The sequence below is a fragment of the Anopheles nili genome, chromosome 3, assembly GCF_943737925.1.
Source record: "Anopheles nili chromosome 3, idAnoNiliSN_F5_01, whole genome shotgun sequence".
NCBI classification, from domain to species: Eukaryota; Metazoa; Arthropoda; class Insecta; order Diptera; family Culicidae; genus Anopheles; species Anopheles nili.
The window spans coordinates 13,621,597-13,693,685 of record NC_071292.1 but is presented as its reverse complement, the minus strand read 5'-3'; the positions used below and the strand labels follow the sequence as shown (position 1 = coordinate 13,693,685).

The following is a 72,089-nucleotide window of genomic DNA, read 5'->3' as shown; positions in this document are numbered from 1 at the left end:
ATGCTTTATTTCGTAGTCATCCAATTATTTATCAGTCGTTAATTAAATTTGTTTAGTTTGATGGTTGTTTGAAATAAAATTGAATTGTATATGTTTCAAAAACCTACAAAAGACCCACATGCACATTTGGCATGCCAGTCCATCTTCAATTGTACCTCATAAATAGCATAAGTTTAAAAAAGTGTATGCTGCAGTTTATAGAGACTGCTTTACAGCGAAGTAATTTCCACAGACAACAACAGAGGAGTCCTTTTCCAACCGGAAACGGTTCAAACCAGATGGTCCGATCCGCCCGATAATGTACTTTACGAAGCATTTGAAACTTGCTCAACAACAATAAATAAGTTGTGCAATGAAAGCACCTAAGCCCGATGAAATGCGTCTAGCGCATGGTAAATTTCTCGCTCCCTTCTGCCATGATAACGATGTACAGACTTTTCCATCTCCAGTTCGGCTCGCATCTTGCTGCTGCTGCAGGAAGTTGGAGTGCGTGTAAAATAAAGACTGATGGAGCGAAACGCTTTCACCCACGACGGACTTATCAGGTTAGGTATTGATCGAGGCATAAAATCTCTTTCCCTCTCTCTCTCTCTCGAGCTATCGAGGACAAAGCTCTCGTGCGCCCGACACAAATGGTCACCATTCCCTCGATCGGGATTTAACTTAGTTCATGACTCTAAAGCCCCTTAATCCGTGGAAGCTGAGTTTGATTCTTCTCTACCCGAGTCTCACTCACATTAGCCTCATTGCAACAGCACCTGAGGTTGGTTCTCGCAAGCGCACCATATGCAGCCCGGCAAGCCGACACAACAAATTCAATTTCTTACTCGATCCTACATGCCTCACACATCTTTCCTTCCCGGTAGGGTGAAACTTCTCCCTTTACCACCGTGTCAACGGAGTTTTATAGCTTATGAAATATGTAAATAGCCGCTGACATGGTTAAGCGATCCGTGGCAGCAAACCACTAACCCCAAACACCCACCGATCGACGGGCCGGATTCGGTTCCAAAATCCGGACCAAACTTTGACGGAGGTGTGCTGGTGGCGATTGACCTGGCGCAGGTTTTGCACGGGAAAACGAGACGCTCAAGCCTCCGACGGCATGCTGACAGGATCCACTCAGCACAGGAGATTTAAATTGAATGAAGCACGGCCGCGTGTCAGACGAGCAGAAGACGGTGGGTTTGGATCCATCCGGCTAAAGTAAATCGTCTGCACTTCGAGTGGTAAGATGCTAAGGTGCTTCCAAACCCGACTAAGCGTGGCTGTTCGCTTCGTTTCTCGTTCGCTCGCTCTCACGGTGCTTTCTCTGCTGAAGCACGTGGGAAAGGACGCCTCGCATTTCCCATTTTCAACCCCTTTTTCCATCGAACCGTCGACGGTGGCGTAGCATACCGTTTCTAACGAGCTTAAATAAAGATATAAATTATGCAAATGGTAAGAGTGCATTTTTACGGTCGAAATCGTTCGCCCGAAGTGACGATGAAAATGATTACGGCACACGTGCGCATTCCCAGCCCTGCTTCGGCCGGTTGCGGCCATATGGTTCCGCTTTTCCGCTCCGTCTCCGTTTCGCTGCGCGGGTGATGATCGTTAAAGTTGACGATTGTTTGGTGATGATTTTGTGCTTTCCACGCTGCTGCTGTGTGGGAGAGAATGCACTCGGTGAATGTGGGTGTGTGTGTGAAGCAGAGCTGAGGTTGGTGAAGTGTGACCGTGAAAACTCGTGCTTTTGCGTACACACCAAGAAAAGGATGCTCACATGCGTCCTGGAGGGTGACAATGGAAAAGCGATAATGCATTTTGATTTAGACCATTTAGACACGGAAGAGGCCAATTTTGCAAGTAATATTAATTAAAAAACCATAGATAACACATTCTCGTTAGCTAGGGAAGTGATTGTCCTTTGCGAACGAAATCCAGCCAACAAAAAAGGTTTGTTTGCGAATTATATCAACTTGTAATTAAATATTTGCTAAACGTTACGCTCCGGAATCAGATTACTGTACCTTAATGTCAATACTCGTTTTGATGCTTCAGTGGAAGGGAGAAGTCCTGTTGACCACAACCAGCACCGCCTATTCGCCTAGTGATGCATTTTGGAACCAATTACATCCAATAAACATTTGAATCGAAGCAAAAATCAAATAAACTCACCAACTTTACATGCCGGCATGTCGTCAGTACCTACGAACGCACGATGGGCACGATCCCATCCATAGGTGGAGCTTTTATGAGCCAAGAAGTCAGCTCGCCAGCTCGAAGATGACCCCATCACTGGCATCTGAGAGTGGCAGCACGACGACGACGAGCTCCGTCGCCTGGGATGTTGCTCCTCAAACAAGTGCGCCCAGATTTTCCACCCCAGTAATCATATTAATGCAGTTCCCATGTATCCGCACAGGCTCGCACAACCGGTGGTTGACCAACATCTCCGGTCTGAGACCCAACATCGCCCACCACCGGTCAACCAACCGTACGAATCCGATGGCATTGCCACAGACCGGCTTTGTTGCACTCTAAATTTGATTTCTTTCCAACGAGTTCGGGCGACGGCCGACGGACGGGCGACGGAGAGTTAGTTTGCTGAGAAATTTTATTGACTTCACCCATGCGAACCGGAATGGTTTCGCCATTCCGCACAGATTTCATTTTAACGCCTGTCAGTGTGACAGGGCAGTAAAATTCAAAAATCATGGCCAACTGAGGCACCCCTGGCAGACGGCTTGCTCAGGGAGGCAATGCTTTGCAGGCGACTGGGAGAAGGTTGGCCAAAGTTGGGTGCTTTTATTTGCCGCTTTATGAAAAATGTAAGTAACAACATTCAATTCCATTACCCAGCCGCACGGACTGCAGTGCAAACAACCCAGCTGGGTTGTCTGGAGGATGTGAAAGCGCACCAGAACACCTTTCTTCACATCGAGCGGCGGTGAAATATGCATCCAAGTCCTTGTTGGCGTACCTGGGAAGTGTTTGGAAGCCACTTTGGTTGCTTCTTTTCGGCCCGAACTTATGCACAAGCGACCGGAAAGACAGCCCCTCCACCGGAAGCTTAGTGTGTAATTCTAATGGGCATTATTTGGTGCTCAACGGAGGCGCTTGACCCACAGGCAACGAGGGTCAACGAGAGTCAACGAGCGTCCTCGGACGGCTCCAGCTGGCCGAGCTGGCTGGGCGAAAAGTGAAGGACATGTTTTCATAATTTTCACCCCTGTAATCTTTGCCAAAGTGATCGGCGAAAGTTTTCGGCCAAACAATGGCCCAACCGCTTGGCTTTGGTGGCATTCGGTTCGGGTAACGGCCGGAAATGTTCCGTCGGTTGGCTTGGATGGGTTTTCTTTTTCATCCATCCTTCCCACACGTGTGCCTTCACGAGGTTGTTCAGGTCGGTTCTCGGACGGTTGGAGCTACGGTTCGTTTCACACGCTACACAAAGAGCCCTGCTGGGAGCAGCACCATCGAGGGCATCTGCTGCCGTGTGCAAACTAACGTTCTTACTGGGAGTCCGAAAGCAGGACGAGCACACTGGCACCATTGGCATGCCCGGGAACGTCCTTTGGTGTAACTCTAGCTCACCGTGTGAAATTTCCACTGGGTCCACTGGTAGCACGAGGACGAACTCGAGAAGGTGGGCTTACGTGATGATTTTTAGATTTTCTGACAGGCGAAAAGCTCCTGCTCGGGTGCCGGTTCCCGAGGCCCGGACGACATGCACTCATCAACGCCGGATTGTTAGCCCAAACACGAGAGAGAGAGAGAGCCCTTTGGCTGCTGTGGAAGAATAGCCAACCCACCGGCAAGTGGATCGATGATGGAGCCCAGTGAATGTGTCCATCTTGAGCTGGTTTGCTGTTGTGTGGCCATCATAACCTGGGAGGCCGACTCCAAGCCGACGGATTGATCGCCATGCAACCGAGACTGTGCGTTCTTTCTCGGATTCTTCTGACCGCCTCGAGAACGGGAGTAGTCGTTCGAACGAGCTGCAGAACTTTCTCCCCCAAAACCCCATTCAATCGACGGATTATCGTTGAGGGATTTTACACAAACTCCAACAAAAGGAGAGGGAAGCAACAGAAAAAAAAAACATCAACAAAAAACCAGGAAAACTTGTGTCTGTGTGGGTGGTTAGGAAGGGAAAGCAAAAAGAAAAAATGAACAAGCTCAACCAAAGAGAACTTTGCTCGACGGGACGAATCGAGACAGTACCCGGTGAACGGGGTTTTTTGTTGGTTCATTCGCATTCGTACCACCGATAAGAGGAAGCCTGGGTGGTTCTTCTGGTGGTATGGTGGCGTACTGCCCAGGGTGTAGATTACAAGCGTAAACAATGGGACGAGCTCGTGTGAGAGCATCGAACCGTAGGGCCTTGGGCGAGCTGGCTGTGGCCAGTGGCGATTGTTTGACGAAGGATTGGCTGTTCGAGCAGATTCTTAAGCACTTCGAGGTGAGGTGCAACAATGCAATTTGCTGTTGAATGGGCTAACACAGACGCTGTGTGGGCGTATGTGGGTGTGTGTGTGGTGAATCACTTGTAGATTATTATCTGCCGGAATTGCGATCATGCGATCGTGCTTGCATTATTTAGCGTGTTGAAAGCATAAGGCTCTTTGCGAGACATAGAAAATGAGAGCCTGAGTATTAGAAAGGATGTAAAACTATTCGATTTAAAATCATCTTTATAGAAGCAAAAGCATTTAGACGTTGAAAGCGAACTGGTTAGGTATTTTTTATTAATACTTTAGTAATAAAATACCTCCCAGGAGCGCGTTTAGCTTCATGACGTTACTCTCCAAAACATAAAAATGTCGTCCCATGGCAGAATTTTTTTTAGCAAAACAAAAAAACTCCACCAACGTGTTTCTGATTTCTCGCAACCAAAGCGCGTGTTGCTTCGCATTGTCTCTCCATCTGACAAGGGATGCCTTAAGGGACCTCTCGCATTCTCAACCTGCCTTATTTTTTTCGAAACCCTTTTGCCAACCTGGTCATCTATTTTTTTTTCCTGACCGAGCTCCGGAAGCACCGGAAGCGTGACATCGTCCAATCTGGCTCGCCAGCATCCGGTCACGACATAACTCACGACGGCAGCACCAGGAGTCCCGAAGACACCACCAGAGAAGATAAATTCTTTCCACTACCGTTACGTTTTTTTTTTTGTTGTTTCTGTGTAAACGGGGGTCGACCCAAGGCGTTAAGAAATTGGGCAGTGGGATTGGCGTGGAAGTTAAATAATAAAATATCATATAAAATAAATATATAGCACTTCACACCAGCTGCTCCGGGGCACTTATTTAAAGGCAAAACAGTAACGGCTCCAAGGTCCTCTAGCTTTGTTTCACAGCTGGAACGAAATGCTCTAAATGCAGGGCTTCAAAAAAAAAGAAAGAAAAGAAAATCGTAGAAAGACAAAAAGCCTGGCAACGGGTGACATTCACCGAGAGAAGACAAAAAAAAGCGAGAGATAAAACGGCTAAATCTGCAGCGCTCGTCTCGAAGGTGGCTCACGATACGTGCCCCAATGTGCGTCCGGTTATCATTTTCCGCAATGGCTGGGTGGGTGAGCGGGCGCTGAGGGTGACAAAAAAGTGCATCGAACCATCTGGAAATGGGTGGCAGTCGCCGTGAGGCGCAAACGAGCTTCACGATCGACTCGCAGTCGGATAATGCTGAACGCTAACGACGGCGGGAACGGTGAAAATGAATGGTGCCCCGAAATGAAAGGATATAATCTATAGCGAGGGAGAGCGAGAGAGAGAGAGAGAGAGGGAGCGAAAAGAAAAGGACGAACATCCACGTGGCCACGCGGGTGAGTCAGGTTAAGCGGCAGCATAATCGTCACGTAATTTAACGTCAAAATGCTACACAATTTATGATCTATTTTGTTCAAACCCTCGGCGAAACACCAGTTCGAAGGATTTCCACCGGATGGTGCCGGTTGCTTCGTCTCTTTCGCACTCGCGCGGGAGAGAGCAGCGCTAGTCGAAGGATTAAATGGTGCAGCAAAAAAAAAAAAAAGGATATATAAGGGAAGAGAAGCGAAACCCCTGAACTCGCGTCTCGTGCTTGAAGAGATAACGCTCAGAACGAACCTAAGGAATGGAATGTAGGGAGACTTATGTGAGAGAGAGAGAGAGAGAGAGAGAGAGATAGAAAAGAAGAAGAAGAAGAACGACACACCTCACCAAAGACAAGGGTCTTCTTTGAGGGGTCTTGGATGCTCCCCAGCACCTGGCAGGTCCTGCAAATTTCCACCACCGATTGAAGCGGGAACAGAAATCGAGTCCAGGCGGCATCGAGGGACGATCTCATAAAATACCTTAAAGCACGGACCGTGTCAACCGTGCACAGCGCCACGCTGGGACAGGAAACGTTCACCCACGCCAGCTGCTAACACCATCACATTCCGCCCCCCCCGACCCCGATACCGGGAGTTACGATCCCGGTTTGGAGTCGAAATAGAAAATCCAACTACTGCGCGTTCGCAACCGCTGTTCCATCCCCTAAACGAGAGCCAGCGGAAACGAGGTTTGATTTTTATCGAATTATAATGTGAGAAATATTGTAGAGGAAAAACGACGTCGTTACGAGTGACGGTGTCGTGTGACTGAGTCTTTCCCCATCGTCCTCGTCGTCCTCGCCGTGGCACCGTGGCACTTAGTAAAGTCGCCGGCTGGTGGATGCTTTCGTGTGAGCAGAATGTCTGCTGGAAGGTGGGAAAAAGCTGCTGCCGCACGCTTGACACTCTCGTCTTCGTCGTCGTGGAAAGCGTTACACGCCTCGGCAAGGGGGATGAGGTCCTTTTTTCGCGTTGTGAACGTGTGTGTGTGGGTGTGAGTGAGTGTTGGGTGATCGTGCGAGGGAGTGGATATGTTTTATCGAAACTATTTGCCGAGCAGCAGCGGCAACAGCAGCAGCCGTAGTCGCGTTTCGGGAAAATCGACAGACCCGGGGATGCTTTCAATATTCAATATGCTATTTGCCAGACGGCGCCGTTGGAGCTTTGCCGTCGCAGGAGCGCATTTGCTCGGTTTTTAGAGCGGTAAATTTGAAGCATTACGGGTTGGGAATGCAATTTCCACCCCACGTACGAGAGGAAGAGGATAGACCGGTTGATTTGTTGCTTAAATATATTCGAGAAGAAGGAAAAAAATGGCAGCTTCGTAAAGCTGCTTGTTTCGGCGCTAAGCTGCGGTTGGGTGATGTTCTCGCAGGACTTCCATAATTCGTTGTAATAAAGGTAAAGCTCATCGTTTTTTTTCGACCCACCGGAAGGTTTGTAGATTTTTGTTATTTTATCAGCCAAAAATTAACCCCAACAGGACTCTACCGTGCTTCCACTACTGTGTCAAAGCAGACGCCATGCAGTTGATGTACATGCGCCTCTCACGAAGTCTCCACCCTCACGCGCCACTTTGGTGTGCTCATAAAAATCGAAAGGAATATTGAAATAAAAATTTATGTGACGAGAAAGCACCCAAAGCACCTTCGAGCCATTTCCACGCGAGCGAAGGCGAGAAAGAAGAGCTTTCACGCTGTGACCCTCCCGGGGAGTTGGCAAACGATGGTTCTCGAGGCGAAATATCAATAAAACGGCTTAAAGGTGACGATTGTGTGTTCTCGAACCAACCATAGAGAGAAAGAGAGAGCCAAAGAGTGATACAAAGGGTGAAAAAGAATAAAAAAAGAGAAGGAAAGACTGCTGCCGAAACAGCTGGCGAGGATGGGGCTTTGATTCAATTTAAAAGTGAATATTATGCGCACTATTTCATCGACCAAAATCTGCCACGATGGCGCGAGCTGGGATCCTGGGGCCACTGTTGAATGTGTTGCGGAATTATTTTCCCACATACACGCGCGCGCTGGAGTTTGTTTGCGATGAACCCTTATCACGTGCAAACCGTTTGCGTGGATAAAGTGCCCATTAAAGCGTCAATAAGTATTGATGATAGTTCTAATCCTTTTTTCGTCTTGCACGAGTGGGGTAGCTTTTGCTGAGAAGCGAAAAGTGCCCGATGAAGAGCTGAGCTATACAGTTGATACTAAGCAAGGGTGGTGGAGTGATGTTTTATGATACGTTATCACGTTTGACTCAATTCGCGTTGGTCAGAAATAATTTAAATAAATACTACTATAGGTACTATATCATCAAAATTAGGCCCATGTTTTCCAGAACGACACATTTTTAATGACGTTATCAACAGCAATATTTTTCCGAGAAGCGAGCCAATAGCCAGGACATTTATTAAAAATCAATCCGATAAAGCCAAACACGTCAGTACATCTAATTCAGCCTTGAAAAGCAATGCCAAACGGCTGCCCAATAGCAACACAATCTGTTGCCACTCTGCGTCGAGGTTTATTCGGATATTTGTGTAACGGTTGCGTTGCCACTTCCCTGCCCTGGGATGGCCATTACCGTGTTATCCCATGGAAATGCTTCCATCCCGTCGAGCGGAACCAAATCAGATAATGATTGTCTGGATGCGAAATCCATTCGTTAAATCGATCAATTTAAACGCACCCGGCCCGTGCTCGAAATTTCCCCCGGACTGTTCGCCGTGCTAAACTTTTCCCATATTTCCTTTTCCCATCCTACTAAGCCCGGGGATCCTGCTGCTGATCTCACCGCAACGCGGAGATGCATCCGAGCGGTAATCCGCTTAAATTAGTGCCGAAACTCGTCCTCCCCAGCAGACAGCTGCACCGCTCGGGAATGGGGAAGCTTTCACCGGAAAAACGACAACGTGCGCGAGAAAAAAAAATACAACGAAAAAGCATCGAGCGGTGAATCCTTGTTCCACCGGTGGCGTCCTGTGTGGGTCCTTGCATAGACCCGCGTGAAAAAGTAAATCCATCCCCCGATCCCGGCAACAAAGCCGGGACGAGGTTTGGGTCGGATTTGGTGTCTGGTGCCGCGTGCCAACTCTACGCCAAGTGCGCGCACGATCTAATTACGGTGCCAAATTGAGTTTAAATCATTAATTTAATTCTCATAATTAAACGAAATTGACTTACCGGTCGATGGGTTGGGCGGTTCGGTCGCACCTGCCGTTTGTTGGGCGCGACAGTCGCGAGTGGAATAAATGAGCAAGATGAAGAAGAAAAATGCAGACCCAACGGTGCAAGTGCTCGCACAAAATCCTGCAATCGGTGCGACCTACCGCGGAAGTTGGCACTCCGCTGGCGTAACGGATGGTAAGATGTGTTCCCAAAGCGCCCCAAAAACCGAACACGCCAAAGCACATCTTCCCAGGAGCGCTCATCAGCGCCTTTTACGGGGTCGGAATCCGTACGCCAGCCGGGAACCGTGACGGTTCGGATTTGAATCGGAATGGTGGTGCTCTGTGAAGAAACTGGGTGGGTCTTCTTTCCATCTCGGTGCATCGAGCGAAAGGGCAAACGCAGGTGCACCGAGACGGCTCTGTAGGGCCGTTTTCCTTTGCTACCCCGAGACCAGGCTGGCACAATGGCGTCGGCATCCTTACCGAACCCAGGCCCAGCCTGAAGTGGATAATTAACTTAAAAAGAACATTTATTTTCATCTTGCGCCCGAGCCGGTGCTTTCCCGTCGAAGGATGCCGTGCACGAGCCACCGTTGCATCGGGTGGCCTGTAATCCGGCAGGACTCGCCATTTCTCACCCACCGAGACTCACCGCTCCAAGACGAGAACGCCCTTGTTCGGACGACTGGCGTGGTAAAGTTTGCGGAAAACGTAGAGAGATTAAACCGGCTGGCGCTTTCGCCGGCTACCGACGAGGTGCTTTAGTTCCAGGCGCATGGGTCGGAGTGCAATCTTGAGAAAAGGCATAAAAATAAGTAGAGTACTTGCCACCGCCCATCGTTTGTTCGATCCAAACCCTGGATCCGTTGGTGGGTGCGAGCAAAATTTAGAGCAAGCGAAACAACACTTTATCTTTATTCCCGGGCAGTCCCGGAGACTAATGAAGCTAAAGTTGGCCAGCGTGTTGCCCGCAGCTTCCCACCGTACCGTGGGCGGTGTTGGGACGGAAGTGAACCCTTTTTATTCTTCGTTCCTCAAATGGGGATGTTCTCGTAGGTCAAGGTTTCATGATTGTCCTGCTCAATGGCGCCTAACCCGTGCGGTTCTCGAAAGCACTCGCAACACGACCATTGCCAATGGCTTTCATCGACACCGCCCTCGGGGTGATAATGAGCGACCGGAAGCAACCAGGCTCGATTTGTGATTGTTTCGTGGTGGTTGCGTACCCGAGCAACTGATCCTTTGTTGTAAACGGTACGCGGAGAAAGGACCTGTCCCAGTAATGCCAGCGAGCGTGCAGGTTGCTCATAGTAACGAGTCACGCTCAATACAGCATGCTGCGAGTTGAGCAGGTGTTCTTGGAAATGAACTCAGTAGGCTGTGAACTTTTAATCGAACCTCAAAGAACACAACAATGGGACAAGGTATTTGCGCTACACTTGGCACAATTTGAATCACCCTAAAGATGCAGCCCAATCCTTCGTTCCTGCGTTGTTGGAAGCCCTTGTTGGTGAGCAGCAGTTGGAAGGAAATCCGTCACCAGCAAAGTTTCGGACGAGGTTCCAAGCGCATCCATGACTTTTGTAACCACGTCTGGGTCGGCTGGTTTGATGCGATTCAACCATCTGGCCGGCATTGATCGACCGGCAGCTTGCCCAAGGCGCTTTCAGCAAGCAAAGATGATCGTCTTCCTGCGATGTGCTGCGTGTTTAATTTCGCTCCGGCGTGGTGAATGGCGAGTTTTCAGCACCACCTCCGAGTACGGTTCCGTGGCTCCTGGAAAGAGAACATGGCTCCAGTTGTTGCGGTTTTGTAAGGGCTAGAGAGAGAGAGAGTAGCGCCACCAACGTGCCCGAGAAGAGTTATCTCCACTGCATCCGGTTGTGGGCCTGCCGCAGAACCAGTAAGCACCAGCTCGTCTGCTCGTCTGCTCGTTTGCTGCCAGGCCGCGAAGGGCCCTTGGCAATGAATAAATTAAACCGAGACAATGGCCATTTATCTGACCGTGTTTTGGGTGGGAAAGGATGAGGAGAAGGGGGATGGAAGGGGGTTCCAGGGAGCACACCGAACGCGTCGGTGGGTGGTGCATAAAAATGCACTGTCGCATCTGCAACAAATCAACCCGATGCAGTCGATGGCGATTATGTGAAGATGAAAGTGATGATATTATTTGCCTGCAAAGAGATGGTTAGCTCGAAAGGCTGGACGTGCCATAAATAAAAAGCAATTGCGATATCAATCGTTTAGTGCGTAGTTTTCCTTGCTTAAGCCAAAAATTTGTGAATATATAAAAGTCGAAAATTGCATACAGCAAATGCGCCCAACGTGACAACGTGTTTCCATAAGCTGAACTCTGCTTTAACTACTTTAAAACCCTCACCCAGAGGGAAAAAGTGCTTCAAATCAGTAGAAATATGATCAATTATTTATTGATCTGCTATTGAAACCATGTGATTAATTTTTAATTGCTTACTTTCCATGAAATTCACTAATTTAAAATTCATAGCGCAAACGTTGTTTGGTTTTACATAAAAATAAAATAAAAAGGGGTGGACTAATCGTTTGGATTTCATACCAGTGTTATTGCCATTGAAAATGATTTTCTGCGAAAATGTAACTGTAGCTTTAATGAAATTTTCCTCAAAAATAGCCCCCTATTCACTTGAGCGCTGTGTTCGTGTTGCCAGTGGGAAGTAACGTCCTGCTTGACGTGGGAAACACAACCACAAGCCACCCGGTTGAATTAGTGCTCGCAAATAGCGCAATTGTTTCAATGTCTCGTTTTCCACACCAGCTCCCAAGCCAACGGTCTTCCAATAAACTCCACCGAGAATAGGAAGGGGTGTTGTTTTCCACCCAGCTTTCAATTCGATGCGATTCCAACCGAACACGGAACGCTTTTGATCATGCGATCTTCTTCTACCGAGAGACCCCGAGAACGTCCCCGTGATTGAAAACCACCTCGCAGCGATGCATCTTGCGTGGTCGAAAGAAAAATAGCCTCCATCTCGAGCGTAAAGGACCGCTCGAAATGCAAAGTACCGCCCGACAAAAGGAGTAGGATGCCGTTTAGCTCGCGGGCTTTTAGCCCCCCGCCCCAAAGGCGAAGGTGAGTGCCTCCGTCCGGTGAAAAGCGACACTAATCAGCATCCGCTGGCACGAGCTGGCACGGGAAAAACCGGGTCAACAAGGTGCGGATTATCCCACCCCGACAATCGTTCGGCTGCTCAGTACCGGTGGTGTCAAGATTGTGCATCCTGATTGTGCTGCCAGTGCACGGTGCTCACTTCGACAGGTGCACCAGTGGGAAGCGTCACTTCCGGTGCTTAAAAACCCGAACCCTCATGCACCGGTGGACGCGAGCGGGAAAACCCCTCGAGAAAACTCACTCGCAAACGCTGGTTTCTGACCGAGGCCCAGGCGTGAACGGTGAGTGATTTATTCCGCTGGACCTTTCGCTGGAGCTCACTCGGCAGCCTGGGCGCTCGGTTACGGAAGAGGCGCTTTTATTTATGCAACTAGCCGGTGCAGTGTGGGTGTGCGCTTTTTCATTAAAAACGATGCACACAGGTTGGGTGGTAAACATTTTCCACCTGCCTGTCTGAGGCTTCGTACAAGCCGGGATTGACGCTATTTTACAGGGTGAAGTGAGCAGTTCTGTCGACTTGCCGGGAGACCATATTATCGATCTTATGGAGCGATTGTCTCAGAGCTGTCGGTATCAACGACGAAAATTAGAGAATTTCCTTTCCGAAAAAAAGAATAAAATAATGTACAAAACATGCTCGAGGTGTTTTCAACCACAGCTTCGAACCATCTCGGTCGCGGACACGTGTATGTGACTCAGTACGGTCCTATCCTTCAACCAGCATGTCCTTTTTGGCTCCCCATACTCAGATCCCGCTGAGACGTCCGTTTGGGTATTGTCTCCAATTCGGTGTCGTTTTCCGACCATCCCCCCCACCCCAAAACGGTTGCATTTCAAACGAAACGCGATGAAAAGCGGAGCACGGTAAACGGTGTTCTCGCCCGCCGACTGACGGTGGTGGCATCCGGTGGACCAAAAACGCACCTTCCACCACGGTGAAAATCGACCCGAAAGCGAGCGGGATGGGAAAATTGTTACCGAACGATTTTCTTTCACCCCTCCCGAAACGTTTCGGTGGTCGCTGGAGAAAGAAAAGACCTCATAGAGAGAGAGAGAGAAAAAAAAGCACGCCTGCGAACCTGCCGTCCCGAGAAAGACATAAGAAGACATTAACCTGGACAAGATAGATGGATGACTGCGGGGTAAATAATAGAGGGTAATTGAGGTGAAATGAAACCAACTCTTCGCCCACACCGTCCCGGTGCCGAGGTCATGTTTCCGTCGTCGTCCGTGCTCTCGGTGGTTGAGCTGCCTGCGTTTTGCAAGCAATTTCAGCACCGGTGGTGGGTGGTTTTTCCTTTTGTTTTTCCCTTCTTTTTTTTCTCCGCGAGGTTGAGATGGATCCTACCGTTTGTTTTTTTGTCTTTCGTTTCGCCACCCACCCATTTTCGGACTCAAGCTAGTGGTTGGTTTTTGCGGTTGCCTCGGAACCAGAAAAGAGGTCCGTTTTCTTCGCGATGGATCACTCGATGTATGTGTGGCGTTCGCTTATGGTTTATGACGCCGCCAGACGGATGGCACACACCGTGCTCGTTCGCGTGCTCCTTGCGTGCTCGCCTGCAGCATAAGTCATGCGTTAACAGTCACAAACGTTCTTCGCAAGAGCAGAGGATAGATATGGAGAGAAATCGGTGACACGAGGGAGAAAAAAAAATGCTCCGGCAAGGAAGCACACCCAGCTGAAATATTGCACATATGAGAATGGGTGTAAAAATGCGATAAGCGCAAAATGGAAAAGCGTGTTCCGGCGGCGTGGTGTAACAGATTGTCACGCCGGAACTGCGATCGTTTCGTTTTATTTCGAATTCCTTTTTTTCTCTGCTTTTTGGGTGGATGGGTGGGTGGAGTTTTGGTGCACTCGCGCAATGCATGCTAATGCTGGTCGCATTCGTGAACGGGCAGTGCGCTCAGCCCGGAGGGAAACGACCAAATTACGCGCCGTCTAACGACATCGTGTTTGTTGGGTGGATTGGTGGTTCGTTGGAAAATGAAACTTATCTCTTTTCTCCACCTCATTGTTCTGGCGAGTGGCGCAGTTTGCGCGCCCCACACCGGCTCCCGGTTGGTGTGGGGCAAAAAGGCTTTTAAAGCAGTGTAGCAGTTTTGAGGGGTTTTTCAGCACTGCGAGGAAAGGACACGATGCAACACTCTCAAAGGATCAGTACCTTGCGAGCGCTTTCTTTGGCGCATTTCAAATTAATTTGCATTGTCGTGGTGGGTTATGAATAACTGCAGCATGAAAAAAAAAATCGAGCAACTAAGGCTGATGTTTAATCATGCTATCATTAGCAGGCCATGTAAACGTTCCATTGTCTTCTGTGTAATAATCACTTGAGTGTGATTCATCATGTTTTGATCAGCCTTTTGTTTTAATGATAATATACGCATTTTGCCCAATTGTTTTCACTAAAATTTGAAACATAATTGAGCACTCGTGCTGCACGAATACAATTCCAGCCTCAATACCAACCGACATCCATTTTTGGTGAAAAACAACGACAAAAAAGCAATCTGTTCCATTTCTGGTTCCTCTTTCTCCACCCACTCGATCTGCTGAGTCGGCAATGCTTCAAACGCGCAAAAGCAATATTAAAATTGACACATTCCCTCGGCCACCCGTTTGGTGAGGAACCCCGGAAGGTTTTCCTGGTTCGAGCGCCAGCGCACACACACACACTCGCAAGAATGCCCCCAAATCCGGGTTTACTCGTCGCGAGCAGCATACAACCCGACCAAACTCGTGCCATATTCCGTGAGGTGGGAGGTCCACCTCACGTGGAACTAGGAAAACCGAGTGTGAAGGACGAAAATAAGGATGCGCGTATTCTCCACGGCACAGCCAGACAACGCTCGTGCATGGGCCTCGGGACCCGCGGCGCACTCTAATGTATCGTATTTCGATCTAATCTGCATAAATCAATAATCCATATCTTCGATGCCGCCTCCACACATGGGAGGCCTCTTGGCCCCAACCCCACTCGGCATGACGTCGATGGTTTTTATTTGTTTATATATTTATGTGCATCTCCGGTTCGAAGAGCGAGGAGGCATAGAAGAAGCCGTGGATCATGTAGCCGAAGGAAAGGCCTGCCCAGAGTGGGTGGTCGGTGGGTGGCAGCATATGTATGTATATGAAAAATATTGATACGAAATAATATCCTCTCACTCTCGCAAGCTCTAGCGAGGAAAAAAATAAACCTGTGCGCTTTCACTCTTTCTCACGTGCCAGTTTTTCCTTTCTTATGGAAACCTCCACCCCATGTGGATGCAGCTGGCAGCAGCCTGGTTTACTCCCCCGCGAATCACAAGGATACACGTCACGAACGTGCCCCGGTGGGCTGGAGCGAGCCGCGAACGTATCAATCGCAAATTTCGCTCCATCCGCTTCTGGCGGGAAAGCGGCCAGAAGAAACAAACCAAAAACATGGAGAGAAGAAACCCCCCGGCGCGTTCGCGAACGGAATGGGAAAGTAAGTGCGCCGAGCGGTGGGATCGACATTCCGGGCATGCTTGAGAATGAAATGTTTGCAGTCATTGAATCGGATAGTTTACGGTTTCGATGGGCGAATGAAAATGCCTGCGTGCGCATAACGGAAGTTGTAGCGGTTTGGGGTTTGGAATTTTGATACATTTTTTAAAACGACGCCATGTACATGTGGTGGTGCTTATTTGCTGCTCATTTGCAAAGCCCTCCGAAAGCTGGTAGCTTTTTGAAATTTTCGTGCTCTCGGTCACCATTTTCGTGGCGGCTAATTTTCGATCAACAAACGCAACCCAACGTCTGATTAGCATTCACAATCCATCCATCATAGCAGGCGGGAAAGTCACATAACTTTCGCGCCAAATCTCCTTGGTTTCGTTGAACCGGTTCCTTCAGCCTGTGGGGTGTGAAAATTGTTACCACTCGACTGTCAGCTCGTCTGAATTTACGTCTTTCAAAACCTCACTCATCCACCCATCGGCTCGTGCTCGCTCACCCTTTCACGACTCCTACGCCCACGAGCGCCGGAAACATAATGTGCAATCGCTTGCGAACGCGATCGCGCCACGTCGCGTTATTGATGGTGGGGTTATCACTCACCCGGGAAGGTGAAGCCGAATCCCGCTCGCGGATGGAAAATCTGTCACTTGCTGGCTGTGGAAGGGTGGTAAAAATCGTAACGTGTTGTAAAAAAGTGATACAAGCAACACACCAGAAGAAAAAAACAACGTGCTAGCCCGAACAAGTATGCTAAGCAACCCTGCGTTGGGGGTGGCTGTGAAGATGGAAGGATTTTCTTGATGAACGATGGAAGCCCGGTGGCAACCTGTTAGGGAGAAGATTTATTTTGACACGTTCGTCCTTCGACAGTGCCTTCGCATCGCAAAGGCTCTGCTACGAGCCGGCAAATGAAGCGCTGGATGCCATCACCCTGTCTCAATCCTTTCGCGTTGGCTTCACCACGCGCGAAATGGGTAATGTCGTTTTGCTTCCGTTTTGGGGTTTACTTCTTCTTCGTCTTTTTTTACCACCATTTACCAACGGTTCTTTCACTCTATCGCTCTCTACCTCTCTGTTTCTCTCTCTCTCTCTTGTGCTTTTGCTGATTCTTTTCGTGAGTCAGTTACGGTACGGTGGATAGCCATCGGGAGCTGGATAACTCGAGTGATATCAATCATAGGTTACTCCTTCGTACGCCAGCTGAATGTGAGAACGTGTCTGGCGCAGGATTTGGCCGAAATCCGAAAGATTGTGTCAAACATTCTACCCTTCAAGCTGTGTGCTTTTGCAAGCGTTTGCATCGACCACAGAGCAATCGAAATGGGATGAATTGGGTAATAATTGTCACGCAATGATTGGCATTCATTGGGGATTCTTATTTGTATAATTTTCGATTTTCGAGATTATGTTTGATAAAAAATTGCTTTGGTATGTTAGGATTTAACATTGAGGCATTATTTGGTTTGCTTAAAATGTTTTATTTCACCGTAGAAAAATACTATAGCGTTCGAATGTTTTCTTCATACGTCGTACGGATAATCATCAAAAGGAAAGATCCAAGCTATAAGCATTGAACGAAAAGCTGATCGTTCAAAGATATCAAAATAATCTGCTTTACGCTATACCTCGCTTACGTTCGATTATGCGCGAGCAACGGCTTGAGCTCATGTTTCTAGCAGCCATTCGATCAAATTATCATTTGCATCCTTTCTTCCACAACCGCTCCCTGGGGATATAGATCCTGAGAAACGATAATCTTTGCGGAGTAGTAAAATAAAAACGTCGCACCAATTAAATTAATCATTCATCGTCCACTGCAACCCATTGACGCTTTCCACTGCTCTACGACTTTCTCTCGGGATCGATCCTGAGGCCAAAGAAAAACGAAATGGCAAACCCATCGGTAAGGGTGATATTTTTTAATTACCCTTGCATTCGCGTCATCCTCAAACTTCGCGCCAGCGACATTCCGGTGCATATTGCATAAGCTTCGATACGGCAACGCCACCGGTCCGGTGCGAGGTCGCCACTCATAAACTATGCACTACACGTCGCGCGATACACCAATGCGACCAAACAAACGCGCGGCTGCGAAAACTGAACACGACATAAAAGAAGGCCTCACCCGCGTGTGGCCAGAACCCAACCCACGGATCCCGCAAGGACGATACGCGTTGACCGTTGGCTTAGGAAGTGCGCGGCCTTTCGATGCAACTGGCAAAAGGGGGAGGTTTTGCGCGACAACCGGTGCAAATTATTTGCATATATTCCATGCATTCGTAATGCAAATTCGCCGTTATCATATTATTTGTACATATGTGCGGAGTATTACTATCATTATTGCCCTACCCGGTTCGCGCGGGACCTGGTTCTCGTTCGAAGTCAACCCGTAACCCGGCCCGGGTGGTAGTTGGGAAAACTTTCAACCTCCCGCGCTGGCAGATCGGAAAAGGCAATGAATTTTGCATTTTAACCCATTCGGAAGTTGTGCCCCGTTTGCGGAGCGATGCAGTTGAATTGCATGACCTCGTGCAGGGGTCACTTGGGACGCGTATCGCGAGGAGTTGTTGTGTTGTCGCTGAATTTTAAATAGTTTCAATGGAAAAGCTGGACTGAGAAAGAAAGGGGACACGGAAACGGTTGCTTTTTGTTCGCCAAAACGTGTTGATACGGGAATCGATTAGCTGGCGACGTTTGGGCTTTGATGAGGGCTTTAATGATGGTGTTTGGTTCGGAGGAAAATCAACACAAAATTCCCATCCATCGTGAGTACGCTCACCGAAGGATGGTAATTTGCAAATTAAAGAGGATCGCTTCACATCCATTTCCGGCAGCTAGCTTCGCACAACATTTGCACACTAATTCCCGGTTTTGTTCGGTGGAACGAATGAAAGAAAACCAACCGCATCGTGGTGAAAAACGGAAAATCTTTTATCGCCTTTAGTCCTAAACTTTTCACAAAGCGACCATCTCCCCCCAGATTGCTTTGATGATCGCATTCACCCGTCACCGTTGCAGCGAGCAGCAAAACCCAGACTCGCCTACTGACGGCTGCTAATCTCGGAGGACGAAATCCCATCCAAGCACGCGATGCCATCGTCACTGTGCTTCCGTTCCACGCAGGGAATCTTCTACTACACCCATCGCGTCTCACTGGGGGTTTCCTTTGATTGTTCCCGATTTCGAGCGGATTTTGTGCGGAAAAGCGATGAAGAATTCATGCCGCGTAAGTCGCAGTCTGCAGTTCATTTCAGGCATTTCGGGCTCCTGCTTTCACGTGCGCGCTTGATGTGTTGTGGAAATGAGGGAGTATTTTTTTGTTGCTCTTCTTCCTCAGTTTCACGTGTCTTCTCGCTCTCTCTTCGGCTTCGAAGCGAGCCATACATCAAATGGCATGCATTATGTATTCGCCCGGGCTCGCAGTTTCTCGCGTGGCTTTAAACGGTTATGACGAGCCCTTCGGGATGTTGCTTCCGTTTTGACGGGACCGGTAAAAGCGGAACTTGCCAACGGAACGTCTCGCGTGGCCATTTGGGAGATGTTAAACTAGCTTCGCAAGTGACCTAATTTGCATGGGATGCCTTTGTTTGGGGTGCCTTTTGCCGCGAGTGCATTCGAGTGCACCTGGCGGGTGCACTTTATCTGGAGAGACTTCAACAAGATAAAGGCCCGTTGAAGGGTTATTCAGTTTTCAATAATATCTTTAATGAGAATCATGCTGCAGGGGAATAAATTAAGAAAACCACGTACTATAAAAAGCCTATAAACTTTCTAATCATTACTCTCGAAAGAAGGTTTCTTCGAAAAGAAAACATCCAAATGTATCGACCAGACGGCGCACCAATAAGTCGCCCCACAGTAGAGGTGTTTTGTTTTGCCTCTGCACACCAAATCGAGCGTGTCCTAAAATGGCTCAGACTCTTTCTGGAGGCATGATTGAATTTACAAACTTTCCCAGCATTCGTTCACTTCCCAGCGCAAGTGCGGCTGCATCCGCAAATCGAAAAACGGGCAGCTAGCAACTGCATCCAAACCGACGAACCAAACGGCATCGGTAGAATACAGCGGGGCGGAAAAACTATTAAAAGTTATGACAGAAACAGGTTCCGCAGCTTTCAACCACGGCAGCCACGCGGAAGGAATAGTAAAGCGAACAGAAAACAATTGTTTCAATCACAGGCGGACAGGCGGACCGATTTGATTGTTCCGAAAGCCGAGCCGAAGCATCGGAAAAACAGGCACACGGGAATGCTACGAACGCTGTGCGGATGGGAGGAAAATGTCGAACGTGCCGTTTTTTCACCCCCGGGTTTGGTGGGTGTTTTCTTCACTTTCTCTCGTTCACGCGCTCTCTCTCTCTCTCTCGCTCTCGCTTTAATGAAAACCCCAAGCGTCACGGAGCTTGCCTAAGCCGCGTCAACGTTTGCACAAAGATCACGATGCCGCAAAATGACGCCAATATTATGATCTCTTACGACCGGGAGCCGGAGCATCCTTAGCCGTGCCTTTCTTCGTGTCGCTTTGGTTTGGGGTTTGTCTCCGGTGGTGGCAGCCAAATGCAGCACACGACATAAGACGTGGATGGAACGTCGCTGGAACCCGCCTTTAGACCCACCATCGCCGGATGAAGTTCTCGATGGATGAAGTTATGCAATAATCGTTAGCGAAATCAGACGGGCGAAGAGAAATAAAACTACCACGCGACGCTTGGGTGAGTGGGAGGCGGTGTGAGGGAAAAGATTTCCTCCCCCCCTCTCTCTCTCTCTCCGTAGGTGGGGGAAAAGGAAAGCTCGGGAAAAGTTCATCTGCGCCGCAGTAAAACTGTCGCAATGGTGCACGCCCAGGGAGCCCCTGGAACCGGGAACACGACCGAGCACGACGGAAATCATAATCTTGAAAATTCATAAAGTTTTCATTTTAGATTTTCATTAATTTCCAATTTGCAGCACCCCAGAGCGAGTGCACGGGTCCATCTTTCTATGGCAGATGGACGTGGGTTTGCCGATAAGGGGGTTCGCTTGCCTTTCACGCCATCGACCAGGTCGGCTTACATCACACCAAAGCGTGGCGCGAACTCTGAGGACGCCATTCGAGGAACCAGGGAAATATTGTCCGCTAGACGTCCGTCCGCTAGCTGTTTAGTGGTGGGTTTTTGGAAACGCCAAAAATGGTAAAATTTGGAGAACCGGATCTAGGCGCGTTCGGTGGCCTCTTCATCATGGGAACAATTTCGCGGATTAGAGCTTGTGCGGACAAATTGCGAGATGATTTTTCGCAGCGAAGCGGGATTCTTTCGCGTGGTTTCAATAAATTTCTCAACGAGCGGAGCGTTGAGAATGACATCAATACGTAGCAGAGACAAGTTGTCAAGACAAGTAATGTTGTTTGTAACGAGAAGGATATTTTTAAAAGTATATTATTAAATATCGTTCATTAACATGGACAAATCACAAATGGGATGCTTTTATCCATTTGTTTTGAATGATTTCAGATATAAATGTAGTAAATACATTGTTTCAAAAACAGCTCAATAAATCATGAAGCAATTTTATCTTACAACGCAGGGAATACCTTCTTTAGTTGGCTTAAATGTTGACATATGCATTCAAATATGAAGAGAAGACTAATTCTGTCCTAAACATTTATTAACAGCTAATGGAAAGGAAAATCGTTACATTTTTAAAGGATGTTTCAAACGGGCTGTACACTGAGAAAAAAAATTATTCAATCATTGTCGCAGTATCCAGTCTAAGTACCGATATAACTCCCCATTTAAAACTACTTCCACAGCCACGTTCGTGTATGCCGCAATGAGACACAGACCCTTTAATCCTTCCAAACCGTTACCCAAGCTTGAGCACTCACGGTGAACGAGTTATGATTCTCCGTTCTCAACTCTGTCGGGCTTCCTCCACGTGAACCGACAAATCGCTCCATTTCGTAATTGGCCAAATGCGATAAACTGCTGGCAAAACAAAGAGTTACTTACCCGGTGGCCAATAAGCGAAGGCAACAAATCCTTCCACCACGCGTGGCGTGGTGTGTGGGTGGAGAACGGGAGCGACTTAAGGGGAGTTTTTTTTTTCATCACCAGCTGCGCCACACAACCCTCGCAAAAGTTGCTGCCGGAGCTAAAACATCAAAAGAAACGACACAAAAGGGAAACGCGCAAATCGCTCCCGTTGCCCGTTCCGCACTGAAAGTTCCGTGCTGAAACGTAACGAAAACTTCTGTCAGCTTCCAGCTGGTTCCCGGGGCCGACGTCGGTGACGTCTTGCGCTGGCCACTTTTGCTGCGTCAGTCGAACGAGACGAATTGGTTTGGAAACAAACAAAAACGTTCCGTGAAAAGAAGGAGTGTGGGGGTGAAAGCAAAAAAAAACAGCTCCCCATCCCGAGACCAGAGGGGAAATGCTCAAATGGAGCTGCCCTAGCGTGGGAGAAAAAAAAAGAGTCACCAGAGACAATAAAACCGAACCGATCCCGACTGGGTGGAAAGGGACGAAACAATGCCTGAAACTCCAGACAGCCCTGCAAGATGTGGGAGAGGAAGTCGAGAAAAGTGAAACGGGAAGGAAAAAAGACAAACTCCCCCGACAGTTGCCGACTTCACGGCCTGGGCAGGAGGCACCAGTGTGCGATGGAATCGAAAAACTTTTCAACACGCCGGCATGAATATGGTCGCCAAATCCGGCCGTCGCTTTTGGTCGGGCAAATCAACTCCCGGTGCGAAAGAATGAAGATGGAAAAAAAAACACCCAGCAACGAACCGCCAATGAGAAACTTCCCGGAGGGATGCTGTAAAAAGGGAGCGAGAGAGAGAGCGAGAAAGAGAGGAAAACAAAGAGCACACTCACACAAAAAGTACACATCCGAAAGGAAAACACACTTCCGCCGGTCGGTGGTTTCTTCCCGGTGGGTGGAAAAAGCCTCGAAAAGGGAGATCAATAGCACGACGATAATGGTTGTACCGGCGGCGAGCCTTACCGTGGCTTCGTTCTGTCGTGTGAGATTAAGAAATGGCTGCAGATCGAAGGACCGGCGGACGGTGCCTTTGGAAAACGCTCAACCAGGGTGAAGATTTATGGGAACTCGCCGGGAGTCGATCTATCTTTCTTTTCTATGTTTTTTTTTTGCTGTCTTCTTTAGTCAGCTGAGCCGCCCTTTGCGTCAGCGCTTGCTAGGATCCTGGGCTGCTCGGTGGTCGGCCACGCTTGCTGCGATTGGGCGAACGATTTTCTACAATTGACGAACGTGGAAGAAGAATGGTGGAAAATTTATTGGGACTTTCGATTCCGCAATATTCCGATTCCGGAACCGTCCCGTGATTGCGAACCAACGCCACTCGGAAGCGTGGCCAGTGTGCAGTTTGTTCCGTTCTCTCTCTCTCTTTCTGTCCCTTAGATCGTTTAGAAATTGGCGTCTCTCCCGTTCCAGAAACAAAGACACTTTTCACCCGAGGCCTGACTTTGCTAATCCGAAAACCAACACGAGCACCCGCGCGTCGTTTGGAAGTTTTAACGGATGTGAATCTTTCTTTTTTAGCGCTCTGTCTCTCTTTCTCTTTCATCCATCTCATAAAACGAAACCCGGTGGAAGAGATTCAAAACGAAAATAATACCGACGCAGGCAGTTTCGGCGGTGGCCGACGGTGAAAACCCGCACAAAGTTGCCGACGGAGACGGAAAATTGGAAAATCATCCGCTGCGTGCGAGAGCTTAGCCGTTCGCCGATTTATTGCCCAACCTGTGCGCGCGGAAGAGCACGCAATAGGGCGAATAAATACCGCAAGGAAGCGATCCGGCACACGTTTCAGAGGGAGTAGAAAGCCCACCCAGACGGCCTCCTGGTGGGTGGTGGGCGCAACTTTATGATGGGTGGTAAAAATAATCTACTTTCGAATGCTCATCTGCCCGGGCCGTGAAACGCAATAACCGCGTGTTGGCGTTCCTGCAGACAGACCGAGGCTCGTGGGCGAATGAGATGAATGTCCTTTTTCCCGCCAGTCTGGGCTTACTTTGTGAGATCTTTATGTGAGTTTTCTCGGTTTCTTTTTTTTGTGTCGTTCGCCTTCCCTCACCCACGTGGGTCCTAATTTTTATCTACGCTGGTCAAAATGGACATTCGGGCTCTGTCACCAGGTTGGAATTAGCGCCACGCTGCTTATGCCTGCTTTATTTGCCTCCCGTTTAGGTCTCGCCGGACTTTATGAGGGAACTTTCGTTCGATTTGATTAATAAAAACCCCCAAAACCACCCCATCACCCGGCAGGGAGGCTCAATATAAAATTGCTCATTAACTTTCACCGGGGGCCAGTCGAAGCGGTGTTTGCGGTCGGGCACTCGAAATGGGTCCTTAAATTCCTTTTTGCTCACCGTCACCGAACGCGGCACCATACGCGCGATCTCTTAAGCGGCTTACGACGATTGCCAAAAGATGCCAGCGACGACCCCACCTGATGGAATTTATGGCACCCGGGGCGTATCTTAAAAGCACTGGAAACCCCACTAACACCAATCCAATCGATCAGACCATGCAGGCGCGTGGAATGGGAAACGCATAAAGTTTAGCTATCACGCTGTCCGGATCGCCACCAAAAAAAAAAACAAGGAAAGGACAGAATGGGCCGGAAAACGAGCAACCGGAAGCGGAAACGTGGCCGCTCATCATATTATGGGTGGAAGCGCGCGCGGTCAGTGTGGTAATTTCAGTGTGGAAAATGGAAACCCTTCGCAGACGGTGCGTCCTTAAGCCGGGCACCGTTACCAAGTGCAATCGGCTAACGGCGGACAACCGGCGATACGATAGAATTTTATGTGTATATCAAGCCGTGGACGGCAATTTTCCTTCCGGTTTTTTTTTTCGTTTTCCATGGCCCGGGCAAAACCGACGAACCGAGATGGAAGGGAAAACGAAGAAAAACGAGCAAGCGGTAACGGTAATTTTAACGATAAGAGGATAGTTTCATTAATGCTGGAACGATTTACACAAAGACGGACCCGGCTGCTCGTTGCGGTATTTCTTTTCCCTTTGGTTGGGCTTTTTTTCTTTCCTCGCAGTCTGTCTCCTCCTTTGGTGGATTTATTTAACGCTTCTCTCGCAAACTGGCCGGTGGAGGCCATTTCGTCGCGCGGGAATCCCATTCACCACCCGATCGGAAAAAGAGCACCCAACTGGGTCTGGGCTGGACTGTGACAACGATCGGGACGAGTTGGCTTCCGGGAAAAGCCACGAACCGGGCGTCTTCCGGCAGCGAAACGCCCGAACCAACTGGGGCGGGTGGCCTTCTTATCTCAACATTTATCCTGACGCCGGGAAACGTGAAGACGACGACGACGACGACGCGGACACCATGCTGCGGTCCTTTCTTTGTCACTTTTGCGGCTTGCTTGCGATAAAGAGACGACGATGTGCTGACTCGGTGTGCCACCAGCCACCACCTTTACCAACCTTATGGCCTGTGGACAAAGCGACCAAGCTCGTGATCTTTCCATCGCTAATCCTTCCTGGCCCGTCCTGGTGTGTGGGGGTGATTCTTGTGGCTCTCTTTTTGGTGGGCACTTTTTCCCAGCCCTGTGGATGGTCCTATCGTTTTCCGATGGCCAACGATGGCTGTGTGGTGCAAGTGTGCGATTACCTATGACACCGATCTTGTGTACGTGCCGGATAAGCTAACAGGGGATTAGAGCATTAACGGGGTCTCTTTGTGTGTGTGTGTGTTTGTCAGTCTCCAACAGAATGTTTCCGTTATCCGAACGGTGCTAAATCCTGCAACCAGGCCGGCTCGTGGGTTGTCCGTGGGTTTTCGACTTTTCCTGCCCACTACCGAGCGTCTTCTACGTGTCGTGTTTGTGCGCGTTTTTACAAGCTGCCATCCTTTTTTGTACCACCTTTTTTTCTTCTTCTCCCCACGCAGTCTGGAGAAAATCTAGCCCCACATCCGGTCCCACTTTCCGGTCAGACAGGACAAAGACACGCAGAATGTAATGACGTTATTACTCTCGGTGCTCGGCTTGCCGGCTTCCGGTTTCGTGGCACGTGGCCAACAAAGGCGGGCGGCGCTAAGTGGGTGGGTGGGTGGTTGGGTGGAAAAGCTCGCACAGGATGTGAGTGTGTAATTAGTATGATGAACTAACGCGACGCGACTGGGCGGCTTGGCGGATCGCATGTTCTGCCGTGAGATGGTCGTGGATCGTTCGTGCCCGGCCGCGGGACGTGTTGGGAAATATTTATTCTGCAGCACTAATTCGCGGTAACGTCGTAATTGGCCGTGGCAGATAAGAGGGCGCGCGAGGGCCCGGCACCATGGTTGGATTTATTTCTACCGCTTCCAGCTGATGTTCATTAACATAGTGATGAAATATAATTCCGGCTTCCGTTCGCTCGGTTCGCTTGTCGAGTCGGTGCCTCTTTTTGCTACTTTGTCATCTTCAAGCACCCGTGTGTGTGTGTTTGGTTTTCCCGAGAAATTTTCTCATTGCAGATAGTAATTTGATTTACCAGACATGTCAGTGAATGATTGCAGCTTAATTTGCTTTGTTTTTAATCATGTTACCAGTGGAGTGAGTTGAATAATTAAAAAACATAGTAACGTTTTTCAAGGAAGGTTACATAAAACGTTGTTCAAATATATTTTTAAATGTCAATCACAATTACCGAAATATGCCACATTTGCAGTGAAGGTTATTCGAGGCTACTTTTAGTTTTTTCTAGGTTGAAAAGTTGCTTTTTTACCAATCACAGATCATTATCTTAAGTATCACACTTTCTATTTCTAGACATAACTGATAATTTAGACATCAGCTTCGTAATAATCTTAAAATAAATAAAATTCAAGCAATAAATAAAGGTTTGGGCGTTTCTTTAACAACTCTGTTATCGGAAAAATACACTCAACAGAGATTACGGGAACCCTTTTCAACGATATTTTCTATGAACAATAAATCCATCCGCGGCGTTACACATTCATTGAAACCATCAGCATGCAGCAACCGGGCCACTGCAAATCCCGATGCAATCCGGCTTTTCTTAGGTGCCTTCTCCCACCAGCGCCGGCTGCTGTGCAGTAATGCACCTGCTGCGTCCACTTCCGGTCGAGACATAACGAGCGCCGGCAGGCTCGAAAGCCCTCCAGCCCGACGAGCGAAAATGCCAGCGAGCAATGTGGCAAAACACATCCTCATCAGCAGCCACGTCCCACCGAGAAGTGCCGCCTAAAGGACCAAAAGGAAGCCCATGGATTAACATCCGCGGACTGTCGCTACTCGGCAGGCTCTCGGTGGTGCTGCGAAACGGGCTCCGGTAATCGAAACCCGGTGGCAACCCAGTGCTTGCTGCCTTCGAGTGCTCCTCAACCGTAAACGGGGGCTCGTTTCTGTTCGCGTGGAGAGCCACTAGCGGGTCGCTCCTTTGCACGGGCAGTACTTACCGTCGGCGTCGATTGTGTGCGAACGCGAAGCGGTACTTACCCTCTTTCGGTGAAGCTCACCGTGCGCCGTGCTTCCGTTACGCACGACTCATTGCGCGAGGCCCTGAAGGGACTTACCCGGCGTGGGATGAATTTCTCCAGTCCGACAACAATCCCAGAAGGCGTTGCGTTGTGCCTTGCAGCAACTGGTTCAAATCAAAGCTGCTCGTTGCCATGGTGCCCGAGCTGGGATGCTTTGATGAGGCCGTGGTTTTCGAGTATGTAACGGGCCGTGCGGAAAACTCCTTCGGAAGATTCCACTGCGTTCGTGTGTGCCGCTTTGTTTTCTTCCTTCCAACAAGCGGCTAAAACTGTACACTAGAAAGAAAAAAAAATGCCAGAGCAAGAGAAACAAAGAGAGAGGGAGAGAGAGAGAGAGAGAGAGATAGAGAGAAAGCGATTCGTCTCGTTGAGCATGCACCGAAACATCTACGAGCTTGATGCCCCTGGGCAATAAGGACTCACTGCTGCACCTTGTTGCAACGGCAACAATCCTTGTTGTGGAGACTTCGGCCTCCGGTTAGACGTGCCATCATCACCGTCGTCATCCGTGTCGTCCTTATGAGCTTTGTTCAGGTGGGTTGATGTTTTTTTTTTGCCATGCTTCTTTTCACTACCGTCGTTCTTAGAAGCTTAGCTCCTTTGGGAGTCGCCGGTTTCGCCCCTAAGCGCTCACATTTAACGCTGATGATGGTTCTCAAAGGCACGGTTCCCGCGTACAATGCCACTTAAGCATGGAAATGGTCGGTTCGTTTTTTTCTTTTCCTTCAAAGTTTTCGTTTATTACTTCATTCAGTTCGCCTCGCGGTTTCCTTTCCCCTCCCTCACCGCCAGCCGTTATACCCTTTACACACGTTTGCACATCTCCGTTTGAACAACTTTGCTTTGTTTTGCAACTTAAGCTTATGGCATGCTTTCCCCCTTTTTGTATGCTTCTTGCTTTGGACTTTTCCTTTCACTTCTATCAAAGCCACCAACCACGTCGTATGTTTTTTTGTTTGTTCATTTCCTTCCAGTCACCTTTCGCTCGAATCGCGCGTTGATTTGTGAAGTGACGCGTGTTCGTTCATATTTAAATGCTTCCTTCTTTCACTCCGTTCGACTAGCATGGCCTAGATGAATGCTTGATTTGGTTTTTCTAAGCAGCAATTATTTACATAACACTACACCTTATACATTGTTTTCATTTGCTCTATTAACTTACGCTTACGGTTTTGTGGTTTCCGTTCCCGTTTCTTCATACGGTTTTACGTTTCCCTTTTCGCTATATTATTGTACACCATTTGCACCGGATCACACGCCCGCTTGCCGTTCGTTCGATCGTTGACTGATTCCTGCGTTTACGTAAAGCGACATCACGCTTTCTATCGTTCACTAAAGCCTGCCTTGTTCTTTGCTGAAATAGATGGCATCTTTCTCTTTACATCTGGGAGTATGTACAATGTGACGCGCTTTCGCAAACAGAAGCGCTTCTGGATGAGACAGTTCCTGGCGATGAGCTTTTCTGTGCGTTTCGGTGACCCGATTTAATGCTTTGCTTTAAACGCTTTTTCTTCTCTTCTTTTAACAAGTGCATACGTTGACGGCGTTTCGGCGCTCGAATGCATCCACTTCTAGTGGCAAGAAAACGCACCAAACAGATCCAAAACCATGGCATCAACAACTTCTCAAAAAAAAAAAAGAACGAGTTCAACTTTGGGCTGCTAATTTTCCTCACCACAAACTCACTCCTTGTGGTGGGACAGCAACGACGTAGTCGTATGCAGCAACGTTCCTACGCAAGCTCAACTTTCACCGTTTCATCGAAACGACTTCCGGCAAGTGGCGTTGCTCGATATTATATTTACCTTGGTTATGCATACGATTGCTTGGCTGCTCCGAGCGCAAACATCTGGCGGACAACTTTTGCTACCGGTTTTCACCGCGAAAGCTTATCAAAGATTACCGTTTTAAAAACGGTCCTTTCAACCGATCCTGGGCGCCGGCTAACGAGCGTGAGGAGGAAAAGAAAATCCTAACTCAAGAGCCCCATGACGAGGCTCTGTCGCCACCAGCAGCCCTCGACTGATGACGACAGGAAGATGGAACTGCGGCTCATATTGAAGGAGGTTTCCTGTTTTTTTCTCCACCCGCTCTTCTTTGCTCTTCGAATCCTTGCGAAGAATTGACATTTCCGCCGCCATTGGCAATAACAACAAGCAATGGGAATCGATCTGGTTTCTTTTGGAGGTTGAGAAATGCAAAGGCGGGCTACAAAATCTCGTCCTTGTTGCGGACGAAGAAGAAAACAAACAAACAGGTAGGCAATCCGCTCCACCTCCACACTCCTAAGCCACAAGGTTTTTCGCTCACGAAAACCATCAATGTATGCGCAACGGAAAATTCCAGAAATGAACGCCCCAAGTTCGAACCCCGCTGTGCTAAGGGAAAAGGCAAAGCAGTCCTTCTGCCACATTCCGGTGAGATCGGATCAACCGCGAAAAAGCCAATCCTCAATGGTGACGACAGCAGCCATATCGACAGGCGGATTGGTGGGTTGACGAATCCCGCATCCGATGAGGTGGGCAGGAAAATAATTTGCTTTTCATTTTAAGCACTTCCTACACCGCCAGCGCAAGAGAATCGAGGAATGATTTCGAGCGGTTTCGCAAGAGGTAAGCATTTTTCCACCGACGACATTATTGGGTGGGACCATCTTGTGTGGGTTTTTGGGAGAGCTGGTACTTTTGTTGGTTGGAAAATATTACCAAATGACGGCGACGGAAATGGGACACGGCGGGTTTAGGGAAACTTATTACCGGAGCAATCGCAATCACTCGCGACCTCGCCAAGGTTATCGAATCATTTATTCACGTCTTAATCTGCGGTTAGGCTGCCGCGGCACTTCTTTTGCATGCGTTGAGACGAGCATTCACCGCTAAATTGCCATTTCCTGTCATCACATACGGAGCTCGTCAGCGTGATGGAGGCGCCTGGTCGTGGCTGAGAACGAGCCATCATGAATTGATTTTCCAGTAATATGCCATTTGCAATTTGGCCCCGGAATTCAATCGGTGGAGCTGGGGCCATGTTTTGATTACTTACGTTCGCTTCATCTCAAACCAGAGCAAACATTCGCCATGCTCGGGTTTCTTGCCACCGAGACCGATCAATCATCGGTCACAACCTTTGCCCCAGCCAAGCAGCCCACCTGCGACTCGCGGTACGATGTAGCACGAAGAAAAAAAATACACCCATCATCTCGAGACGACAAGCTTCATCTGAATCACGGTCTCCTGGTTAGCCGAAGCCGATTGGAAACTGCAAGCCCACGGCGAATCGAGTGGGCACGATCGGCATCCATCATTTGCGATTAATTTTCCACCGGGTGGAGTGGAAAACGATGTACCAGGTCGGAAAATTACTCCTCAGCGAAAAGGGGCTGCCTTCTTCTACTACAGGCCGGTAGGTCATCCACTCAACCGGGGGCTTAATTTGATTACATTGCAATGGCACTGAGTGACGAGAGCGCAACATGAAGACCGATGGCCGCTCAAACACCTCTAGGCGTGTTTTAATGCGCCACTCCGGCGGGAATAATCCATCTCGACCGATGGCCGGATCAGAGGAATGGGTTTGACATAAATTCGCGACACTTTTCAGCACTTCGCTGTGGTGAGCGCGTGAATGCATAAAATGTGCGTCCAATTTTCGATGGAGCCCAAGTGATCCTTATCGCATCCATGCGCCATGATGCAGGTTCACTTCAATCACTCTATCTCGGCTCGTCACGAAGCTTCGATGAGAATCTTTATGCGTTCTACAGGATGATGAGAGCAGCCGGATGAATCTGCCATTTGCCACCACCAAGCCGCATGGTGCAGCCGAGCGAGACGAGTGCACCCTTACGATTAGTTCCACCGACAGGTCATAAATAACAATTACGATGCGACGGCTGTAAAATCAATTAAATAATCATCAACCCGAGCGCCGTGAGTAGCAGCATTTCGAGCACGTGCGCCTCCTTTTCCATAATTACCGCCTGGGATGAGCGCCGAATGTTCGGTTCTCGTGGCGTTTCTGGTGCGTATCCTTGCCCGTGTTTGCCGGTGACAGTGCATCCGGGCTTCGGTCGAGGCCACATTCGAGCAACCGCAAACGCATCCTTCCTTCACGGTGCGAACCCACGGGAGCCGGATTCGCCATCTTGAACATTACGCTACACTGGAACTCCGTATGTACAGCCGAATGCACCAACCGACCACGCCACGCGGGTCACGCGGCTTTGCGGCTACGCCATTAACTTAAACTTAACCACTTTCGGTATCAACACTACGTCCACCGTGCGCCGTCCTGTGAGCGAATGCAATCCACCAATGGCACCTCACTGATGGAGCTTTTCACTTGCTCACGAACACCAGCGCCGTCGGATGGCGGACTAAACGAAGCTACGCTTAATGCTACCCTTTTAATACCTACACCACCGGCAAATGTCCTTTGTAAGGACCTTACCGCTATGTCTCGTGTTTTTTTTCTTCCTTCCTTTCTGCCTAACTTTATCTAACTTGTCTTACTTGGGAATGACGACAATGCGTGCGCGTACACACGTTCACTTACTTGCCCTCGCGTTCGATACACAATCGGCGTTCACATGGCAACGCAGTTGAACCTGCTATGATTTGCAACGGCACGCTTATCCTTGGCTGGCATCGATGGCTACTTCGATGGCACGCGCTCGGGCGGGACGTTCAGGTGGTTTCGCTTTCATCTTCTACGTCCGGTTGCTGATGGTGCCAGCAGGTGGTGTAGGTGGTACACGTGCAGAAGCGCCGAGAGTAGCTGCAGCAGGACGAACACACCACACGTTGCCGTTCGGACAGTCGAAGATGCATTGTGGAACGCACCCGGTGGGTGTCGTATCGATGGGCCTGCGAAGAGAGAGAAAGAGAACGCGAACAAGAGGAAGGTTGAAAAGGACGCTACACATTAACGCGGGTGTTTTCGAGAAGATTAGACCAGATGGACTGTTAATCGTGCCGTGAGCGATTGCATGTGCACCGAACCGTTGCATTCGGTTGCGTCCTTTCGCGAGAATGAGATACGCAAGAAGGACGAGCCTGGCTGCGTTAATCACGGATACGCAATCACGTCCTACCTTCGCGTGGGAGAAATCCTTCACTAACCGGGCAGCTGGGCTCCCGCAGGATCACGTCCGACGTGGCGCATTGATAAATGTGCGAATAATTGCGGCACGCTCGAACATAATTAATTGTACTTTCCCGGGGCTGTGTCGGGAGTACAAAAGGGATGCCCAGGAAAAAGGAGCAACCACCTTGGGTGGGTTTCAGTTGTCCGCCGAAGCTGTCAAAGGGGATTGGACCGGTCGATCTGAGGGTTCCTGTAATTAATTACCTTTACCCGGGGACGGATCCCGGACAAATAATGTGCCAACCGAGCGGCGTCTCCCTCGTTTCAGGGCTCCTTCTACGCTCGGTGGAAAGTTCTTGGGCCGTCTCGTCGAAAACCGGGTGAGGTCCCATTTGTTAACAAGCTGCGAAACTGCGAGCTGCGTCTCCCAGTTGGGGATGAGTTTACAAAGATTTATTGAATCGACCGGACGGGTCCCGTGGGACCGAAAGGAGGGCAAGCTTTTCCTCGGACGAAGACCGAAAGCACACGACGGCGCGCATTGAAACGGGGGTTGGCGTGGAAATCGCTGCATGATTTGCAATTATAAGCCAACCCCAGCCCAAGCCCTTTGGGCGATGGCAGGCTCGATTTCGGCCACTCGTCGGCACGCGCCCAGTTCGGTTACATTGTGCTAATTGGTGTTTTATGTTTTCGGGATAATTGAATAGTCATAGTTTTCGGTCCCGGCCCACCCAGCCGGGAACCGTCGAACCGAACGAACTAGCCCGGGTGGAGATTAATTATGCGACGGTGATAATCTGATTACGCGGGTTAATTTATGTCCGCTGTTTATTGCGGCCGATGATGGTTTAAGTGCTCCAGCATCAATTAAAACGGCTCCATAGTGGAGGGAATCTCGACTCAGGTTACATGACGTGTGGGACATCATGGGAAAGTTCGGCATTTTCATGCAGTAGGTGTTGAAGTTTCATATCAGTAAATTGTTCAAAAATACGTGAAACCGCAATAGTTGCTTTAAAGTTCAATCTCGGAAGCACAAAATCAATGTTTTCTCCACATCGTGCTTACTATCTGCTCACTAAATCATAAACTATCGCGTGAAGTATTGTGAGTCCATCAACTATTGAAAGCATTAATCGAAAAAATATTATTAAAGGCATGACAAAATGATTGCAGTTTATGGTTCAACCCAGTGGCAAACCGATTCGTAGCGGTTTTTCGGTTACGTGCTTTGCTCGCACTAATAGTACTCCGAAAACCACACAAACTGCCAGTGTATCGTTTCGTTCCACCCATTCGGTTATGGAGTGTCACGAGGCAATAGTTTTTATCGCTGTGAAATATTTTTTCCGCAGTTGAGAAACCGTTTTTTTTGGTAAATGAAAAAAATATCTCCTCTCTGTGGCCTGTTACAGGGCGGCAAAGTCGAGCTGTTTCGCGTTGTGACATCCCATTGCGGGCGTGGCACGGCGTAACAGCACGTGCTAGTGAGTGCGCTCGTGCAATGAAGTGATAATTGACTCGTAAATTTCCACGGGATATCTCAAATTTGCGACCCGCCCACTGTGAGCCGAAAAATGCACAGTAAGCCGTGCATTCGCGACCGCTCCGGGTAGCTGGGTTTCTAGTTTTATGTGTTTTCGATTAAGAGAATTGACTGTTTGCCAGCAACGTGATCGTTCGGCACGGTGAGATCGATGGGGGTAGATTTTTTGCCTGTTTGCTTAGTGCCGTTGTTTTTAGTTTTGCATATTTTACTGCCACCACGCCGGGAATATGGCACAAACCGACGGAGGTGTGACTGAACCGGATTGGCTCGCTTGTGGTTTTTTTTTGCATTTTACACTCCACGTCATCGGTTTCTCTCCATCGCACATCGGCAGCTGATTTTGTGGTATTTATTTGCGATGCGCAAACAGCCTGCGATCGAAAAGAAATTGATTGCATGCGACCACCGAACATGCACCGAAACGGAAACATGGGCTAGGCTTTTGGGAACAATGTGACGTTCCTCGTCTCGTTTTTTTTTATTTATTTAGATTTATTTTAGATCGCTTTTGCCACTTTGCCGGTTAAGGGTGGTTTGATGCTCCACTCGAATACACGCACAACCACATTCGTGCGTGGTTTTGGAGCGGCCTGCAAGCGTAACGGAGCGTGATTCAACGATAACCACCATTGGATCGGGTTTGCTACTGATTTTTTATTCACCCCTGGTCTCGTTTTACTATTGGGTTGGTTTTATTGCTTCCAGATTAGAACGTGCAATCGAAATCGGGGAAAAAGGTCAGCGACGAAGCAGCAAACACGCCGTGCGGGATTTAATAAATTAATGGATTTTGTTAACGCCATCCTCCGGGCTCCGAAACCCCTACCGATACCACCTCGATTATCACAAATATCAATCGTAGATCGCTTCATAAGCGCCGTTATGCTCACCATTTTCTTTCCACTCCTCCACGCCATAATCGCCGACCATCATGGGATCGTGCTTTTTGTTGGCTTTTCGCCCTGCAAGAGAGAAGGAAAAAAGAAGAGCTTGTGTCAAAAGTTTAAAGTGATACCCGTAAAATTAAAACGAATTGCAGAATTATGGTATGATTGTACAACAGTGAGAGTGAAAAAAAGAACGGAATGTCATGAAAGATATACGACGGAGATATGAATTGAAACGCCAGACTAGGAGTGGGTTGCAATTGCACTCGAAATACGTGACGAAAGAGCCACGGGAACGGGTCTCGAGCGGGTGGTGATGAAAGTTCTGGGAGTAAGTTTTGTAGAGCCGGCTTCTTCTTGGAAGGATCCTGACGCCACAGATAGGCACGTTGGTTTCGGAGAAAAGAAATCTTGCAAAAGTGCCGCATCTTTGCCCTCTTGGAAGCAGCCGGAGAAGATTGATTCACTGGCAGTGAGCCGCAGCCGTGGGCTTGACACTCCAACCGGTTCGAGTGAGCAAAAGTTGGCCTTCACTTTTGGGCCCTTGCGGGGCCGATAAGACAGCCGAGAGCGATCGCAAACGTGCACCACCGTGGAGTGGTGCGTCTCCACCGGCGAACGTCTATTGATGAGACTTCACGTGGCTGACAGCGGCTCGAGAAACCGTCAACCGAAACCATCGTTAGGCCGCTGGCTGAAGGGCATTGAGGAAATTGCCACCATCGTCGCGTTTCGAAGGAAACAATCCCGATAAGCATCGGTATCGGCTGGCACTGGAGTGGAAAAGGAAATGGAGGCCTCGTGCCCTAAACGTCACACGATTGCCGATTGTCGGTTGTGTTGGGAAATTGATTTATAGCTGAACCAGGCTCCGAATCCGGTAACTGGTCTCGTCGCTCTTCGCGAGGGAAAGGTACATTCGGGTCGGATGTGCGATCATTTTCGCAAAATACCACCATTTTTATTTTGCCCTTCCGCCAGGGCCAAAGGACAACCAGGCCGTCGATCTGATGCCGGGAAATGGAAATTGATGCGGTACACCAGGACGATGGAAAACGCAGGAGGAGGGATGGTGAACCGTTCGTCATCGTCCCTGGCGGTGGCGGTTGAATCGGACCGGCACGGTCCGAAGGACGAGCAGAAAAACACACGCGCACAAACACAAATACCAACCGTGGACCGAGGGAGGCCGTTCGCCCTCATGAATACGGCTCTGGTACGGTAAGGAGCGGGAACCGACGGATGGACCGGATGGACGGATGAAATGAAAATACATTTTAAAATTTACATTTAAATTACCTTTTGATCGATTGTTATAAAGTGATTCGGTTGTCAATATTGTCGTCGGGGCCGGTATTTCTGCATATAAATTAAAAAACCGAAGCACAAATGAAAGGCATCATTAGTTCGCTGTGGCTTGCCGTGTTTTTGGTTTGTTTGGTATTATTTTTTTTGTAAGGGAATTGAAAGGAACTGAGTCGAGGATTGGGTGCGCAGAGATGCGAACGGTTCCGAGGGCACCATCTAGACAAACAACCGGTCAATGTAAGCGAGCTTGGTCGCACTGTTTCGTAACACTTTCTCGAGCCTCGCCACTGTGGCTGTCGCTTACGAGCTGAGGGATTGTTTTCGCATTGTTTTCTGAGTGAACGCATCGTCCTGCGTGAGTGGACTCTCATTTGCATGGCGTATCGCTGTGGGGACATTGTTTTTCCTAGCTCGAATGGTCGACTGATCGGCGGTATACCTGCGCCTGATAGATATTTCTAATTTTCAACAGCAATTGCCTTCATCACCTGCAGGCTTTCAGGGTGCGTCGGTAGACAGGAGAGATCCGACGGGATGAAACTACCGGTAAATTGGTTTTTCACTTTCGAACGCCGTATGAGTACTTGTTTGTGAACATATCTGCTCCCGAGCGGAATCTTCGCTGTCATTGGAAACATCCGCTAGTAAACAAACAACGCATTCGGAAGACCTTGGACGATGCGTTAGAACGTGTCCAAGCTGTTAAAATTAAAAAATTTCATCTTACTTTATTTTTGAAAACAAAATCCTCCTCTACATTGCTAAAAGCCATTAGCGTTGCGGGAAAAAAGTTGGTTCAACATTAAAGACCTTTCCACGATACGCTAGTTTTCGAAAAAAAAAACGATCGATTGAATAAAATCATCGACACAAAACCGAGTTATTGCGGCGCCAGGCAAAGTACTTCGCGAATCCCGCGAAACCGTGCCTCCTCTCGTGGAAAAGCAATTTTACTAATAATCCAAATTGATTTTTTTCCCTACTCGATCCGCTCTATACCCACTCCGCTACGGATAATCGCCCCCGAAGTGCACCGAGGGAACGTAAAAAATCATTAAACCACAGCACATTGTTTAATCCGATGCCGATGCCTGCGGTTATTGCCCTCTTTTTCGCTCCCTGTTCGAGTGGACGCAATAAGCGGGACGCTTCGTATTACCACCGTCAAGCGATCGGCCCGCGGGATATTCCGCGGATCTGTAATCCCTCTCGATGGTGCAGGCAGATCATTCACATGCACACACACACACACACACACACACACACACACACACACACACACACACCTACATTCACGCGAGCACTCCAACCTCGCTCGTAATGGGAAATCCATTGGCGAGCTTCCAGTCCCGTGCGCCGTTTCGATGAAATTCCATTAGCTCAGAAAACTCAATTACACACGGCTTCGGTGTAGGCTGGCTTCCCGTTTCGGTGCAGCAAATCACGTCACACCCCGCGGCTGCTATCGGTGAAAGCTCCACATTCCAACTCCGTGCTCGAGCATCCGCTAATTATGCAATGAAACAATGGGCAACGAGTTCGGTGAAGCTGCGTGCATGTTTTTCTACACTCTTTCGTTTGCTGTCTCGCCCTCGGGACGGCATCAAAAGTTTATCCCTTTCGTTCCAGGAACGTCCGGCTTGGTTCGAGTCTCGTTCGAGTAGTACCTTGCAACGCGAGTGTGGGTGAATGGAAAACAAAAAAAAAGTTAAACCCTACTGTATCGACGAGATCACGCCGTTCGATTCCACCGGAGCTGAGCCGGAACTGGTCGTTTATGTCGCGAAATGTTCACGGGCCTCTCTTATGCCGACCGAAATCCTGCAGCTAGAACCCTAGGATGTACGGAACGATGTGAAGAGTTTCCACGGCCTGCTTTGCTGTTCGTTTTGTTTGGCTGCATCGGTCGGAAAATGCACCGGTGGAGCAACCGAAAAAAAACACACTCACCCACACTCACACAACCCTGTGAGCACATTTTCGAACTCAAAAGGACGCCGTTCAATCGCAAACCGGACCCGGTTCGAATCTGCTCTTGACCCCGGACGGGTTTGGGAAGAATTTGAACGGGGTTCAAAATTTGCTCCACTCGCCGGTTTTCCCACTGGCTGGTGGTGGAAATGGGCAAAATGATGATGTCCGTCCTATCGTGTTTTTTTGTTTGTTTTGTTTCTACAGTCTTCTCCCGTCGAGTTTGTTTCATTATTTCCCATCGCACAAGCTGCGAGCTCGTTTCGCGATTCTCTTTGAAGCGTTGTGCGCACATTTCCGATCGTTTGTGTAGTGCATCGGTCGTTCGCCCGTGTATCGCTGCAGCTGCACCAACATCCATGGACGTCCAAAATGGCCCTGAACCCTGAACTTTTGGGTGGAAAATTGGTGGGAAAATGCGGAAAAGGGATGTTGGGAAAAAAAGCGTGGGGCCTCATATCGGATCGCGGGTGAGCTCAGTTACCGTCCAATTTGATTAGTCCGTCGGTTTCGCCTAATGAGTTTTTCGCCACGCATCGGTACGAGCCAAAATCCGCCGGTCCGACGTTGCGAATCTTCAGGCTCATGTACTTCGTGTAGCCGGTGTTGCGGGACATCGTTTCGAACTTATCGCCCGTGCGGGAGAGATCTGCAAATAGTGAGTGAGACCGAGAGAGAGAGAGAGAGAGTGAGTGAGAAAGTGAGAAAGAAAGAGATCATGATAGTGAAAAACACGTACACGTTGGGCGGAAAAGTGTGGCAGCTTCTGGAAAAGGTAATAATAATCATATCGAGGTTTTACTTTTTCGCGCTTTTCGGTCGATCGATTGGACGGAAAAGAAGACAAATAAAACGTTGCGAACACATTTCTGGGAAGTCTACCACGTATAATGAAACTGTCATTCTGCTCAGTCGATCAGGACACGCGCGTTTGGCGTCGCTGTAACGCCACGTGGCCCGAGGCGGAACATTTCGAACAAAGCACCAGGCGCCTCCATCGTACCCGTATCCGGGTCTAATGATATGCCTAATTATTTTTACTCGCAGCCGATCAAATTTCCTCTCTGGTGGGCTTGGTGTGCGCTTCGGCAAAGCACCGTGGTCTGTTGTGGCCGTGTAGCGCTAATGCGCTCATATTACTGGGCTAATTTCGAACGGGAAACAAGCTCGCCGTAACGGTGCTCCGGAATCGATGGAACCGAGCCCAGACACGAAACGAGTTTGAATATTGATCGCCACCAAAGCCACCACTCATTTAGAGAGGGTGGATTCGGTTTTTTGTTTCAGCCAACTCAAGAGAAGTGAACCCAGAGGCTTCAAATGCCTGTTGTAGGGGGTGGGAAATAAAATTACGATGGAATTCGGAGCGGACGGATTTGATTAGTGGGTGGGATTTATCAATTTGTTTAATAGCGGACAGGAAATAGCTATTTGATTAGCACAATCTTTTCACCATATTGTGCGTTGGTATTTGAAGCTATTAAAGTGGTGATCAAAGCGAGCAAAAATCGAATTTCAACAATATTCCAGAGCATAGTGACTCCGAGCTACAGCTTGCAGCACACAGTAGAGAAAAAAACTTCTCACAACAAAAAAGAACTACTAACCGGAATGGGGATGACTTATGGCGTTGATGCGATGGATTTTTTTCTTTGTCACAAAAAGCACCTCACAGGATGCGCTGTCAACGCAAGGTCGTATTTTTGCGCGCGCAACCGAACCTCACAGGACCAATTCGAAACGCCACCGATGCCTGGCCATGACGCATGGGCACGTGGATGCTGAATTTTCCCGGTGCTGCGGTCTGTGTGGTGCCATACCACGGTGCACCTCTCCAGCTAACCACGCGCACCACGGGAGGTGACGTGCTAATTTAATTGTTTTATTAGCAAGTGCCATAATAAAACCCTCCACATGTCACTCACAGCGTGCGGTTGTAGCGCGAACGGTGAGTTGGCCGTTTCTGCTGTACAATCCTGGGCAGCCTGTAAGGCGAGCGGGCGTTTTGGTTCGTGTTTTTGTGGAAGCAGTCTGAATTGACTTTGGATTTGGTTGATGGATCTCGAGCGTGCTTGGAAACGGCTGAATGCGTGGCAGATGAAATGGTGTTGCACAGTGGGAGATTTATTCATTTCAGGGGTGCGAATTCACGGAAAGTGACAAATGAGAATGCATGGCAAATGCATTTTCTATTTGGTTCTCGTCATAGACATGCACTTTGAGCTTGCATTCATATGAAATTGGCACTATAATCAATTAACATGAACGCACTCTCTTTTGTAGCTTCTATTGTGATGGTAGCTCAATTTAAATGCACCCTTTTGATTAAATCCCAACAAATTTTCCGCTCATGTGTTGCACATCACTCGAGCAACAGCATATCGACTTCACAAGGAGTCGCATCGTTCGAGAGGCAGACATGTCATCCTCTACGCCAAATCGCTTTACAAATGCAGAAAGAAGCGTGCAATTCTCCCGAAAACTCTTCCATATCCATAATCAAAACCGGCATCTCGGAACGTTTGCGATTCTGGCTTCAGCCGCAGGGAACGAACGTCGACGTAACCAACGAATACACGTCTCAGCTCCGAAAGCGAATCGATCCAAAACGATTTATGCTGCATCGCGTCAACGTTTTGGCACGGATTTCACGACTCCCACGTGACATTCCAAAGAAGAAGAAGAGAGAAAGATAGAGAGAGAGAGAAAGAGAGAGAGAGAGTAAAAAATGCTCCATACCCGGCGCCAGCCAAGGCAAGCCAAGCGGTACGACGCGAAGTAGATAAAATGTAGATCTACAAACATGTGTTCCTGCCGCTGAGTTATGGCGAGCAATTTAGATCCGACCGAGTTGATATTGGAAATGGTGGAAATGGCTCTCACCCGCAGGAAGCCCTCCATCACTAACGAGCCCGCAATGGATTTTCCGAGGACGAAATCATGGAGGCTCGTGCTCGGGCTCATCTCGAGTGTCCGATGGCACCGGAAGCTAGCCGCCATCGCCGCCAACCAATCGAACACCGATGTTAGCGAGCGGTAATTGAGATCGGGCTTGTCGGTGTTTCCAGCATCCAGCTGGTCGCGTTCCGGGTGCGGCTCGCGCCATCACCACCGATGGACATTAAATTGATTTAATTATAGCGAATGAAACGTTAACATAGATAATTCTGTTTCGACGAGCGTCTCCTTTGCTTCGTGCTTCCGTTCCGGGGCCACGCGCTGCAGCGAGGATTAATTTATCGCAGCATTACGCACCGAAAGCGAGCACTTTCCACCCACACCAATGCGGCCGCTTTCCGCTCCATTTTAGCACAGGTCGGCCGATAACACGTGTCGTTCGATAGCCAAACCCAACCGCAGGAATCGGAAACTTTCGCCACTCGGCCGCACCTGGGCCGCTGGTTCGATTGTTACATGAGATCGAGATGCACCGGCAGGGAGGTCGTCCGAATGCATCCGTGCTTTGGGCTATTGTTGAGCGTTTGCGTATGTGTGTGTGTGTGTATGCATCCCACCCACGGAACGGATGACAGTGGCGGATAATTTAATATGCATGCCACTGATCCGGTCCACTCGGGCTGGCCGGTCGTATTATCATAACATCACCAAACGCCCATAATGGGCCAGCTGTGAACAAGGCCGACTGATTAGCAGGGGTTACGGGTGCACGTCAGCGCTGTTTGAACGACCGTTGGGAGCTTTTTGCAATTTTGTTGACAAAAATATACGCGCATCGCGAGTGTGGAAAAATGTCGTTTGGTTTCGTGGACGGTTGAGGGCTTCGCTTTTCCGCTGATCATCGTTTCATGAGTGATATTTTCAGCTTTATCTAGCTGGGGTCATAATCAATGAAATATAACAATATTAAATTATAATAATTATTTTCGTTTTAAAGTCTATTTATACTTCTTGGTGGTTTGCAAAAGATATTGAGTGATGGTTCTGTAATGAATTTCACGAACCATTTTTTCTCAACTTTATGCATAACCTTTTATGAGGATTTTTAAACGTTATTCTTATTTGCACCACGGAAAATGCTAATATATTCTTGCAACCTTCGATTGTTCAAAGTAATTTAGATGCAAAGTGAACTAAAATTCTACCTTTTTGTAATATCGCTACTGCATATTGCGACAGTTGCTACAAGGAATGATCAGATTGCATCAAAGATTGCTCGCATTCCACATTCGCATCTCAACTGACGACTGAGGATAAGCACGGAATACCGTAGATTTTCATGGAAGCATACCATTCAACTAACGCGCCTAATTACTTGAAATTCACGGGTATCCGGGAATGTTGGGAAAATTCCTTGGAATCGTTTCTACCGTTTGCAAAGCTAATACGTAGCGTTCTCTTCTCGCTGTATCTTCACCACCTTTTCAGCGTTGTATCAACGGTTGCCCAAGTGCAACGAAATTGCCTGCCAAGTGAAAGTGCACTCAAAGCAGAGCGCCAAGGCGAAAGCATTTCACTGGTGATTAACACTGGCCGTCGTTCCAGGAAGCACTTGTCACCGGGGGTTGGCAGTCGGTTAGTTACCGGTTGGCCACCAGTTGGCCACGTTGCCCTTTTGTGAGACCTATTGCTTCCGGTATGATTGGATTTCTTCGTGTCGTACCAATTTTGCGCTCTTACTTCTCTTTTCCAAGCCCATCTCGACCAGGCAATTGCTCGATCATCCCTCACAAACGGTCGTTTATTCGCACATCGTTCGCCAAACGCCACCCGTTCCGTTCGTGGAAGGATTTTTTTTCACCGCCCACCCTATTGTACCGAGAACCCCATCGGTTTTGCGACAAGCGGTTCTGGTGACCGGTTTTGTTTGTTCTGCTGCTTGGGCACTGGCACCAGTGACTTCAATCACGAACCAGCGTGCCTTTACCGTTCGCCTTTTGCGATGCTTATGTGCTGAACAACAAAAAAACACCCACCGACAGCCTCAGCCAGGCTGAGTTGAGGGCTGTCAAGCCCGGGAATTGGCAGAGACCGAACCGAGCTCGTTGCAGGGATGCCTTTACAGCGCGTTTCAACGACAGCCATCGATACGAGCACAGGGTGGAGTTTAATATGTGCGAGACGCTTACCACGAGCACGTGTTTATGTGTGCGTCAATGGATTTTCCTCCTTTTCGCGTGCAACACGAGGTCCTAGCGGGTAGGATTCTAACCCTTTATCAACCGACCCGGTGTGAGAGGCGCAACATGATTTTACTAGCTTTTTTTGCTCCCCCATCTACAGGCATGAGTGCAACGCAGCTCGTTCCGGGCGGTGCATACGAGTTTATTACCACTCGCCCGGGTGGAAAAGGATGCCCATCCGTTCAGGGGTTTGGCTATCTGATCCCTACACTGGCGTAGTAAAGGGCACAAAAGGCCAAGCGACGCAATCAGCGAAGCAGAGGGATTACAGAGAGGAGAACAAACTCTACCCCTTTACTTGCCAGATTCCGGCACGGTGCACGTTGAGTTGATGAAAGATTCCGATAGTTGCGCACCCGGGATAATGCGGGAAGCATGGCTGCGTTATCATTCGAGATTTATCTCTTTATCAGTGGGTAAGTTTGGGTGGAGGTGTGCCCAACGGAAGGCTAACATATTTGCGGTATCTTTATGCGCCTGAATGGTCCTCTAAATAGGTTCATTTCCTGTCAGAATGCCACACGCCACGCATCCGGCTCCCGGATGGGATGCTCTCCCTCTCGGTTGGATGTTTGCTCGTTGTGGCACGCTTCGGCTACGGGATATGTGTGATAAGGCTTTTTTTGTAACGCTTCTCGTGATTATAGATAACATTCTGCATTATGGAACGCGGGAAATTGCCTGAGATAAGCGTGCAAGTTAATCTGGGTGGGTGGTTCTAATGGAATTATTTGCCGCAGGGATTTTCCGTGAAATTGCCTATTTAATTTAGTCATTTGTTTTAGAAGTTGACTTTAAATTACAAGTAAAACAAACTTCCTCCAATTCATCGTAAATGCTATCAAAGATTGTTCTTGTGGTATTTAACTCGTGTTAATTCCTCGTTCGATTCAACGCAACTGTTTGCTTTAACACACCAAACACCTGCTTGCTGTTCGTACCATCTCGAGTTAAATCAATAAAACCATACGCCCCAAAAATCATCCACCGGAAACGTCACCGGAAAGTGACATAAAATAAAGTCAATCGACCGATCGTGCCCCACCCTAAAAGGGCCAAATCCCATCACCCACCGCCACACGATTGCACAAATGTGCGCCCAACGGATGAACATGTCCGGTTCGCAAGCGACTCGGTTGCCGCAAAATTGGCTGTTAATGCCACTTGACAGGGAGAAGTGACACCATTTAGGGATCGAGAAAGTGACCCACGCCGAAGGGCCGACGGCTTCCACCACGCAGGCACGTCCCATCGGCAGTGGGCCGATGAATCGAACGGCACGGGGCGAAAAGTATCGACAAGCATCCGTATCACTTAGTCGCAATTCAATTAACGGAAGGTGTGAGCTTTGGGTTCGAGTTCGAGGGCGTCTCTTTTTGCTTATCCTACAACCACCTGCTCCATTTCCTATCCTCACATCACGCCCTCATTCACGCTCGTGCGGGTGGCTTCAAACGCATGGGCAGATAATTTATTTCGGTGTCCTTCCTGATTGGATTTGACTTCCTTTTTAAGCCATCGGCTCGGTCGTTGACGGTTCGAGCCATCGCCGGACGGTGCTTCCTTTGGCGCAAGATTTTATCTCTCCTGTCTCGACGGGCGTGTATGTGTGGATGGGTGAGTGTGAGCTGACCCAAACACGGGACGGCATTTATTTATTCACGAGCAAACATTTTCGCCCGATCTGAGGCACTCGATGGCGTTCGCCTCGAGCAGCGTGCCGAGTGTCGCTGTTTCTGTTTGTCTTATCGAACCATTTCATGGGTCCATGGAGCTCCGGTGTTTGATCTTCTTCGTTGAGGAAACCGATCGAGAGCTGTCCGTGGGTGGGATTTTCCGCCCAACACGCTCGCTTTCCACTCCCGTGGGGTTTCAGCACACGCGTGCCTGTAACTAATTCCTCGAATTGAGTTAAGTTTTATTGATTGCCCGTTGATTGGTGTTAAATGGGGCGGTTCCGATCACGCACTTCACGTACGAGTGGACGGACAGTGGCGAGCTGCGGGTGAAAACACCCGAAATCCTTAAGTCAATAGGGCTTTGGCGAAAAGTGTGTGCTTGGCGTTTCGTTCTGCATGGCAAGCGGAAAATAAAATCAAACCATTTTGTCTAGCCAGTGGAATAAAAGGTGGAGCTAGTAAGGATTATTCAACATTCCGGAAGTAAGGGCAATGCTTTTGACTTTCAAAACACGACACGGTGGTTGAGACGATACGTCTGAGCTGGAGCTTACCGGATATGATCATGTCGCCACGCTCCGTCGTCCAGTAGTTGATCGATGCCGGATAAGCCTCCGTGTGGCACTCGAGCACGACGTCCTGTCCAACGTACGCTCCTTCCAGCTGGTTCGGGATGGACAGCATCGGTGGAACTGTGGAAATAAGGGCGAGAAGTGAGCAAGATTACAACTCCTTTACACGAACGGTTAACGTGTGTCAGCTTGCAGCTTGACATGGGATCCCATCCGGAAGGCTTTTGCTGAAATCTCCCTGGGGTTGATTAACATTTTTAATTGAATAACCATCGTTAACTCACATTGTACTCGCAACTGCACCCGCTTGCTGACCGACGGAGGCACGCCATTCGAGGCGACGCACAGATAGGCCGCCATGTGGAGTCTGCTCACTTTCGTGATGTAAAGAATCTCACCATCGACGACGTTGACTGGACGAAAAAGAAAACCGATAAGCATGGATGAGTGACACGGTTTGTAGGTGAGATTTCTAATTATTCTTACCATTCTCACCGCCAATGGCCATTTCATCGCCGTCCTCCCGACGCCACATCACATATGGTTCGGGAAATCCTTTCGCCTTGCAGTTGAGCGTCACGTTTGTGCCCTCACGGACGACCATGTCGTTGCTCGTCTGCGCTTCGACGATCGCTGGTGGTACTGCAATAAGGAAAAAAAACGATTTATTGTTGCCTGCTCGAGAAAAACCATGTTTTGCTAGGGATTGTTCACTTCTGCCGATAATTCACTATAATGACAGCTTTTGTTTGGGTTTGATTGGACCAACAAAAGAGAGAAATAGCTCCAATCTGACACCGAGCTCCGATAAAATTAAACACCGATTTAATCTTATCGCATGAAGGGCCACACCATTAAATCGCAAGCACGCAAACATTGCATGCCGAGGCGTTTTAATCCGGTGATGAAAATATTGAAATCCATCAGCCGGGCTCGGGGACGAGAAACTGCACCGGCAAGCCGGACGTTTATCGCCTGAATGTAGCGCCACGAGCGCAAAGTAAACATACGTCCGGTGCCATTAATCGCCTGCAACATCTGACACCGTTCGTTTTGACCGTTTGCGGGAAGCGATACATTTTTCCACAGCCTTTTCGCTGGCTCGTTCTATCGTTTCGAGGGGAAATGGCTCGCGTTCCTGCGAATATTCTGCCCACCAGCTGTTAATCGCGTGAGTTTCGATCACGATCAGTGCTAATCTCCCGGGCTCGGTTGACGTTTGTTTTTCGACACGCGTGTGTGATGGAATGAAGCATTTTGATGGTGGGATATCCTCCCACGCGAACAAATGGCCTCGTGCACTCAAACAAGGCTCACGCGAGCGAGCTCGAGATAAGGCCGCTTAATCGCACCAAACCAGGCTGGCCAATATCTGGTTTGTTTTCGGTGGGAAAACACCGAACATCACTGATAGCGCAATCACACCGATTAATGGCGGAAGTGCGCTCAATTTGGGGTGTGTTTTTTGGAGCAGAGCAATGAACAATTTCAAAACACTTTCGAGCGTGTGCGCTTGCGGTTTTCGCAAAGCCAAACAAACAAACATCGGACAGATTAGAGCGAATGAAAATGAGCCAGCTTTTCCATACCAAGCCAGAGAGAAAAAAGGCACACAGCAAAGGGAACAGCAATACACCGTCGAGGTGACATTCCATACAGAGCGGTTAAACCTTTTTGGGACGAAATTTAATCTCATCCAATTGGACGCTAATTGAGCCCGCCGGTTAGAATCGGCTCGGTTGTGCTTAACCGGGTATCCTAAGAGCATTCCAGGAATCAGGGCTCACCGGCTCAACTGGCTTAGGTTTCGTAAGTATCTTCCAAAATTCCAATTCCGCTTGCTGTTGTCAACCTCTTCCATAATACTTCACCGAACAATGTGCTGCTCGCTGCGAGGATACAAACACACACACACTTTTCGTTGCTTCTACTCGATTACCAGGAACTGCCGGTTCTTGACAACCGATGTTGAAGATCACCTGCCTGCGGCTTTACGACAGTTCCCGGAAAGGCTGGTCAGCCGTGCCATTGTCAATCGACAAGCTTGTTTCAAACCGCTAGTATTCTTCCGTCCGATAGGAAGCATTTGTGGAACTCCCGCAGATATTTCAGGACATGTAATCTGCTTACAACTGGCTGCGTTTGGTGGAAGATTTAAAAGGACCCGAGCTTTAGGGAGAATGCTCGCGAAACTCGCGCACAACACGACAACTGGTTCATCCTTGCCCAACCGCTGATGCACCTCGATTAATTGCACGTCGGCACTCCACGATTTCCATTTCCCCGAGAGCTAAGGTAATTGTGGCACGGTGTAATTGAAACCCAAGCTAGCGACCACAACCCAACCCCGGTACTTACCGACGACCTGTAAGAAGCCCTTGCGCGATCTCATGGGATCGGTGTTGACCTGGCACATGTACCAGCCCCGATCGTTTTCCTCCACCTCGCGGATGTGCAGATACCAGGACCGGTGGTCGTTGTAGGTGAGGCTAATGCGTGGGTTCTGCGTTATCACGTTGTGGTGTATCGAAAGGATGGTTTGCGTGTCCACCCGCACCCAGGCCACCTGCAACGAGCACGAAATGGGAAAGAAACGAAACGAAGTTGACTATGAGCTGCTGGTGTGTGGGAGGCTGGAGTATGATGATGTGGACGGGCACGATGATTAGGGGTTACTCCTCGCAACTATCCACCAGAGTGGGAGAGAGCCTCCGGGGACAAGCTGCGACAAGGGCACCATCCCTTGGTGACGGTCCCACAGCACGCTACGGGCTGGTCGTGTGTCGTAATAAATAACAAATTGAATAATAATATAAATTGCTTAATTCAAACTTTCGCCCTGCATGAATAATGAATTTTAGAAATTGAATAAATCCCACTGTTTGCTGTGTACTACATCGCCACTGCCATTGCTGGCCGGTTGGTTGTTCGCCGAGGGTCGGTTTGTTCGGTGACATCGACAAGGAACGTGCAAATGTAATTACCAGCCCGAGCCAGCAACCGTGGGTGCTCGAGGTTCAGGCGAGTCGTAAAACCTTCCCTTCCATCGTTCGGACTAAAGGCTCCCAAAGACGTTCGCGCGACTTCGAAAGCAGGGCCACGTTTATGCTCCGTGAATTGACGCAGCGTCTGAACGGTTGGTCTCGTTGGTTGGTCTCGCACGAAGAAAGGTCCGCAGCTGTAACTGCTTCGGTTTAACGGCAGCGCGCCACCATTACACGAACGTGCGGACCGATCCACGTGGGTCATTTTTAGTCTGCGGAAGATTTACCTGGCACCGGTGACGAAAACACGGCCCAGGACGAAATCCAATTGACGCCTCATTAACCTGTCTGCCGTGACTGGCAATCGTGCTCTCGGCCGTGGTCAACGTCTTCGTTAGCGATGCCAATGGGTGCAAACTTTTGTGGGTATTTCGGGGCAAATTTGTCCCCAAATGGCACCGGGAAAGTGGCTGAGTTGGGAGAGATGTTGTTGGGATTTTGGGCGCGAGGAAAATTGCAAATGTCGATTCGCAGCGAAATGGTCGAACCGAGCCGAAAGTCAGTCATTCTCGGTGTCGGGAGGATTTATAGGGTGGGCTATTTTTCCTTCGCTTGCGTTCGCGGTTTGTTTCGTGGCGTTTGCTAGCTTTGGGCGTTTTCAGGTGGCTTAACGAGAAATTTATACAAACAAGAGCAAGATTTCGCCAGGAGCTTGTTGTTTGGGCAATCGGATAACGATCGTCAGGACACTTCGTCAATCTAACGGTGACGGTTTAATAACGACACCAGTCACGAACGAACGCAATGTTTTCCTTTTACATATTCGGTGAGATATGAACGAATTTGTTGGAGGTGGATTTTTACTCGGAATAATACCGAAACCCTGTGCATCCCTTTATGACCCCAGGACTCACTAAACTAAGCGCCAGCCTACGTACGGTAGATTATTTATCATAGCTGCCTTATTTTTTGCTAAATAAAACATGTCACACAGTATCATCGGGTGCATTTTCTTTTGCTCCCTCCACTGTCCAAAGCGATCCTTTAGCGGAAACCTCGGTGCTATTAGGCACTCCGACGAGAGCCACCCGTTAGGACACCCGTAAGGATCATCGTATTTGCGACTCAATTGAATGTTGGGAGTTTTGCTCCGGAAATGGAAATATCCGCTAGAATTTCCCACCCCGTGTCTCGTTTATCCGGCCCGGAGATCGTGTGGGTTGGTCGCCATTGCCGCAAACAAAATCAAAAGAAATGCCACTGCTGGGTGGCACGAAACACAGGCGGTGGACCGGAAACACGCACACCCACACACTGGCACTGGAAAAAGTCCTCTTTCTCCGTCGCCTGCCTCCATTCCTACCGTGTGCCATGTGGTTGTGTGATTCTGAATCCTGCCCTTAATGCAATGGGGCGGGTTTTTATCTGCGTTGTTCCGTGTAAGGGTTCTCGCCATTCCCTGCCCGCTGCTCATTCTCGGTGCGCTTTTGTCGATCTCCAAGGAGCACTTCCGGTCCGGAGACTGGCCCTCGAAGTTCAAGCGAACCGCTCAGGGGGCCATCACTACGGACCAAAGCGAGGGCAACCGGTAATGCCATCAAATAAAGGATGAAAAGGGAAATTTCTACCGGACCGGAAACGAATCGGATATGGAGCCGAATGGGACGGCTCCCGGCACCCACACACATTCACACACGCAACGGGGGCGAGAGGGAGCACACTAAAATCGAGTGGCATCGAGGAAGTGGAGCAGAGAAAGCGGTCGGAATCGGACCGATTTCCACAACTATACAGCGTGCGAAAAACCATCAGCGACGGCCATCAGGCACGGAGGTCGCTCGCTCCCGAGCACACGTAGATTGAGTAATACTCCGGTAAGAGTTTCAGGGTTTTATTCCATTTATATTCAAATTTTATCAATTTATTCTGCAAATAAAAAGGGAACGCTGAGTGAGTGGCCCATGTTCGAGTGGTCGACGCGACGCAGCAGATCGAGGGTGATTCGAGAGCAAAAAGAGCCGGGTTGTCGAGAAACGATGCACGAGGCAAGGACGTCCTAGGGGGCGCACGGAAGAGAGAGAAAAAAAACAGCACACACACACACAATTCAGGACTAAAAACACATTCTAGAGCAACGTACCGGCACACAAAATTTCCAAACATATGACGGAAGAAGTCGGCGAAGGGACGAGAAAATGGCAACAGAGGAAAAGAACATCCACACATAACAACATTGCGCCAAGGAGAAAAACAACGGCCAAACGACCACCCAAACGACCGCTCAACCGAACGGACGGGTTTTTTTTTGTTTTGCCTTCGTCGACATCGTCGTCGTCTGTTGCTCTTGTCAAAATAAGAAAATTCCTAATAGAGTTCTTTTCTCTTTTGCCGGCGCTGGACGATGGAGCCGCCGGGAACAACCCTTAAGCATGTATCTGATTTTGCTTTAGACTTGCAACAACTATTTCCATTAATTCCTTAAATCTGTCCTTCTTCTCTGGGTAATCAAATGTATGTACTTCAATTGTGTAAGAGCAAAAATTAGATCATGACTTCTGAAGATTCTCTTTAATCAATAAGACGAATTTAATAAACAATCATTGTGCTACCCAATCAACTTGAAGCAATTGCTCTCAATCAATGATCTTTTTTTACCAAAGCGTATCACTACTACAACAGGAAGACACTACTTTTAGAATTATGACAATAAGTTACCAATTTTTGTTAATTTTCCACGTTTACACGCCTGAAACGCTTGCAACCAAGACATCGGTTCCCATATGACGGCTTGTCTTGTATTAATAATAACCTTCGGATACAGTTGGTAGCCAAACCGGTTTGATGGTCCTTCGCTCCATACGCGCCAGTATCCTTTCACTCCCTTGTGGAAAACTCTCATTTGCGTTGCTACAGTGACGATAAACTGCCATGGGGACATTTTTAACGGGTTTGCGTGCATACATAATATACTGCACCGGCACCGCATGGCATTACCCGCGACCGTGTCTCAAGGACCTCCGCGAGTGACCGAATATCCTCGAACCGCCATTGCCGGTGTCGCCTGGAAAAAAACCCCGCTGAACATGGCTCCGTTACCTTTCCGGTGGTGTCATTGTCACTCGGCACACAGCCAGAGAAAGAACGAAACACAACAAAGCGATCCACGGCCTCGGCAATGGCCCAGGCGGTAGGGAAGGCACTTTTCCATCCCACCAGTCAACGAACGGCAACCCGCTACCCCGCTAACATAATTGAGGTGGCCATAATTGAAAATTAATTGACTGCAGCTTGATCAAACAGGGGCGACCCGTGGCGTGGCGGGAAAAAGTTTGTCTTTATTGTCAACCCTTTGCCGCGAAGCCAGCCCAAGCTCGGCCAGGCTGCTCTAGGTGCTGACTCATTAGCCTTTCGGCCCACCCTCGCTGGCAGAAGGGCTCGTGATCAGTCATAGCATTTTTCTCATTTTCCCCCTCAAACACTCCGTTTTTTTCCCTTTTAGCCTTCTTTTGATCGCTGAGCGTGCTAGAGCGAGTGATGACTTTCTGACGGTGGGCATCTCTAGCCCTTTCTAGCCATCCGATGGCAGCTAGTTCCGACGGGAAAGGACGCGAGTTTGTACTGCTCACGAGGCAGTTGGCGGTTTTGTTGATTTTGTGTGTGTGTCTGAGCTGGGGAGACGCGCGAGTGAGTTCCTTTTTTACCGTCGTCTCACTGTGCTACCGAGTTCAGTGTTAAATAAGCTGTCTTATGAATAATACATTTCCACTTTCAGCCCCGCGTATATTGAAAGCCTGCGCCCTTCGACTGAGGACGATCTTTTCATCGGCACCGGACTGAGGGACACAAGAGCGAAAGAAAGAGGGTGAGAGTCTTTGGAAAAACTTCTCTACCTTGTCTTTATTTTTTTTTTCGCCTTTTCGGGGTATTCCCGGCGCAATACGAAAGGAGAGCGAAGGAAAAAAATGTATTGAGAAAGATCGACAGACCGTTGCGGGGGGAAGGACAACGAGGGCAACATGCTCCACGGTGACGTTCGAGCTCAATAAAGAGAAGAAAAAAAACGATCCCATCTTCAACAAGCCAAGCCTCCGTCTGGCTGACGGGTACTGCTGGTTAGGTTGGCAATGGAGGGAAAATAATTATTCGTCATATTTCACTTCAAATTCTTGGTTTCTGGGGATGGAAATTGAGTGATAAAGAAACGAACCGGGAGTGGGAGAGCGAAACGGGTCCCGGGTGGGGCTAAGTTTATCGTTCAATTGTGCCTCGTCGTCCCAATGAGTGCCATGATTACACCGACAACATCGTTCGCTCGGCGCTTTCCACGCGCCAACAACATAAGGTATCCTTTTTTATTTCCCTCATTGTCTCTGTTGGCCCCGGTGCTCTTTTTCTCTCTCTCTCTCTGTGTCGCGGCGGCTCGCTTTGATGCCAGTCTCGCTCATGACGCGGGGGGGTTTTGAATACGAAATTGATTTTCTTTCACGATAATGAAGCAAGACCGTCGGCTGAAGACGGTGGCAGAGGCTGCAGCCAATGCTGGGTCGTGCGCGTGGCTCGAGTCTCGAAGTCAATGGGTTTTCGAATCCCCGGCGTCGCACGTAATCGCATATTCATGAGAGACACATTCGTCGACGCGCAATGATAATTTATCAGCCGCAGCAGGGCTTTTGGCGGTAAATTTTCATCAGCTTGATGGCCTATTAAGCCTGCGACCGTGCACCGTGCATCATCTCGATAGCGATCGAGGTGTTTAATGTATGCGTGTATGTGTATGTGTGGGCAAGTGCAGTTAATGCGGGAAGAGATTTTCTCCGCCAGCTTCGTTGCGTAATTTTCTTCTCCACGATGATCAATTTCTTTGCGAAGGATACGCAAGTACCGCTAGTTGCATACCTTCGGGCGTGTTTCTGAGCAAACTCTGTTGATGAATCGATTATTGCACCATTTTATGGTTTGGATGGTTGCTTCATGAACTGCTGCTGGAGTGTTGCTCCAAACGATTGTGCAAACGTCTCGCACTTAATCACTCACCATCCTAACCCGTCAAAAAGCAACGGTACAAAATCGTTGCTTTCTCTCTCGAACAGCTGAGCAAACAATTCAACAAACTCGAGTCCTGCGAAGCTAGGGAAGGAGAGAGCAAGAACAATGCTGCGTCAACACGGCTGGTCACACACTGCCACTGTAACGTTCCAGAAGCCCAAGCCAACCCAAACGGCCGATCGAAGCTAATCCATCCTTACGTCATCGGTCGGTTGAGTTCCGAAACGGTACGAAATTTCACTCGAGGCCGCTTCCGTCCATCCCCAACGGGCATGCTTTGGTCATCCGGTCGTCTGTGACTTCTGCGTGCCCTATTGACAATGAGCTTCCCCTGTTTGCCGAGGAGAGAATGCGACATCCGGTCGTCCGAGTGCACACCGGACGCGCTCGGAAGCGACACGGCTCATGCTCACTTCCGGTTTTCCACGCTGGGAAGACTTCCGGACGGGGCGAATTTATTTGCCCAGCGTGTGAATGCGTGTGGTAGGTGTGTATGTGTGTGTGTGTGTGTGTGTCAGAAAGAGAAAGTGGACGTTCTGGGCATGAAAAAAATCAAGCGAGAAAGTCAACCAAACATGAACTCTTCTGTCGATGCTAAGCGTATCCTTGAGTTCCTTCCGTCACTACATGAGTCAGTTGATGGTGGAAAATAGGGGTCGCGAGTGTTTGTCTCGGAAAAGCCATTCGATTTCTCTGACCGCTTCAAGCCATTCCATAAGCTTCGCCATCACCGTTGGTGATGATGGAAAATGGAAACATTTAATTATTCCACTAACCTCTGCCAACCGGAACGTTTGAATTGCGAATGGATTATTGATTTCACCTTTACCTGCCTGGCCTTCGACCTCGTTTCCACCACGGAGGAAAGCTCGATCGGAAAATGCGAGGCACATCTCCGGCCAGTGACAGGATAGGTCGAGACTCGAGGCCCAAAGTGTCCACTGCGTCGATGATTAATGCCCGGGTCGAAGTTCATTGGCGAGTGGACACGTTCGGTCTCGGCCAGCGAGTTCATTATGCAGCTGTCATTTGGCTAATGCACTGACAACATTCGACTGGAAAAGCCCACCATCGGTTGGAACGAGAGAGCAATCGTGAAGTAGGGCTTAAAGCGCGTAATTGGAACCATCGAAAGGGCTCGCGTTGGCGAGGACCCTTTAAAAGGTCGTGCCAGGATGTGCACTTACGCCGCTCGAGCTCGGCATTTCCCTGGTTAATGGGCAGTTTAACCTCCGATGGACTTTCCCGGCCCAGCTGGATGTCGCTAATTAGTTGCGATGCGTTTAAATGATTACACATTAAATGGTCGTCTCGTCGAACCGTCTTTGATGTGTTGTTCGGTGAGGCGTGGCTCTAATTTCATCCACGCGGGAGAGCGCATCCGAACGGTGCCCCGGGGAAAATGGAGCACGATTTCCGTCCAGCCTGGTGCTGTGGTTTGGTGAAAAATACATTTTATGGGCCTGCCATTTTTCCAACCTGCGAGTGCAACACGTAAGCCCTACATTGATGGGGTCCCGGTTTCGAAGTGGCAAATAAAGTTAACTTTTATTTGGTTGTACATTCCGTGCTTCCTGCTTTTTTTACCATTTGTTGCTCTCATTTTGTTTGCTCGAGCTTGTTTATTATGTGCAGATCGCTCTCTTTTTTTTTTGGTTGCTATTGCTTGGCTTCTTATTTTCTTTATTTTTTTTGCTGTTTTGCACCACTCCACACGATACCAACCGTCGTCGAGAGGGTTGAAGCTCAAAGTTCGCGTGGCTGTCCGAGTGGCCCTTCGTACGGCGCTGCTGGCGTAGGGAGAGATGGTAGAAAACTTTACCACCCCACCCCAAAATTGCACAACTTCTTGGCTCGGTTTTTATCTGGATTTTTTTTTACCTTCTCCCTCTATCTCTCTCTCACTTTCTCCTTTCTTTTCCCGCCGGTTTGTTGTAAACTAGCGTGCGCCAGCTCGTTAGATATTTTGTTCCGAGAGCGGTTTATTCTTTTTTTCCTGTTAGTTGTGTTGCGTCCATTTTATTTTTGCTCAGCCCCCTTTTGGTGGCCGTCGAGTGGATCATAAACTTTAGCGCCCTTCCACCGAACCGTGCCGAGTGCAACGGTGCAGCTTACATCGAGGTGCAGAGACAGAACCCCTTTTCCGGGGGTGAAGAAACGCGTGCCCTTCTCGATACCGCCTGCCAAGCCTGCCACCACTACCGTACGCCTAACAAGGCACTTCAATTTATTTATGTTTGCTCAATCTCGATTGTGCGAATGTGCGCGGGACGCGGTACGGTGCATGTGTGCCCTGGAAACCGGAACCGGCAGACAACACACCCCAATGGGTGGAAAGGGCGAAGAAAAACGGGCATCCCTACAGCCCTCAACCTCTAACTGGCACGATAGATGGATCGAGTCAGTTCGCTGGAAAGGATGCACCACGCGGGTGTTCGTGTTCGATTGGACCGGATTCAATGCGATTCGATTGCGAACCAAGTCGGGAGCGATCCTTTGCCAAGCGCAAGGACGCGCGCGCGCGCAACCAAACGCAAGGAAGCCGCCTGTTTTTCTGCGCCATCACGCGAGCACTCTTGCGGGAAAGTGCAGCTGAATGGCCCCCGGGAATCGGTGCGTTGGGCGAGCCACGACGGAAGTCGACCATCGTTATTACAAGAATTTCTCAAATGAGATTTCCCGTTCGTCGGGTTCGTCCCTCTTTCTGTTTCGTGCTGCCGTTGCTCGAGCTGCTCGATGAGGGTCTTGTCTTGTATTTTTATGCATCTTTATCGCGTACGGAAGCGAATGGGATCGCAAATGGAAAGTGGGCGAAAGCGAACAAGCAGAAAACGTTGAAGCACAAACGTACTCGCAGCTAAGCAGCTTTGCTCGATGCCATTTTCTTCCTTGTTGTTTCAGGGGCGGTTTTCCCAAGCCAAACCATCTACTCGTAACGGAAGGTCCGCGCGTGGGTTGCAAATTGATCGGAAGGGAAAAAAGAATATAAATAAATGTCAATTACAGCGTTCCTTTCCAATGAAATGGCTGCGGGTAGAAGCAAACGGATGCACTTCTGCTTGAGGATGTCGTTTACTTGTTACTTCACACGGTAAATGCGGTTGGGTGGAGAAATCGGGGTTACTTCATTATTTACGTCCTGAGGAAATTTTATTTCTCTTCTTTCTGTAAATTGAAATTGACATAATGCGTTTAAAGAATTAAAAAAAACGACTAGTTTACGTTGCCACCAAACCAGAAAAGGCAGCGCAATATTTTAAGAAGACTAACGAAATAGAATTGAAAACTGCATCGCTTTCTGCCCAGGATCACCCCAACGCTGTAGCTGTTGACTTGGTGCGCTAACGAGCGGCACGAAAACATCCTTAAGCCGCACTCGAACAGCTCACTCCATTACCGTCGAAAGCGAAACGAACCACGGGTGGAGCGAACGGCCTGACCAAACCATCGGAGCGACCGGTCGAAAGGCCATCGAACGGCCATCGTAACGTAATCTTGTTTTGGATCATTTTTCCGGCGCTCCGACTCTTCCGGCATGCTGGCTACACTAATATGTGAAAAGAAAGCGCGCGGCCATTTTGCCGGCATCTCAAGCACGAAAACACTTCAACCTGTCCAGCTGCGCCTGGCCGTGGAAGCGAAGCTGGAGAACGCTAACGAGGCTTCTGAAGTTGGGATCGGCATTGGGGAGCAACAAGAAGAAGAAAAAAAAAACACTCGCAAGAACCATTGCGGGAACAATTGCAATAAATGCAATCAGGAAAAGAGATGTTCTCTGTTTATCGAACACATAAACCTCGGCCGGCTGGTTTGGTGGTGGAAACGGCCGCTGGGCACACGGCCACAGGATCAATGGAAGTTGTTGGGTGCTATTTTCCGCCCCGACTCATGCCGAGGCACGTTTCACCGTCTGTTCGTCCGTTCGTTTGAGGTTTTCGTGGGCTTGCGAGCAGCTTCAAGGCTCACTTGGATGCCCACACAAGGAGGTGTCGGTTTTTCCGACAATGGCACCGAATGCAATCCCTTACCCAGGTCCGATTGTGCTGCGAGATTGCGACGCCGATACCGTTGCGTTGCGTCTGTCTTTGTGGCGAGAAACAATCGAAGGCCAGGCGGCCACAAGGACGGGGCCACAGTTTTCCACCGCACCGGTCGCGGTAGGATCGCTTTTCTGCGGTGAAACCGGTGGTCGGATGGTGCGCGGTGGAATAAAATGAAATTCCTTCACTGCCCGAATGGTTCCGAAGGGCTGGGTAGGTCCAGGAAAATGTTTATTAACATTCATAGTCACATCACGTACAGCGTTCGGTGTTTTCTTCTCCGTTTGCTTCGATGGTGGAAAGTGTTCGCATTTGTTTTCCCATCTCCACTGGGTGGCCGTCGATTCGAGCAGTTGCAACGCTCCTTGCCGGTGATTCGATCGGCTCGGATTTTCCAACCAACATCCAAACAAGCGAACCGACCACTGGCTTGGGAGTGGGAATGCGTCGTTATCCTGTTACGGTTAATTTGATTTCGTTTGCTTCTTAAAGCTCTCGTCTCGGTGGGCTTAATGCGCGTGGAAAAGGGATAATTTTCACGGTTGTTTCTCGCTCCACGAAGCGTTCATTCTCATAAGCAGTCGAATCCTCGAAATCTTGTCATCTCATGCACCGTTCATAAACCCGATAAATGATGCGTCGTGGGCGAAAGCTTTCCCTTAAGATGCGAAGCCGTAAAAACCCCGGACAAATGCTGGAATCTCAGCAAAACACATCATCGGGCGAAAACAAAATCTGAAACACTGGCCACCCATTGTGCATTCCTGGCCCGTGCGATCGTGGCGTTCGCCGTTCGGATTTAATTTGTAAGTCCCATATTTCACAGCGACTACGTGAGCTAAATGGACGGAGCACCTCCGAGGCACCAAATCGCGCACCTGTGTCTGGATGGGGCTTTCAGAGGGGGAGTGCTGTTGTGTTTTTCAACCCGCACCTCTACCGACCACTCACTTCAACCCTCCATTGCCACGGATTCCCACGCTCTGACAGCTGCTTTCCCACCGAAATCCGACGAGCTTTCGCGCGCCTGTCCCTGGCTGGCTGGATTGGAGTTCGAATTCAATTGTAAGACAAACTTAATTTTCACTTTTCTCCTGTCTCCTGGTCCCTCTCTTTCCACCACCGCCCTCGGTCTGTCAGGGCAGCCTGATTGTTGATGCTACAAACACATTTCCAAATATTTTCGCAAACACCACTCGTTCCCGGTCGCTGGCCGCCCATTCCGGCCGGTGCTGGGTAAGTTTTCTCGCACTAAATTGTTTCGTGCGAAAGCAAACGCTAAAAGCGAGAGAAACAGAAGCAAGCGGGGGAGGAAGAAAAGCGAGTCGAAGCCTCCGACGCAAACTCAGTGACGAGCGACGTGCGGCTCCACCGGAAAAAGGCATTTTAATAATAAAACATAGATTTAATGATGAGTGAAAGTGTTCCGACATCGTTCAGAGTCGGTGTTGGTTTCGGGGGATTTTATTTCGGTTTGCTCCCCTCTCTCCCCGCTCGTTACGAACCCTCGACTGTTGCTCTTCTCGGTAACGGGCAAACGGTAACGTTTGCAAACCCGCGTGTACCGTTACAGCCGGTGACGGAATTCATTGGCATTCATTTGTCTTCGCACCCGGCCTGAAAAACCTCCCCCCGGAGCTGTCCGGGGCGTTGATGAGGGGCACTGGATGGGTGGTCGTGGGTCGGAAAACCAAGGCCTCGTTGTCGGCAAAAACCGTCTGTTGGCAACGACCTGGAGGAGGGATGCGCTCGCTTACGAAAATGTCCTCCAGAACGCATCGAATGTGGCTCGGAGCAAACCAACGAGAGAGAGTGAGTGAAAAAAATAGCAACTTCTCAAAATGAATGTTTAACTTCTTTGTTTTTGTTGAGCACCATTTTTGTATGCGGTCTTTTTTTCTCTCTCTCTCTCTCTCTCTTCCTTCGAATCACGACCTTTGTCTTCCCTGAGGTTGATTTCGCTTTTTTCCGCTTGTGTCCCTTCGAGCGAGTGAGGGGCATTTTTCCGCTCGGTTAGGATGGCCGGTGTTTTGATTTATCGTTCACCGGCGTTCTCGTGTGCGGTCGTGTCCTCGACGCTACCTCGACGAAAACGTGAAGTAGAGCAAAGGGAAAAAGAGCCCTCGAACGGCTGCCCGTCAACGTCCCGGTAGCTTGAAAGGCTGGACCCGTCACCGGTCCCATGTAAACAACATTAAGTCCTCCCATGGGGAAAGCAACCGAAAACATCCACTCACCGGGTCCGCCGGTGACCCTGGGGCGACCTTCGGGAGTGTTCCGGTTAAACAAAGGCCACCCCGTCGTCTCGCGTGAAGAGTGACAGGATCAAATTCTGCCACTCGACCCTCGACGCCGGTTCGGACAGGCTGAGAAATCGGCAAAATCTCGGCTCACATCACGGGCGCATTTGGATGTGATTTTTTTGTTATCTCGTGATACGCGAAATGTGGTCGGAGGGCTGGAGAATAGGACCTCGAAGCAAACAAATTACAGTTAACATTATCTACACAGCGGATAGTCAACCCTTTGGTGGTGTTTCACTGGCGAAGAGATCCCTAAGACTGTAAGAAAATGGCGCCGTTGGGAATTTCAACGAAGCCCTCAGAAAGCGTAGAAAAACATTTTTCCACCTCATGTCACCCTTATCTTGCATATTTAGGAAAAGCGGGACATTGAAATCAGATTTCAAAAACACTCATACGTAAACGTTACGCTTTTCGCTATGATTCTTATGAACATATGAAGTATATTACCAATATGAAACAATGTTTCTGTCTCGTTTATTTATTTTAATTAGAACCTGTTCTGTAATATTTCTGCATATGATTTGCTGTTTGTTTATCATAAATTTGAGCATCAAAATAGCAGTTCTGAGGCATATGCGAGGAAAACATCTGTAAACCTTCATTTGATATATTTTTAATGCAGCCTTTGCAAATCATAATCGACCCTAAAGGTCATTCCATTCGCGGATCGTACGGCTAACGGCTTTCAACCGCACCGGGGCCCTTCGATAAGCCCTTCTTCCGGTCCCTTCACCGGGCCCGGATTAAGTGGTTTGAAACGGAACGAAATATTAATCCAGTTCGACGTTGATTTCCCCCAGCTGAATTAGATTTCCATTCGATCGAGCAAATTGACCTCAAATCCCACACTTTACACGCGGACCGGGACTCCCGGGAAAGTTTCACCCTCAATATCGATGAAATGCCGACATTTCACGCGTGTTCCAAGAACCTGAGACTGGAACGGCTTCCCGACCACCGATCGGTCTTATCTTTCCACGCCCCGAAACTTTCAGTAACCTTCATCAACGCCAACGCGCATCTGAGTGACACGGTTAACTTTGACCAGGGTGAGTTTGATCCAAACCGAAGCGAAAACTCGACCATTCCTAGGCAAACCGACACGCGCCCTAGCAGCCGGGACGGGCGATGATCATTTGATTTTATTTATTTATTTATGACCGTAACACTTGCCCACATCGCGTTAATGCAAGCGTGAATGGCTTTTCCCTCTCACGCACACAAGCGTCCATCCGTTTTCCGGTTTTATTCCGCAGGAGAAACTCGGAAAGGCTTGGGGAACTGCTGTCGATTCGATATCTCCTCGACGTAACGGCATCCAAATCCCCTTAATCTCCGTGTTGTTATGATATTATTCCGACCGTCGAACAGCTCAAATGGCGAGGATTTGGGTCGATTTTGCCTGGGCTCGGAGTTTTCCACCCACCCACTCAACACCCAGTGGATCCCCGGGAGCTGGGGATACATAAAGTTTAAAGATATGGTATGTTTTCGAGCCACGAACCCACTCCATCGGTGCGGCGGGTTAGGTGGATAAACGAATTGATTTTAAATCAATAATAAAATTATGCTTTATTGATATTAAATCCAACCCACATCATCATCAACATCGTCATCGCGGGCTTTCGAGCATCTCGCTGCCGAAGGATAGACGGCTCGGTCAGGCACACATACGCTCATACGCTCACACTCGAGCGTCACACTTTCACTTCGGCTCTAGCTCCATTACACAAGAGACGACCGGGTCACGAGGACCTCTTTCACTCGGGTTTCTCGATGGGTTTCTTCGGAAAAGGACGCCCGATTCCGGTAGACACCACTTACCCCCGGGGTGTCAATCCAGTTGGCCCACGCGATGCCTCGGGTGGTGATGATGATGTGATGGAAAATATATCAATTTTTATATTTCTCTATCCCCGCGACCACTCGTAAATCTTCCGTTCTCTCCCGTCTACAGAGACGCAGACACCACAGAGCTGCTCGGCAGCTGAGAAATCTTATCGATGCCATAATCGGCTAGCTTCGATGACGATGTTCACTGTCAGCCCGTTCGCCTGGTTCACCGAAAGTGGATCAACGTCAGTGCTGTGGCTTGTCGAAGCTGCCAGCTGCTTTCGGTGAGTTGGCGTCCTGTCACTGCCCAACAAACCAGTGGTCTTTGCCCATCAGCACGAACGCGTACGTCTTGTTTGGGTGAGGCACGCTGGAAGACAGCCGCGACGGAAAATAAAACGACTAACCCCACCCATGCGCAGTCGAAAACATTTCGAAACGTCAGCTTCAGTCAGTTCGCTTTCGCACGGGATTCCGATCAACGTACTGGCTGGGCGCACAAAATCACTAAACGCAGACAGTAGGACGTGAAATTATCCTTCCATCGACCGCATGGACGATCCCGCATTGCGATCACGTACGGCACAACTTTTATGAACCGATCGAAGCAGCTTAAATTTCTCGCATCGTGAGCAGCAATGTGCTTTTCTCGATGGTGTGGCTGGAGAGTGGGCATCGCATCTTCGTGGGAGGAGCGTTTCCTGCGTTCCCAACAGTGACATGCCCTAATCATCGACATGTCAGTTTGATTTCCTTCGTTTCTTTTTTGGTGGCCAGCCCGTGCCCGCCGGGATACGGTGGGTTGGGAAACGAATGTACGATAACATGTGGTTGTAGGTGGGAAGTGGAATTGAAAATCACACAAAAATGAGCATTTTATCCGATTGTCAGTATGCGCTTCGTCGTCAGGAATTTATCATGACAGGTGGTATGAAGAGTACTGGGCGCCTCCATCGTGGAAGGAAAATATGCCTAACTATGCGTTCCGCAAAGCTTTTGGAAATCGTTCAGTGTTTCTTTGACTCCGGAAGTTATTCAACGTATAAATAATATTCAACGCATCAGTTATTTCATGAGCCAAGTGAGTGATGCAGCGGACAATTGAACAAACATTGGTACTGGGTACTGGGCGCCTCCATCATGGAACAAAAATGTGTCTTGTTATGGTGTTTACAAACAGAGCACAAATATAAAATAACTATATATTTTAATCTACGTACAATCAAATTATACAAACTTTGTACCGCCAGTAAAGCAATAAGCATTCCCGGGAAGCTTCCACAAATGATATAGATTCATCAAGAAATGAAAAGAAAAATATCCCCATCACAACGCTCCACAATTCCCGTTACAACTGAAGCCGCTTATTGTGAGACCAGAGTGGGCAATAAACACGCTCGAATGCACAATGTCGGCACCACCACCAGTGGGGTCCGCTGGTGGAAAACTCCAAACCATTTGCCCAAAAACCCACACACTAGCGGTGAACCTTTCGCTGCGAGCCGACGGTTCATAACATTCGCATTAGCCCGCCACAGCTTTACGCAATTTTTCATGCGAAAAATAGGATTCCACTAAAAACATCTCTCACCGCACGCGTCCACACACCCACAGGAGCGAGCAATGCGTCTCACACTCAAATCGGATTTCACGCCCGAACGCACCACCATCAGCATTGATGGGAAATTGGGAACAAACAAGCTAGCGACAGGATGAAAAACAAGAAAATAAAGAAGCCCCTCACGGGGGCCTGGGCTCAGCCACATGCAAATTCCGGTCTCGAAAAGGATACCACCCACGTAAATGACGCTTCGTGGGCGCGTGTAGTAAAGGGAGGAAAAAGGCACGCGCGTGACCACGTGTCATGCATCCGTGCCAGCGGGCTGTTTGTGCACTGTCGGTCGTGGAATGCCACAAATCTGCCTAACCTGACCCGTGCGTGCCTTCACCGCGAAAGGGCTTCGACCAGAGCTACTGCCATTGCTGATAATGATGGTGCCAACACAAACAAAATCGTCATCAGCCCCGCAAACCTAATCTGTAAAGGTTGCTCCCACACCACCGCAATGGCCGAGGATGGCCTGCACATTGCGTTAATTGTGGTGTGATGAAATGCGTGGCCTTTCCAGCGTGCCTTTTTTGCAAAATGGGACACACACGAAACGAGCGCCAACAATGGCTGGATGGGATGGTAGCATGAAGGAACAGAAGCACAAAATCTACCCCCGGGAAATACACAAATTCCACACACCAAAACAAATACGCTGTGCAGCGTAAATGACGCCACAAAATAAAACACCGCATGCTGTAGCACTGCGAGCTAAACAAAATGGGACGAATGGATGGATTTTTTTCCTGTTTTTCCACCGCTTATCACCGACCGAGCTGTTGACCCGAGGCCGACAAACGAGGCCGCTCACGGTACGGAGCCATCGAACCGTTTTGTTACGGGCTTCGAACCTTTCTCCCATGCACCTACATTGACCAGTTCCCCTGTCTGTCTGAGGTACGTTTTGCGTAGCACGATTGAGGCCCAGATGCGTGACCGCAATGGAGAGGAATGGTGAAAAAGAGAAAGAGTTGACAAAATGCGCGGGCGTAGGGCTTTTGCACCTTCCAATTCATCTGTTTTCGCAGGAAGCTCATTCCCACGGGAAGGCAGACTAGGTGAATGAGACACACGAAAGGGCGCGGAAAACCCCGGGACTTACCTTGTAGCCTTTCAGATTATCCACCACGCAGGCCAACAGCGCGTCACGGCCTACCGTGACCGTTGTGTTTGGGATGAGCTCAGCAAACCGCGGGAAGCTCGCCTCTAAAGGATGGAGAGAATTAAAAATGAAAAAAAAAATGCAATTCAATGGTTAGTAGGGGGGTTCATAAATCCCTCACAGTGAGGTGGGTGTAAGAGTGTTCTACATAAAAGGAAAAACAAAAACCCCTCACACACGCTAGCACACACGCGTTGTCATTCGCTCGTAAATGCCGCAAATGAAAACCAAATAACTCGTCGCTCGTTCGCGGAAGCAGACAGAAAATTACATGCATTTCACACGCCCAACGTGTTTTGGAAGGGAAAACACAAAGCGGCATGAACTTGGCCAAATGACAAAAAAGCACAATTTTTTCCCCCCACGGACGAGAAAGAAAGAGCAGATTATTTAATTAGAAAACAGAAGGGCTGAATGTTTTGTTTTTAATTTTCATTTTCAAAAAAAAAAAACATAGAGAAAACCCCATTCGAGTGGGCTTTTCACGGGCCTTTCCATCGGTTCAACCACCACTTCATACATCATCGTTTGAGCGGTCAACCATTCAGCATGGTCGACTCGGTTGTGGGCGATGGCCGGTACAAAAATATGCTAAGCCCCGGCTGATGGGTTTCGGTGTTTATGCAGCACTTTTCCGGCATACTGTGAACAGGTTTTGTGCGAGGAAAATCCCCGACCCAGTCCGGCCGTGATCCGTGGGATGAATATTTGTCCCAGTTCACGCGGTAGCCAAGGTACGCGTCACGGGTCAGGAGCGCCATAAAATGTGTGCTAACCGGTGGTCTTTTGCCCCGTCGTTCGTTCTCTTTTGCTCTCGCTTGTACGATGCGTCACCACGTGTGTGAGTGGGGGCGTATGAATTATGCGTCGTGAGATTTATGCTGTCCGTGTTGTCCGAAGGACTCATTTGTCCCGTCGAAATGCGCCCAACCCACAGCACGCGGGCACGCATGAACTGAGGGCCTACATGAAATTGGGATTAATTTTCCATCCGTTTTTCCACATGGACGCGCCATGCGTTACTTCCGGCCACTTGAGCACCGGCTGCCGGAAGACTCATCCCCGAGGTCGTTGAGGTTGGAAAGGGAGGCGTACAGCAAAACGGGAAATAAACACACACACACACACACTCTTAGAGGCATACGAATACAAACAAAACATCACACAAAACGACAACAAACACGCAGTTGTGGGCTAATTTAGCTTAATGAAGGTGCTGCCAGGTGGCCTCGAAAGTGTGGAGGGATGGAGCGTTGGGGACAGTTTAGCTGTTTGTTTGATCTTTCACTTCTTGCTGTCCGGATGTTCCGGGTGTGGGTTGGATTATTTCTATTCGACCTGCCATTCCCCATCAAATATACGTACCGGTGTTGAAGTCCGATGGGTTCTCGTGCATGTGCGTTTGTTTGGCTGAAACGAACGAACGAGCGGAGAAAGTAAAATTAATGGAAGCGTCATTTAAAGCTAAATGCATGTGATGTTTCGGAAATGAACAAGCTAGGCTTTGGCATAAATATATCAATGAAAATTAGTATCGAACAGAGTGTTGGAGATTATGATTTAAGTTTCTCGTAGCTGAATTTTCTTGTAGTATTTAAGTGGGTATTAAATGTGTAAATAAAGCATCCTTTTCTATGATGCACTTTATGGAAGATCTTTCTAGGACCGGTAAAAAACAAAAACCTTTAGATTGATGCTGAAAACCCAGACCAATGAAGCCGTTTTTCCCAAAAATATTCATCCATAGTGTGGTGAAAATATTAGCAGCATAAACACCAATTCGATCATCGCATCTCACCTTCGACAGGTGCCATTCGTTGGCTATGAATTCGTAAGTGACACCCATTAGAAAGTATCCTGAACAGGATGCTGCAAGCCAACCCCTTGCGCAAGTTTACGGCTTTGAAGCGCAATAAACCACATCTTCACCCTTCCCAGAGTGCCGGGTGCCGTCTGCCGATGGAACGTCTCACTTTTCGTCCTTACGCGGTCATCATTTCACACCCGTGGTCCATTACCACTCCACCGACGCGGGCCCATAACTCAGGCATGGGAAATCATAAATTCTAAAGAGTTAACGGCCTCCCACCACACCACGTGAAAGGTGATGAATTCCATCCGTCCAATGGTGGCGTCAAAACTGGGCTACCACCGAGAGACACTCCGTCGTTCGTCGTTTTATTACCTCGACTTTCATTGTGCGGTCACGCGCCCCCAACGCTCGCGTACCAAACAAACAACCCCGCGCACGGAAACGCGCAAATTGTAACACCGTAAGGAGCCACTTAGTTCGCACCTTCCGGTCGGTCGGAGTGTAAACCAGGTGGAGTGAGACCGCTTTTTGACGCCCGGTGTTCGTTGTGAGTCGCGGTTCCCATCGGCCGCGCATGGTGCTCGGGTGAAATTTATGTGATACCTCGCCATGACGGCCCTACCAGCCTGATGCCACCCTTACGCAAGGGCTCTAGGCGAGTGGAATGGTGTAGAAAAATCATGGAAAAATCCCCACACCCAAAACGAGTCTTCGCGTTGCGTAAAGGCGGCAGAATCAGCGGTGAACGGTGAGTCTCGTAAGAGGCTTTCGGCTCGTTAGCAGCCGCGAGCACGATGGCAGAGTTTTCCCGGGTCGGGCGTACTGGTTTGGTATTTGACTTCTAGAAATCCCTTGAAGGCAGCCCTGCCTGTTTTCACTTTCGCATCTCTTTTTCGTTGGAGGGCAATTACTTTCCCACCACAACGAGCCACGTGAAACCCGATCGTTGTGCAAGAGGCTCTAGCGAAGGGCAAAGCTTCGGTTGGAGTGAAAAACCAGAGGGATATCGTGGGGCGGGAACAAACAGACGAATAAATATAAATTTTTCGCTCAACTTTTATTTATCAATTCTGAAACCTTCCCTCGGTATCCGCGCACCTTGGTTGCGTCTCGGTTTTCCAATCGAGAACCGCATCCGGCAGGTAGCTCCGTTTCGTTAAGTCCCGGTTGCGATCCTTTTGCTCCCACCCTGAGAGGCTCAATTCGGAGAAAAAACGAAGAATAAAATGATGATTCCGGTTGATTTAGGAGCAAAATATGGGCGCACAACACAAACTTTACCCTCCCCCAAAAAGGCACCCACCTGCGTTGTCCGGTTCCGAAACAGACAATTCACCGGGAAAACTCCTGCCCACACGCAAACCTGGTTTTGGGTTTGGAATCGAGTTTGCAAAGATTTAGCCAGCGCGGGTCTCGAGCTCTTCCGGCCGGTTGGGAAAGTTTTCCCGGCATCATCGATTTTTAAGCCCCCACCGGTTGGGGTAAAAGTTTCCCCCGGGAGGAGAGGGAAGAAAAGCCAAACTGGGCGCAATGCTTTCTTTTTCGTGCCATGCGTTTGGCAAAAAGCTGGGCAATAAACGGTGTCGAAAGAGTTATCACCGGTGGCGGTATACGTGAGAGAGGGTCCGAAAGATGGGTGCGCCTGTGGTTCACCTACAAAAGAGATGATGTAACTCTGCCAGGAGGAAGGTAAGCCGTCCGAAGATCGAACAAACACATCTGCATCAGCAATATTTGGTAAGGGATTGGTCGAAAAGGGTTGCAAATTTTAATGATACGATGTTGTGTTCATCCTCTGTTCGAGTAACGCCATTCGAAGGACGCGATTTTGATGATGATGCGTGGATGTGGCATAAAATGGGCCATTCGGCTGGGTTTTCTCAGGCATAAAAGCTGACCTTAAAAGAGGGCATCGTTTCGGGAGTCCGAGCAAGAATGGCACATATCGATTATTGGCATGAATTGATTCGGCATTCGCTGCTCTTCCGAGATCGGTTTGCTACGGCCCAAAGCAGGTTTCCATTTTCTAACCAATATCAAGTTATCCTGTTGTGGTTTTTTGTTGCTGTTTTCTCTCCTATCCCCCGACAGGCCTGGACCGAGCGTTGATCCTAGGGAGAATTAAAACAGCCCAACCTATGCCCCCGGTTGGAAAGATACCCGCGGGAAATAAAATCGGATTCAACCCGCTGCCTGAACGGTTTCTGATTCCCTTTGTATGCAAACGTGTGGTATATGTACGCCCCAAAACGACCCGTTTCTCGCTTCCAAGCCAACTCGGCACACACAGCAAAACGCCTCGGGGCATTAAACATCCCTAATCCGAGCGTTAAGCTTGGGTACGTGGGAAAATAGCTGCCAGTCGAGGTCGGCACATTTGCAGCGCCGTTTGCAGTGACCTCCTCTGGGGCGGCATCTGTGTGCCGGAGCTTCTCACGTTGCCTCTCGTTCGCTATCAATTATTTATGCATTTTTTATGCATGCACATTCGGCTGCAGGTGGAAGCGGTATTCCATGAAAGTCTGCATTCTCTGCTGGTGCCTGTAGGGTGAAAATAAAAACGAAACGATCGGTAACCGAATGCTGAATGACAATGCATTTCTCTGTCATTGAATATTTTTTTCCCAGTATATCTCTCTTTATAGAGCCATCTGATGTTAGTTCCATCAGTTCGACACATTTTTCGTTGTTTGTTGTCGAAGATGGATAAATTGAGCTCATGCTACAGTTTCCCATAATTAGATAAGTTTTCATTCATTTTCTCATGACCGAGGTTCTCTCTTACTTATCACAAAATGGACAGATGACAGATCAGAAAGGTATATCTAAGCTTCCATCTCAAATCCGTGAATCCGTGCGTGTGTGTGTTTCCCTTCATTTTCTTCCCCAAATGGAACACCCGAAGCTGCCATCACCGGCCTGCCTTATGCTAATCCGGTAAAGTTAACGAGAGAATAAAAATCCCACCAAAGACCCCGCAGCCATTTTACAGCAGGCGGACAGCACGACGATCGTTGGCGCTCGTCCTCCCCAAAAACGACACCAGCCGGGTTGCATAATGTATTCCGCGGAGGTGCGGATTTGCAAACTAGAACATGCTTTCCGGATTTTTCACCGTACCGGCGCTCGCGCACCAGGACGACCCCCGGGGATGACCAGCACCGGTTGAGTAGCTCCCGAGCTGAATTCTATCGTTCGTTCTGTTCCCTGTCAGCGTACGCCGTCGTCCGTGGGTTTTGAGATGCAACGCCGTGGGTGGCAGCTTGGTTCCGGGAGCTTTTCCCGGTCGGGAAGTCTATCCCGTGCCGACAGGCCAGTCACTTCCAGCAGCTGTGACGGACGGCCAGCTCGAAGCTCCGAGGAGCGAGGTTCGTTGAGTGCGCTCCCGTGAAGCAACGGGCGTGGAAAAGTCTGGACCCTGCAATGGCCTTGCGCGGTCGATGTCGGAAAAAGCGGCTGCTCTTAAAATTTATGAGCGACGTTATTATGGTGACAGAATTTTTGTGTCCATTTTACATTTCCCAGTCGTCCTTTATTTTTATGCTTTTTTGGCTTTCTTTTTGGCGCCTCTTTACTGCCGACCTGATGGAGTGCGCTTGTATGCGTGAGCGGCCCCCGAATTGTAGCACCGTGTTTGTGTTTAACCGTGTGGAACCGATGGGGAAAGAAATTTAATATTTTCGTTCTCGTACTGCCCTAATCCCTGGTGTGACTTTTGAGGAGGCGAATATCAAAACGTAAAATCAAAAGCCGCAACTTCCGCTTCAGTTCCGGCTTGCCCTGACTTCCATAGCCAGTGGGAGATTGTGTGAGTAAACAAACAAACACCGGCGAAGAAGGATCATTCCCGCCTGCCGTGGCACGAATTATAAGCTCCACGCCAGAGAAAGCGAACGGACGCGTCGCATCTGATGGCGAGCTTAGAGACAAAGTGAGGGAAGAAAGAGACAACTGGAAAAAGTCACCGTTCGCTCCCGTGCAACCGGGAAAGTAATCTTTTATTCAACAAACCGTGCTGCATCTCAATGCGATGCGAGAAGCTGACAGCGTTAGAGGAAGCCGATGTGGAGGAAAATCTGTGCCCCCGTTGTGAAGGACAACAGATGTAGCCGTGGGGTGCGATCCGAAGGTGGCCGATCTTTCTCAGAATGCTGCTTGAGGGTACGTGGTTGAAGGTGCCTGAGATAAGATGAGCAGCGCGGCAAAAAGGAACCCGCACATGGGCAGTAGTTAAGCGGCGGTAGAGCCAGCTACGGCAGCACCAGCCGTCACTCGGTAGTTGGTTGGGCAAAGCTCAACTTTGTGACTGTGACTTCAGTGAATGGGTTGACGTGTCTGGCGGCTGCCACGATGCTGCATCGGTGACGGGGAGCAACGATGAGAAATTGATCTTTTGATTTATTGCACCTTTTACCGGCGACCAGGCGCCTCCATCGGATGCCCAAGCCGGCAGAGCGATGATGATGAAGTGGTGTCAGAATGGACTGGAATATTAAAAACTCGTGCTCCGTAGAACAAGGGGAGCGAATCAAGCAGAGCTCTATTATGAATGGCAGGAGTTTCACAGCATCGAGGACGATGATGATGTCGGCGATGGCGCATGAAGGGAGAAAATTTGCGGCATAATAATGAGCAAGTACGAGCTGTGTTCTAGCGAAAAGCGAACGAGTCGAATAGAACGATCGATAGCGAGATATTTTCGTGAGATTTTTAAAAACCAACAGCGAAACATAGAGCACACAAATTTAACATCAATTATAAATTAATGTTTATTGTGACCAAAACCGATCAGGTTAGGTGATTTAAAAGAAGACATCGAATAATAAATAAATGTACCGGTACCTCCATTAATCTTCTCGTTGGGCACAGTTCCAGTGGGACCAGCTACCGTTTAAGCGTGGAAAGAGTGTGGTGTTTTATTTTATACTAGCTTGCCGCTTTCCCGGAGTTCCTGAACCTCTGTGCGAACGACCGAATTGTTCGGGAAAGGTCCGATTGTCGCTCGTTCCACACCCAACGGCCAGTCGTGTGCGCACATGTCAGCTCACCCGTAATCCGAATCGCAACGGCAAGTATGTTCTCTCGTGATCGAGCCGACTTCCGGTGAACGCGTAAAGGCCGGGCTTGAAACGGCCAGTAAATATTTATAGAGCCGCCCATCGTCTTAAAGTCCCGTATGATTGCCTACCGGCAGCCGGAGGCAATTTGGCGTTCGAACGAAATCGTTTCTCAACCATCCCGAGACCGGAGGATCGAACTGGTCATAAAAATAAATTCCTATTGTGCTGCCGATGCTCACCGATCCCGGCACGTCTGCCCGCTGGTCAAACGGGAGAAGCCATTTTCCGCCCTTTCATTTCCCGCCTCTCTGAGTCCCGACGGTCGGAGAGCTTCGATCGAATATCGAACCAGCCTCCAAGCGCCCATCAGAAACGCCCGTTACGAGTTCCGGGGCGTCGTTGTTAGCAAATAAAATAAATCGTTGAAAATTGCACACCCGGCTCGCTAAAAATAAGTTGCAGTAAAATAGTGTTATTTATTTTAAATGGAACGGCAGAACCTGTTCCTCAGGGAGCTGCGCTGACCTCTTTATCACGAGTGTGCTTCCGCAGTCTGCCACACCTTTCCAGCAGCACAATCGGTGTTAGATTGCTTCCCTCCTGCGGGACTCCCGCTGGGGAGGAATTTATGATTTTATTTCTTGCTTTCTTTTTTTCGCTTGCTCCTGATTCAATCTAACTTTCCCCGAGCACATCATCATCGCCACTGTTGCGAAGCGCCTCCCAAGGGGAAGGATAAAGCAGGCGCCTTGAAGCCGTACATCCGATAAGTCTCGACCACCACGAGCGTCTTTATCTTCATCGGAAAGTTATCAAACTTTTTTCACCACTTTTCCGCCCCACCCAGGGTGTGGCGGTTTCAGGTTTAATTTCTCCCCCGGGAGTGATTAACGCTTCCG

At 49.0% G+C, this 72,089-nt stretch overlaps 1 protein-coding gene across 1 annotated transcript; it reads right to left on the bottom strand.

Annotated features, from left to right (window-relative positions):
* Nucleotides 1-31,773: 31,773 nt before the first annotated feature.
* Nucleotides 31,774-66,131, bottom strand: LOC128722810 (lachesin). The gene is made up of 11 exons (XM_053816490.1): nucleotides 66,116-66,131; nucleotides 65,683-65,727; nucleotides 64,258-64,361; nucleotides 47,696-47,903; nucleotides 45,824-45,979; nucleotides 45,622-45,750; nucleotides 45,320-45,457; nucleotides 38,430-38,594; nucleotides 35,966-36,025; nucleotides 34,670-34,741; nucleotides 31,774-32,007 (listed from the first exon to the last, which is right to left on the bottom strand). The coding sequence occupies exons 1-11, from the start codon at nucleotides 66,129-66,131 to the stop codon at nucleotides 31,844-31,846; spliced, it is 1,257 nt and encodes a 418-aa protein (XP_053672465.1). The 3' UTR covers nucleotides 31,774-31,843.
* Between the last annotated feature and the right edge of the window lie 5,958 nt (nucleotides 66,132-72,089).

Coding starts and splice junctions, on each gene's coding strand:
- LOC128722810 (XM_053816490.1), bottom strand. Junction 38,595..45,319: donor TGGCGACATGATCATATCCG/GTAAGCTCCAGC, acceptor CACTATTTGCAG/ATCTCTCCCGCACGGGCGAT. Junction 36,026..38,429: donor CGGACTAATCAAATTGGACG/GTAACTGAGCTC, acceptor ATTTATATGCAG/AAATACCGGCCCCGACGACA.